Consider the following 71360-nt stretch of genomic DNA (forward strand, 5'->3'; position numbering starts at 1 on the left):
ACAGAGCGCGAGCAGGAGAGGGGCAGAGGGAGAGGGAGACATGGAATCTGAAGCAGGTTCCAGGCCCTGAGCTGCCAGCACAGAACCCGATTCAGGGCTCAAACCCACAAACTGTGAGATCATGACCTGAGCCGAAGTCGGATGTTCAACTGACTGAGCCACCCAGGCTCCCCATATGTCATTGTTGTTTTAATTTGCATTTCTCGGATGACATATGATGTGGAGCATCTCTTCATATGCTTATTTGACATGTGTAGATCTTCTGGTGAGGTGTCTGTTAAGGTCTTTGGCCCATTTTAAAAATGAAGTTGTTCATTTTCTTATTACTGAGTTTTAAGAGTTCTATGTATATTTTGGTTAACAGCCCTTTATCAAATATGTCTTTTGCAAATATTTCCTCCCAGTCTGTGGCTTGTTTTTTCATTCTCTTGACAGTGTCTTTCACAGAGCAGAAATTTTTACTTTTAAGGAAGTCCAGCTTATCAGTTCTTTCTTCCATGGATCGTGCCTTTGGTGTCATATCTGAAGAGGCATCACCAAACCCATGGTTGATCATCTAGATTTTCCCCTAGTGTTCACCATTTTTTATTGGGTTGTTTGCATTAGTTTTGAGTTGAGGACGTTCTTCATACATTCTAGATGCAATGACATTATCAGATATATGTATTGCCAATATTTTCTTGCAGTCTGTAACTTACCTTTTTAATGATATTTTTAATAAAATTTTTATGTTTATTTTTTTTTCAGAGAGAGAGAGAGAGAGAGTGCGCCGGGAGGAGCAGAGAGAGAGAGGGAGAGAGAAATCCCAAGCAGGCTCTGCACTGATAGCACAGATAGGCTGCACTGATAGCGAGAACTCATGAACCGCCAGATCAGGACTCACGCTGAAACCACGAGTTAGACGCCCAACCGGCTGAGCCACCCAGGCACCCCACATTTTTAATTTCTTAATAGTGCCTAGGAGCAGAAATTTTTATTTTGATAAAGTCCAATTTATCAGTTTTATCTCATATGATTAATGCAGTTTGTGTCCTAAGACGTCTTTGTCTATCATTGCAAAGATTTTCCTCTAAATGTTTGGTAGTTTTAACTTTTACTTTTATATTTATGTTGATCTTTTTTTTTAACAGTTAAAAAAATTTTTTTAATGTTTATCTATTTTTGAGGGAGTAGGGAGGGGCAGAGAGAGGGGGGAAACAGGGAATCCCAAAGCAGGATCCATGCTGTCAGTGCAAAGCCCCACGCTGGGCTGGAACCCACTAACTGAACCATGAGATCATGACCTGAGCCAAAGTTGGACACTCAAGCAACTGAGCCACCTAGGCGCCCCATTGATGATCAATTTTGAGTTAATTTTTGTTTATGGTATGAGATAAGGGTTGAATCTGTGGCCTCAGCCATCTTCCCAACCCTGGGGATCCTGATGGGATGGGTCAGACTCGGGCAACTTGGATGCCAACCTGCATGGAGGGTTTGGGGACACCAGTAAGTCTTTCTGCCCTCAAATGATTTTTCAAATCCCGTGGCCTGAAATCTGCCAGTTTGGGCCAAGGCTATTATTAGCCTTCCCATTTGAGTGTGAACTGCCTGGTGAGACTCCATAGGGCAGGGGGCAGAGCGAAGGCTGCACAGAGTAGGGGGTGATGGTGATGGAGGGATTGTGGGAGGGTGTCAGCCTCAGAGCCTTGTTTTTCTCAAGACAGGGAGGGGCAGGGCCTAGGCCCCTGGGGAAACAGTGAGGACATTATTAAGCAGGAGAAACTTCCTGCTCCTCTTCTGGGCTGACATCCTGATCACAGGACAATGCGGACCCTCTGTAGGCCTGCAGGCAAGAGAACAAGGGGTAAGGGAAGGGTTCTAGCAAGGATGCATCTGACCTGGACTCTCCTCTGCCTCCCCAGGGAGCTCCTGGGAAACCCATGCAGGCCTGGGCCTTGCTGCCTGCCAGCTGCCTGGTGCCTGGGCTGCTCCAGCTTGTCTCCCTGCCCCTGTTCCCTGAGAGCCTATGCTACCTCCTCCCTGACTGCAGAGACGGGGAGGCCTGCCTGGTGGGTGAGTCCCTGACCTTGGGCCCTCAGACCACACTTGATGGAGGGGTCCCACCAGCCAGCCCCTTCCCATCCCTGTCTACTGATATCTATCAGTCCCCCAACCCCTCTGAAATGCTCTCCTCCATAGACAAAGGCCTCCCGGCTCTGACTCACCTGCCCAGACCCCAGACAGTGTGGCTTCTCCCATCTTCCAGAGCACCAGCTTAGCTCCCTTTCCTGACTCACACACCTTCTCCCTGGCTTGCTAGTTACCCGGGCTTTGAGTCTCAGCTTCCGGGGCCCAGCCTCTCCCTGCTGGGCCAGCAAACCTGGCTACCAGTTCTCATGCCCTGCTCTCAAGGGTCAGGGCCGCATGGCTTCCAAAGGGCTGCAGTTGATTCTCCTGCCTTCGTCCTCATCCACTCCTCTCCGGACCCTGACACTCTGGTTCCCTCTTATTGGGACACAGGTTGTCCTCTCCATGCCTCAGCTGAATCATCCATTGATTGCATTGATTCCTTCAGTTTATCCAGTTTATTCTCTTAGGGCCTGTTGTATCCCGAGGTGTCCACCACTGTCCCTGTCCTCAGGCTGCACCAGGGTTGGGAGGAAGCAGTGACCTTCACCTTGAAGAAAGTCAAACAGTCTCACAACCACAGCATCAACAACACCATTCTGAGCCAACATCTATGGAGGCTTTTCCACTTATTGAGACTATTTTGAGTGCTTCACAAGCATTGGCACCTCTAACCTGAGCAAATGCCCCCAGAAATAAGTGCTTTTATTATCCCTGTTTTACACAGGAGCAGGAGAGGCACATGAAGGCAGTGGCTTATCCAAGGAGCAAGGTCACACCACCAGGTGGTAGGCCAGGACTGAACCTGGGTGGTCATGACCACTGCAGTACACTGCCTCCAGGCCCTGGCTCTTTTGCTATCTGATCCCATTCTGTGGGGGAGGTCCAAAGGCCATCTGAAGGGTCCACGGTGACACTATGGGTTAGTGGTGGACCTGGGGCTTGAGCCAGTGCTGAGGGTAGATCCAGGGCTGGTGGCAGGGCATGGAGGCCAAGGCCAAAGGGCCACAGCTAAGGCTCTGCAGAGGCAGGAGGGAAGAGAGTCCACAGTTTGGCCCTTCCTACAGACCCTGCAGGAGGTCAGAGTCCCTGTGCTGCTGGTTCCCTGGCTCCATTCTACAGGCAGCAGGAAATCAAAGGTTAGGGAGAACCAGACACTCAAAGAAGGACAAGGATGCTGAGGGGGAGCCCAGGTCTCATCCCTGTGGCTCCAGCAGTGGAGCCACATTCCAGGGGTGGATGCCAACTTTTTGTGCATGTGTGCGCACACACACACATACTCGGCTTTCTTTGGAGGCAGACCATGAAAATGTGTCCATGGTGTCCCAGGGTGATGAGGCCTAGGGATGGGTAGGTTTCCAGCTAGAGGTGTCAGGAAGACTTCATGAGGGCCATAGATGCTACTGAATGGAGATGGGAAAGCCCTGGGACAGAGCGGATGTGTGGGCGGGGAAGCCCAGCATCCATGGGGCAGAAGAGCTCTAAGGTGAATTGGGGGGGGGGGGCTGAAGGCCAGGTGGGGAATTTATCCTGTAATTATAGGGAGCCAGACCCTCCCATGGTCTCTTCCCATGACACTCCAATGACCAGTGACCTCATACTCTCTAAGGTGCCCTGCCACCAGGGTGCATGCTTATGTGTCCTCTGGGAAATAAGGATTTCCAAGAAGTCCAGGACATTACCTTTGGGACAGGCTGCTGTGAGCTCTCATGGATGTGAGTCTGAGCGGGACTATGCAGCAGCAGGAGCAGAACAGTGCCTGGGGGCCTTCTGAGCAGCCTGACCTTGGCTTTGAAGGATCCTGTGAGGACAGGGGTGGGTTGGGACAGGACTTGGACACCAGGGAAGGAGAGCACAGTCACCCTCTTGGCTTGCATGTCCACCATTGGGGTTGAGGTCTATTAGCTCATTTCCTGCTCCAGGACACTTGGGTACAATATGGTAAGTTCAGGCATTCACTGAGCATCTACTATAAGCCAGGGACTTTGCACTTTGTCCTTTTAGCCCCTTTAATCTTCACACAAGCCTATGGGAAAGGAGTCACCACCTCACCCCCCATTCTGACACTGAGGCTCAGAGAGTTGAAGTGACTTCACCCAGATCACCTTCTCTGGACCGTGTCTCAGGGTACTGTGGGGAGAACTGGCTGTGACTGCTGGCTCCCCACCACACCTAGGCCCTTTCTTTGCCATGTGGTGGTCTCCTGGCAGACACCCCCCTCTGCAATCCTGTACCTTCAGGTACAGCTGACCCCCATGTCTCTTTCCACTGACCAGAAGCAGGAATGAGGTGGGGGGGAATCATCTTCGCTTGTCTTTGTTCACTGAATGTGTTCACCACATGTGAACCACAATGTGTTCAGTGAACAAGGGCATGGGACTGATGAGTTCAGGGACTGTCGAGGGCTCAGGGCTGGCTGGGTTTTTGCTGTAGAGGTGATGAGCCTTGCGTGACCAGGAGAGAGATGCTGAGGGAAATGAGACTCGTGGGAGGCTGTGGAAGGGTGGACTGCCCCGGGACATGGGCTGCTGGCAGGGGAGAGGCAGCAAGGGGAAGAGCAGGTAGCCCCACAGTGGGGTGCCAGCAGGCCTCTGTCCTCCCTATGCCCTCTTTCCAGCTCAGGTAACTCAGATCCTGCCCACAGAAATGCTCCCTGCTTTTAGAGTCTGCTGAGTGCTTGCCTGGGCCATATTCCCCCTTACCCAGCTGGCGTGTCCCTACATTGGGAGGTTTTCTTCCCTGCTGCTTCATGCCTGGCAGTCCTTACCCACCAGATGGTTCTAGGTCGTTTTCCTGTAAGCTTCTTCGCTGTAAGCAATTCACCACATAACTAATTGGCTGTGAAACAATTTTGCTGTAAAAGATACAAAAAAAAAAAACAAAACAAAACCAAAAACTGGTTGGGCTCTTTGGTTTCATCAACTGGTTGATGGTTTGGTTTCGTTTCTCCATTGACACAGTGTTCCCATTTGTATATTATATGAATCTTAGCCTTCATAATGGTCTATACAGGGGTGCAGAGTATTGACTGCATTTCCCATAGAACTATGGAAGGTCTATGAATGGATATGTGACAAAATACCAAGAACAAATAACAATGTAGAAGTTTTCACAAAGAAAAAAACCCACTAAAACTGAACTAAAATAAAAATAGAACTATCCAGTAGTCACACTATTGGATACTTACCCCCCAAATACAAAAACATTCATTCAAAGGGACACATACACCCCTATGTTTATAGCAGCATTATCTACAATACCAAATTATGGAAGCAGCCCCAGTGTCCATCGATTGATTAATGGATAATGGATAAAGATGTGATATACACCCTATGTATATGTATATACGATCTCATGGTTCTTCAAGCCCTGCATAGGGCTCTCTGCTGTCAGCACAGAACCTGCCACTGATCCTGTCTCCCTCTCTCTCCACCCCTCCCCACTCATGCTCTCTCCTTGTCTCTCAAAAATACACCTGTAAAAGCAAACAAACAGGGGCACCTGGGTGGCTCAGTCAGTTTGATATCTGACTTTGGCTCAGATCATGATCTCCCAGTTCATGGGTTCGAGCCCCTCATCCAGGTCTGTGCTGATAGCTTGGAGCCTGGAGCCTGTTTCAGATTCTGTATCTCTCTTTCTTCTGCCTCTCCCCAGCTCATTCTCTGTCTCTCTCTCAGAAATAAATAAACATTAAAAAATTTAAAAAAAAGTAAAAACAAAATAAAAACGAACAAACAAAATGCATCCTAGTGTTTAGAAACAGATATCTGTCTTAATGAAGGAAGAAAGTTTAGTGAAAAAAGAAAAACTGTGATGCCTAATGAGATGAATAAAAAAAAAATGTGCAATACTATGAATGAAAGATCTTGAAAGCATACATAGATACAATCCACAAAATAAAATCAGTTATTTGCATAGAATCTACACACGTTTTAAATGTATTCAAATATATTAGGGGCACCTGGGTGGCTCAGTTCGTTGCACGTCCAACTCCAGCGCAGGTCATGATCTCACAGTTTATGAGTTCAAGCCCCTTATAGGGCTCTTTGCTGTCTGCTCAGAGCCCACTTCAGATCCTCTGTCCCCATCTTTGCCCCTCCTGCACGTGCATACTCTCTCTCTCTCTGTCTCTCAAAAATGAGTAAACATTAAAAAAAATAAATGTATCCAAAAATTTTGTATTTCTCAGCCAAGTAGTTTTATTATTCAGTTTTCATGTTTCATTAATTATGTCCTTTTTAATGAATGTCCCTCTTTTATTTTTCTTGATTTTATCTTTTATGGCAACACTGCCTTGTGACCAGTCAGTGATGTGGCAAAAACGTTTGCCATGAAAATGCCTGCAGCAAAAACACTTGCAGTAAGAATGCCTGGACATGGCACTCAGGAAGTCCTCTGCAGGAGCCAGGACTTGCACTGGGGCTGCAAATGACACAAACCCTGATAAGCAGTGCTTTGAGCAGAGAGGGGTTTATTTTTCAGAGCCCCAGGCTCCTCTGGGCTGCCACTCCTGGTTCTTTGGCCTGTGTTTTTCCAGCTCATGGTTGCCTAACAGTTGCTGCATATCTGGGGGTCATGTACAAGTTTGGGGAGTGGGCAGGAGGAAGAGGGAAGGGTGGCACCTCTGTTAGCAAATCACCTGCTTCCCCATAAACCTCACACATGGCATGAGCTTCACGTGGCCATGCCTGGTTGTCAGGGGCTCTGGGGCAGCGAGTGTTCTAATCAAACAGAACTGAGATTCAGTCAGTGAGGAGGAAAGGGGAGATGATCCCAGGCAGCTCAGCAGCCTGCCGACACCTCCCAGTGCATGTGTCCCTGCTGTTCAGCAAATAATTATCAAGCCCCTATCAATGCCAAGTGTATTACCTTTCTATTGCTCCTAGAACAAATCAACACACATTTGTCAGCTTAAAACAACATAGATTTATTATCTCACACTTTCTGTGGGTCAGAAGTCCAGCATCAAGTGACTGGGTCTTTTGCTTAGGGTCTTGTACGGCCAAAGTCAAGGTGCCCCTAGGTCAACTAGAGAAGAACCCACTTCTCCAAGTCCATTCAGGTTGTTAGCAGAATCCAGTTCCTTGTGGTTGTATGACTGAGGCTCCTAGCCTCCTTCATCTTCAGAGCCAGTAATGGCGCATCAAGTCCTTCTCCTGCTTTTGAGTCTGACTTCCCCTTCTGCCGCATCTCACTGAGTCTAGCTGGAAAAAATTATCTGCTTTTAAGGGCTCGTGTGATTACATTGGGCTGACCCAGATAATCCATAATGACCCCCCAATTTGAAGGTCCGCAATTCTAATCACATCTGTGTGGTGCCTTCTGCTGTGTAACATAACATTCAAAGATTCCAGCGGTTAGATCATGGACATCTTTGGAGGCCCTCTGCCTACCACTGAGGTAATAATGGGTCAAGGAGGTGGGCAAACAGCGATGGCCAAAAAGAGATAGTCCAGTCCCCTCTCTCATGGAGCTTACCACCTAGCAAGGAAACATTAACGCACAAATAGGAATAAGGTTATGGCCTCAAAGGAAGGAGAGGTGCTGGGCATGTTACAGGACCACATTAAAGCCAGGGGTTCTGGGGCTTTCCCAAGGAACTGAGGTAGATGAGGTAAAGTGCATGCAAACCACATTTCAGGACCAATGCCAGAGCCAAGAGTCAGGAGCATGGTCCCTAAGGACAGTGCACAGACTCAGGGACCAAGGGGGAGGGGTGCAAAATGTGGGGCAGGGCATTGTGACATGCCAGGGCATTGTGACAGTACTACCTCTAATATCAGCGGGGACTATCACCAGTATTTAGGCCGCTTGGTCCTCAGAACACTCCTCTGTAAGGTGGACACTACTATCTTCAAATTACAGGCGGGGGAACAAACTGAATCTCAGAGAGGGGGTGAGTCAAGTGTCCAAGCTAGTAAGGGGTGGGCCTGTGAATGATATCACCTCCCCAGATGCCCTTCTAGAAAGATGGCACTGACTGCTACTGGGAAAGGGAAGGGTAATTAGTAAATAGGCTGTCCTGATTAGGGAAGACTGCCCTACGCTACAGTAAACCTCAAAATCGCAGTGGCTCACCTACAGGGGCATTGCTGGTGTTTGCTGGTGTGGATCCATCTTGTCACACTTCCACCATCTCAGAGAACCGGGTGCAGGTGCAGGCTCTTGAATATTCTTCCTGGAGTCACTTACGTAACTTCTGTTTGCATTTCATTGGGCAAGGTAAGTCATATGGCCAGGTCCGCTGGCAGGGGGCAGGGAAATAGACTCCTCTCCCAGGAAGAACAGTCCACCATAGCGTTATCACAGGGTCCATGCTAGGTCAAAGGTGAAGCCAGCTAGTTTAAACTAAGGTGGTGGTGGTGGTGATGGGCTGGGTGGAGAGAGGGAAGGATAAGGGCGACAGTGGACGGAAGTACATTTCACTGGCAGGCCAACAGGTGTGGGAGGAATAGTCATGCACTTGGATTTGGACACAGGAAGCAGAAGGTGCTGAATTGGCTACTGAGCTCGGAAGGGGGGGAAGCTGTCGACATGGTGTGGAGTGCATCAGTCCATCAGTGGTAAGGAGGCCTGGGCATAGGGTGTGAGAATGAGGAAGCAGCCTGGGGCCTAGGTGGAGGAAGACACACTTGCAGGGTATTGCACAACTGGGCCATGGGACCTACTTGAGTGGATACTGGCTGGTCCCACAGGCACAAGTGTCCTTGCTGTAGCATATCAAGGCCAGTGTGTGCTGTGCCACCTTAACTGGATAGCACCTGCCAGATGCCAAAGACAGGACCTTCCTGGAGAGCTCTGAGGACTTGGCCAAACACAGTGTGCCCCTTAGAGCACCTGAGAGAGATCTGTTCCCCAGCACAGCACCCTGACCAGAGGGGGCTCTTCAGAGTGGAAGTGGGGTGGCCACGTAGCCACAAGCCCTTCTTCCCAGGGATGGCAAGGCCTGCAGGCCTGGCCAGGGTCCCAATCCAGCCACTGCCCTATCCTCTTCCTGCCGTGTCATGACTGTCTTCATTCACCCATTCGTTCATTCAACCAGTATTGTCTGTGTCTCTTGTATGCTTGCTACCCACTAGATGCCCCCTGAGCTTACCATTGGTGGAAGGGATGGAAAGAATTCACCAAGACTCTCAGGGAGGGCATTCCTAGAGGACCTAACTATGGTGGGGCTTCCCCCGAGGATCTAAAGTTCCCAGACCTGCAGAGAAGTTGCCCAGGGGAGCAGGGGCTCCGAGACAGAGCTGTTGACTGCTTGGCTTATGGAGCCCTGCCTGAGCCTCATCTCTTATTCCCTGCCCCTCCCCCTGGCACCTCCCAGCATGCTCGCTTAGGTTAAAGAGCAAGGGTGCAGGGAAGGCACCTGGATGCTGCCCCTGACTCTACTCTGGCTGCCCCCTTCTACCTGCAGCAATGCCTACCTTTCCCCATCACTCTCACACAGACACACACACACACACACACACACACACACACAGGCCCAGGACTACAGCCTTGGGGAACATGTAGCCCTGGAGACTCAGGGCACACAAAGGTTCGGTGCGTGTGGTGGAATGGGCTGGGACTTCATCTACTTTGCTGGCTGTGAGCTCCTGGCGGGTGGCAAGGGGCCACGTGCTCAGTTAACTGCTGCATCTCGAACTCCTGGCACACACACGTCGCTGAATAAACGTCAGTGACTAAAGTAAAGGACTAGCGAAGAAACGAAGGATAGGAAGATTTCTGGCCGCCGCGTGAAGAACGGCTTTGAGACGGTGAGTGGGACCAGGAAGCCAGCAACCCAAGTTCCGCCAAGACAGGGTCTCCGCCAGCCTGGACTTCACCAGTCAGGAGAGAGCTGTGGCCGCACAGGGGCGGGGCCTCCGCTTCCGAAGACGGAAGGGCCCCACCAGCCGGGAGGGCCCCACAGCCGCACGTAGGCTGGGCGTCCGGAGGCGGGGCGTCCGCCGGCTGTGGCGTCACAGGAGGCGGGGCCTCAGCTTCCTGTTGGGCGGCACCAGGCGGCGGTCACGTAGCTCAGGTTACTGTGCTGCAGCCTTTCGCGCGTTGGTGGGTTTCTGTGCGCCCGTCCCCGCCGTTCTTTCGCCAGCATGCCGATGTTCGTGGTGAACACCAATGTCCCCCGCGCTTCCGTGCCGGACGGGCTCCTTTCCGAGCTCACTCAGCAGCTGGCGCAGGCCACCGGCAAGCCGGCCCAGGTTTGCCAGGAGAGAACAGGGAGAAGGGGTGCGGGCCGGACGAGGTGGTCCCGGGCTTGGGGGCGAGGAGGGGGCGACTCCAGGCCGAGGCTCTGGGCAGGGAAGGGATGGAATGGGTGGCCGCCCGGGCCCAGGCGAGGGCTCGCGGGCCGGCTGACCGCACCCCGTCTCCCCATAGTACATCGCGGTGCACGTGGTCCCTGACCAGCTCATGGTCTTCGGCGGCTCCAGCGAGCCGTGCGCGCTCTGCAGCCTGCACAGCATCGGCAAGATCGGCGGCGCGCAGAACCGTTCCTACAGCAAGCTGCTGTGTGGCCTGCTGGCCGAGCGCCTGCGCGTCAGCCCTGATAGGTGCGTGGGGCTGTGGAGGCGCCGAGGGGCGGTGGGGGCGCCGAGGGGCGGTGGGGGCGCCGAGGGGCGCAGCCCAAGGCCCGTGACAACGCAGCCCGCTGAATCCGGCTTCCACGCCCCGCAGGATCTACATCAACTACTACGACATGAACGCGGCCAACGTGGGCTGGAACAACTCCACCTTCGCTTGAGGGCCGCGCCGGCCCTACCCGCCTGCACCAAGGCCCTGCTGCCGGCAGTATTGTGCCCGCTTCGCCCCCAGCGACACCCACCTCCAGGTCCGGAGAAATAAACGGTTTGGAGGCTGCTGCTGCTTCGGGCTTCCTTGGCTTGCGGAGGAGTGGGTGCAGGGCCGGGACAGTGACTGGGGAACCGAGGGCGGGAGGGGTGCCCTCCCGGAACCTACTCTTAGAGACCTTTTGCCTAGCCTTGTCTGTCCTGTGCCCCCAGCAGAAGCCTCAGCCTTGATTGGCATCCTGCCCGGGGCCACAGACCCAGGAATCAGACTCAAATCGGAGCCTCCCATTCAACGTTTGCCGTTTGCAGCTTTGCCCTCCCAGGGCAGGTTCACGATTGTGCCCTTGGCGGGAACCCAGAGTTGAATCCATTCCCACCTGCGGGGGCGGGGCCACCACGTAGGCTAAGGCTGGCTGGGCTCAGGCTGGCTGGGGTCGGGTCAGGGGGAGAAGGGGAGGGAGAGATCGGGATCAAAATCTGATTTGCTTTAGAGGTTGGAGAGTCAGCTGGGTCTGGGCTTTTCTCCCAGCCCCACCTTCCTCCATCTACCAGATGGGCAAAGGGTACCCTGGGAAAAGGAAGCCTTCACTTCCCTGTTCCCCAGGATCAAACCCTGCCCTAGTTCCCTAGTTTCTTGACCTGGAAAGTCCTGTTGTTCTGGAACTTTTGGACAGTTTTCAGGTGGGAGTGGGGAGGTACACAAGAGGCAGAGTTTTTGGTTATATTGCCCTGATGTCCCTCAAATCTGTGTCTGGCCTCTGCTCTCCTTAGGCACCCAGGTCTCCACAACAGTTTCTGGACACAACACAGGGCCTGTAGTTTTGAAGCCATTCATGTTTTATGGAATAGTGCCTCTGGAAAGCCTTCAGGTGTTTAGTGCACCCTGCAGGGACACTGAAGGTCCTGGCCCTCGGGGCACTGTCAACAATAAAATCAGTATCAAGGCCCAGTGTGCTGGAGTCTAACTGATCCAAGGCCCCTCCGGTCAAGTGCAGGGGCTCCCTTGTGGAGATGATAAGACAGTGGGCAATTTCTGCACCCATATTGGGCCATAGGGGCCTCAGCTGCCATGTTGCTTGCTCAGAGCAGGTGCCTTTGGGCTAGAATGCCTTTCTAGCCCACCGTGTGAGGGGTTCCATAGCCCCTACAGCATCTCCACCTAAGTGAGACCCAGCCACTAGCACTAGGAATTCCTATGCCTGGAACTGGCCCTAGTCAGCCAGGGCCAGCACTTGTGTGTTGACTAAAGCAAAGGGCCAGCCCGTACTGCCTGACCTGTGGGAGAAGTCAAGTGCATTTTACCTGCTTGCACAGGGAGGGGACTCCACTGGATGCCTAATGGCTCTGTGCCTTTGAGACCCCCTTGCTCTTGTTCAGTCTCTCTAGGCAAGATCATCTTAGATGGAAGATTTTTTGTTTCTTTAAACATATAATTTAAGTGAATTTGCTTTTGAAAGCTGAGGGGCTATAGGGAACAGCATTGTCACCTGGACCAAGCCTTTGGAGGGAGTGAGGAACAATCCTGCCTTTGAGCCACAGGCAGTGACAAGGGCTGTGTGTGTACAGAGGGGGGTCTGCTGTGTCCACGAGCTCCTTCCCTGAGATGGCTGTCAGTGGTCCAGCCAATGTGGTACCTCTGTGGTGTCACCGTGAACACCTGGCAGGCAGGGGCAGGAAACTCCTGGTTCCCAGCCCAGGCTTAGAGCCGAGGACAAGTCCCATGTGCCCTCTGATTGTGGCAAATGCAGAACAACCCAGGCCCCAAGGCTATGGAGTGCAGTCAGCTGGCACTTTCCACATGGATCTGCATCCTCCCTTCCTCTCCCATCACAGAATTGTTGGCCTCTTGTCCTCTGGGGCAGCCCACCCTTGCTTGCCATCTTGCTAATCAAGATACCTGAGGACTGCTTTGCATCTTAGTCTAGGTCCTGGGGTAGGGGCGGGTACTGTTCCCTTCAGCCCTAGGCAGCAAGGATTTACTTCCAGAAGTACAGGAGTGATGGTTGGGGTCACATTTTGAAAGAGGAAGTAATCAGCTCAAAGGGAAGCTGGAAGGGTGTTGCCCATCTTGGTGGGAGTGAGATGCTCCTCTTCCACAAAAATCTCTTGAGTGTCTTGCTCCAGCTCCCTCAATGAAAGGGCGTGGAACCCCACATCTGTGTCTGTCCTGGGGGTGGGGATGGTGGCATGGCTCCAGCTAAAGCCAGAAGGTCTCATCTGCCTCCCTTATGAGCTGGGGCCTCCCTCATGGATCTGAGCAACTACTGCTCCCACCCCGGCCCTGGCCTTTGTCACGACCCCTCAGCTCCTGTGTGACCCTCGTCCCTGAGTTCCCAGCACAGAATATCTCTGCTTCTGGGTGTGCTCAGATCTGCTCTTAGAGTCTAGCTCTCAGATCCCACACCATACATGGTCAGGAGAGGGCAAGGGCACAGGTCTCCACGAGAATCTAGTCCACCTCCCTCATTTCACAGATGAGGACAGACCCTAGCTTCCTTGGGTGTGCCAGTGCTGGGCCGGCCATCTCCCAGGAGTCAGCCACACATTCACTCCCAGTTAGGGCTTACCTTGTGGCTTCACATGACAATGGGGGTCTCCCAAGACCAGAGAGGGAGACAAGATAGGCTGGGCTCCTGCTGTGTCTAGGGAGGCTGGAGGCCCCACAGGAGAACAGAGTACGGCCTGCACCGCCTGGCCCCCTTCCCCCCCCACCCCCCCAACAAGAAACCTGGAAGTGTCAAGCTCTGAGGCCAGCTGGGGGATCAAGGTGGTGGCTCCTCGGGAAAGGGGAGTGTCTGTGAGTCAGGGACCCACTTCCAAGTCCCCTGGAACGTGTAATGCCCTGTACACCAAGGAGGCCTGCTGCTGTATCTCACTCAAGCCGCATCCTGTCCCCCCGCCGCCCAAATGCTGCCAGGGTCAGCCCCATTTAGCCCAAAACAAGGGCTCCACTGCCCATTGAGCAGCCTGTCCCTTCCTCAAACCCTACAAACCCTAGTGGCTGCCCCAGGGAGCCTTGAAAAGAGCTGCGGAAACTCATTTCCAAATAATGCCTCCAAGTGAGGTGTGAAACAGATGGGGGAGGGGACATAGACTTCCACCTACTCTCCATCATCGCTCCAGTGCTACCATGTCATCTGCCAATAAAGACCTGACTGTCCTCACAGCTCACCTCACGGGTGCTGTTCCTTCTGCAGGGAATGCTTATCTCCCATCTGCCCACTTTGAGCCCCACACTATGCCCTTGTGGGAAACCTTCCATGAGGCTACCCAGTGCAGGACTATGCCAAGGCCTCTCTGCTTTGGTCCAGGCCTTGTGAGCTGGGGTTTCTCTTCCTGTATCCCCCAGCAACCTGTGAGCATTGAGAGGTGGCTGCACCCAGCTCCGTGGCCTTTGGGCCCAGGGCTGTATGCAGGAGCCTCACAGCTGGTCTATTCTGGAGAGGCCAGTGGCGCAGGCTTTTCCCAGGCCTCCCACCTTGTCACCCCTCACATGCAGGGACCCACTGCTCCTTCAGCCTCAGCTGAGACCCCTGCCTCAGGGCCTTCCTCTCCCTGCCTCCCCTCAATCCTCCGCTGCTTCTGGGAGCCGGATCACACAATCACACAGAGGTTGTTACAGTCAAGCGCCTTCCCTGCTCCCCTCCAGGCCTCGTCCCCATCTGTGAAATGAAAGGAGTCACCTGATGTCTCTACATATTCCTTCAACCTTTGAGCATCTCAGTGCATAGACTTGGGCATGATTAATGTGGATCACGTTGCCAAGGGAGGGGAAGGACTGAGCAGGTAGCCTATGCCTGTACTTTGGTCTTGATAAAAATTATGAAGCCCCTTCCCTGGGTGGGCAAGGAAAAGACTAGGGGGTGTGGGCAAGTTCTCCACCCAGAGCCTGGCGGTGCTGGCAGTGAACGAGGGAGGAGGGCCTGAAGCTGGGCACACATCCCCTGCAGGAATACAGCTGAAACATTCACTGTGGACCCTGGCCCACACCTCAGGGCCCACCGACCACTGGAGCTCGTGCCACAGGGCTACCCCACTGCTTTAAAGCAGTAGATAGAAATAGTGCAATTTTCCGGGGGAGGTCGTCTGACCCCCAGAGATGAGGAGGTTTCCAAAGTTTCTGGGCCACTATCTTCCTTGACTCCTTGCCCCACTAGGCAACTATGTTGGCCCCCCAAAACTGTTTCTGTGAAGCTTTATCTTGCCAGCCCAGCTCCCCTTCTCAGCTGAGCATTTGCCAAACTGGGTTCCAGCCCTCCTGCCTTCCAGTGAGAATTCCAGAACTAGGGTGTAGGGGGAGTTGAGGGGGGCACAATGCAAACCCACCAGCCACTGGCCCAGATTTTTCCTCCTTATTAAGTGAGCACATCTCTGCTGTGTTTGAAGCCCACATAAGAGAGACAAAAGTTGTCAGTTTTTTGAAATTGGCTCTGTTCCCTCTCTCCTGGAGCCTCAGTTCCCATCTGAGAACAGTGGGATCTGGACTCCACATTCCCATAAGTCTGCCCTGAAAACATCCAGACAGGGCTCCAAATCCCCAAGCTACAGGTGAGAAGTCTCATACCCCTTGTTCCCCCATGACTGCATCCCCCTGCAACATGGTTTCTTGTGTACCTGATTTGATTCTCATTTTAATCGGTGATATATTCACACGGCTCCAATTCAGAGCATTCCAAGGATCCCCAGAGAGAAGGCTCCTTCCCACCACCTCCCTCCACAGGATTATCCTCTCAAATCCCCCCAGAGATAATTTATGCATATACAAGCAAATATGCATAATATCCCTCCGAATGATAGCATATTCTATACAAGTTTGGCACTATGCCTTTTTTTTCCCCCATTTAAAAGTTGATCTTACTACTTGAACAATCTCTAGTATTCCCTTGTTAGGACCAGCCACAATTCCATTCAACCAGTTCCTGTCCTGAATGTTTAGGCTGTTTCCAGACTTCCATTCTTAGCTCTGCTATATTAAATTCCACACATGTGTAAGTATATCTATCTGTAGGATAGGTGTCGGGAAGTAGAATCATTTGGTCAAAGGTTTAATGTGTTTTAATATGGTCTGATGTCCGGCTTAGAGGTGGGGTTTATGGCACTGGACAAGGGAGGCCCTCCCAATCCAAGTTTTGATTTTTGGCTGTCTGATGGGGAAAATGCTTTTCACTCCAGCCAAACGGTTTTAATTTGCCTCTTACTATGAAGTTGAGCATCTTTTCACAGGGTCAATGGCCATTCCCTTTTCCTTTCCTGGGAACTAAGTCAAGTCCTCAAGCCCATTTTCCCACTGGATGTTTTTCTTGTTTTAAAGCTCTTTATATATATTAGAGAAATTAATCCATTGTTATGAGTTGCAAATATTTTTCCCAGTTTGTCATCTGGATTTTGACTTTGTAGATAGACTCAGGACACACACTTCTTATCAACCTCGTCGTGGGATTTGCGTCATTCTTAGGTTTTCCCCACTCCATGATTATCAAACTGTTTCCCCCAGTTTCTTTCAAGATGTCATGTAATTTTGTTTTGGCATTTACATTTTTGCTTCTTCTGGAATCTCTCCTGTGTCAGGTCTGAGGTATGTTTCCATCTATTTTTTAATCCATTTTTTTTAAAGTAGGCTCCATGCCCAGTGTGGGGCTTGAACTCATGACCCTGACATTGAGAGTTACATGCCCTGAGCCAGCCAGGCACCCCTAATCCATTTTTATTGTGGACACCACCCACCTGTCTGTCCCATCATCATCTGTTAAATTATCCAACTGACCCCACTGATAAATGCCAATTTATTCCCAGTGAAATCCCCTTTGTACTTGGGTACAAAAACTCTTGATTCTGTCCCCCTGATGGGTCTGCTGGATTTCATTTATAACAGACAAGAGCTTGGGGGCCCTTGGGGGCAGTCTGCAAACAAAGGGGAAACTTGTCCTGACCCTACCAGGGCCCTCCCTCCTCCAGCTGCTCCCTACTGCCCTCAGTTTCCTCCACAGCCTGCCTTCCCACCTGCCAAATGTCCACCTTTCTGGTCTTGCTGTCCTGGTGGGACTTTGTCCATCGTGTCCACTAGACAGCCTGCAAGAGTGCCAGGACCTCAGATGTCAAGAGACCATGTGGACGAAGTGTTCTCACACCACATTGATGCTGTCAGCAATACACAAAGAAGCTGCAACAAATTCCAAAGTTTTCAACTTGGCTTATGAATGAGGAACTCTTGCTGGTGCTAGGTTTCTCCTCCCTTCTGCCAGCAGGGGAGGCAATGTCCATCTGCAACTGTAACATGTGATCCTCAAAGATGGTATGAATTTCAAGGAATGCTGGACCAACTTGAAGAAAGGGCGAAAAAAAACCAATGTGACATCAGGGCCTCCACACAGAATAAAACTGGGTGGAACTCTGTCAGAACCTTCCAGTTTTTCTTTAGGACAACACTTGACTTTTCAGGTGGTGAGTGTCCTCTTTTGCTCTCTGATAATTTAGAGGATAATATTCTGGTTTATAAAATAAGGCCATTTCCTTTTTGTTCAGAGAGAAATGAAAAGACCCTTTGGGTTTAATTCCTTTAGACTCTTTTTAAAATTCTGGTGAATACCCAGACTTTAACAGTGGGTCTGGAGGGAAAAGGAACCAGGAGCCAGACCCCTCCCAGTGACCATACAGCTTTGGAGAAGGATGTGAATGAATCCCACAGCCAGAAGGTGGGGCTGATGATGCTCAGGTGACATTGCTCCTGAGCGAGCTGTTTGGGGAGCCAGACTGAAGAGAAAAAAACAAGAGGAAGCAGTGAGATAAGAGGTGGAAGAATCTTCCCCTCGACCTTCTCCATTCAGACTGTAACAGACAACCTCTATCCTTCTCCGACAACACACAAACAGGGTGATAATGCTTTATAGCAAAAGATGAGTGGCTCTGAGCCTTTGAACCCCATCCATCCACAGGGCTCCTCCTCTCACAGCAAAGTATGGATGAGGGCTGTGTGCTAGGAAAGGTTCTGGAAAGGAGCCCTGCTCCTTGGAAAGGAATGAATCCTTCAGTGATGGGGTGATTCTTTAGTTGCTGCCAGTCAAAACAAAACACGGCTACAAGGCAGAGAAGAGAGTTCAGTCCTTATTACAGTCTCCCTATTGCCATTTCAAAGTGTAGAGAAGGACCACCTGTGTGTGGACATTAAGGATGCTGGTATTCATGATTAGATGAAAAGCCAAAGAAGGACATGAAGGGTGTGAATTTATACAAGTTTAACATTTGAGTCCATGGGGAGTCGCTGTAATAGTGTATTTACCAAATCTCAAGACAAGGGATATTTAGAATGCACGCACTGAGTATGGGTGCAGAAACAGACATTTTTCAGAATAAGATATGACTTTACATCCATATAGAATATGACTTCATACATACAAAGAAGAGAAGATGGTTTGGGGGCAGGGTAAAGGAAACATGCAACCAATTAGCAGATAAGTTGCCCTGTACCTAGGAATAGATCCAAGATGTGCAGAATTCTAGAAAAGTAACACATGGGGCCAGGGGAGGCACTAAAGAACTAAATAAATGGACAGACCATTTATTGTAATGATGCAACTTCTCCCCAGTCCAGGTTATGATTCAACACCATCCCAATAGAAATTCCAACATTTTAATGGAATTTGAGAACCCAATTCTACCATTCACATGAGAATCCAAAGGACCAACAGAAGCCAAAACATTTTCTTAAAGAAAACAGGGTGGGAGGGCTTGCTTTCCCCATGTCGGGATTTGTTATTAAGTTCCATAATCAAGGCAAAATGAAAGCAGCATGGGGTAGACGACAGAAGGATGGAAAGAAGAGAAATCCCAGAAACAGCTCTCCACACACATACGGACATGGTATGTGATCCAGGAAGCATTGAAATCTATGTGAAAGGGAGCACTGTTCAGTTACAGGTGCTGGGCCATAATGACTACCATACCACATGGGCAGAAATATCAAACTGGGCCCCCATTTCACATCCACACAAAAATCAGTTCTCCATAAAGCTCTTAAAAGAGAATCTCATCTTAATGTTTTTTTTTTTTTAATGTTTATGTATTTGAGAGAGAGAGAGAGAGAGAGAGAGACAGAGAGATATCATGAACAGGGAAGGGGCAGAGAGAGAAACACAGAATCCAAAGCAGGCTCCAGGCTCTGAGCTGTCAGCACAGAGCCCAACACAGGGCTCGAACCCACGAACTGTGAGATCATGACCTGAGCAAAAGTTAGATACTTAACTGGCTGAGCCACTCAGGTGCCCTTCATCTTAATGATTTCTTAAATAAGATGCACAAACCACATATGACTAAGGAAAATATGGACACATTTGACCTTATATTAGTAAAACACCATAGAATGGAAACCCACACCAGCTTTTGCAACTCATATGCTTGACAAAGGGCTCGTATCCAGAACATATTTTTTAAACCCCTACAATAGACAACCCAATAAAAATTACCATAGGACTTTAGAAGTCACTTCACAAAGCAGACTCAAATGCAAAAGGTGCTCAACCTTAGTAGAAAACAGGGACATGCGATTAAAGCCACCCCAAGATACCATGAACCACCCATCACGTTGGCTATAATTAACACAACCACAATCCCGCTCCTAGGTATCTATACTCTAAAGAAACTTCTATCTGGAAAACAACCTGGATGTCCACCAAGAATAGAATGGATAAATAAATTGTGGTATATTTATGGTGCAGATTACTATGCAGCAGTGAAATGAAAAAGCTGTAGATATTCCATTGATGAATCTCACCAGCATAGAATGTTGAGCACAAGGTGCAATACACAGATGATAAATATTCATTTATTTAAAGTTCGAAAACAGAGAATGCCGAACTGAATTGTTAGAGGTCCGTGCCTAGCTGGTAAAACTGTGATGGAGGTCGGGAGACTGTTCCCCTCACACTCTGGACAGTGGGCTCCCTGGTGATGGGGGAGGGCAGAGACTGGGGTAGGTTCATGGGAAGTGATGGGGTCCTGCAGTGGTATTTTTTTGCTCCCTGTTCTCACAAGTGTCTGTGTTATATTTATTAAACTGTTATGCATTTTTCTGTGTGTATGTTGTACTTCAATGATTGCATGTACACAGCAGAACAAAGGGAAGACCATATAGTGGTGCTGCCCAACAACCGTATCGCTCTGGGACCTTGCCCCCACCAAGGGCCTTGCTGAGGGCTGTCCCCACTTTGCTGCCCTCTCCCTGCCCCACCCCCAGCCTCCCTGAATGTCCTACTACTGGTGTTCCTGCTAGGGTTGGGAGGGGGGAGGGCCTTCCCCCCTCATCTCCTCACATTTACCTGTGAGGTTTATACTCTTGTAGAAACCCTCCAGGACCCCCCTCTGCATCCTTGAACTGCTTGGCTTGACCGCCACTCTTGGGCCTGCTCTGCAGTGTGTTGCTGCCTGCCCTCCGGCACATACCACAACCCCCACAACCATGGCAGAGGCCTTGAAATCGGACTTGGAAGAAGGTGTTGTTCCGTTTAAGTCCCCTCAAACCTGACATCTTATTCACTGGCTTTGAGCTTTGAGTCCACACCAGTGAAGGCTTTGAGGTTGCCTGGTATGTTCGTGGGGGCTTCATGAGGACCACACTGGCTTCTGGCCTTGGTTGTTCCCCACAGTGTTTTGGTGCTGTAAGCAGTCCAGGGAGTGGCTTTTAACTCCTGGTGAGAGTCTCTGCTGCACAAGCAGTATCTGTCAGGGTTTGGCCTCAGCAGCCCAGGGCAGTGCTTTGTGGGGGGGTGGGGTGAGGGAGTCACAGGTTCACAGCTATGCTTTTTAATGAGGCCTTAGCAAGCCTCAGCTGTTGGGGTTTGGTGAGCAGAGGTAGGCCTCAAGAGAACCTTGGCCTATTACGAACAGTGGGGCAGAGGCGGCTCCAGTGGGCTTGCTGAGGGAGGGGGAGGTGGGGGTAGGTCATGTGTAGGCATTTTCAGCTGCAAAGGCACAATGGGCTGCAGTGCAACTGGGTGGGAATCTTGGGCCACCCAAAGGGAAGCGATAACCGATGAGTTCCTGCTAGAACAGGGGCTGTGGAGGGTCGCTCCTGCACCCTCCAAATACATCTGAGGCTCTCGAGGTTTAGTCCCTTGGAATTAGAGGAGAATGAAGCCCGATGCACCCGCAGAAAGGTGGTAGTTTGTTAACGGACAATAGCATGCAAAGGAATCAGGGCCTTTCAGAGACCATGCCACAATCTTACTTTCAGAACAGAAGCAGTGGAAAATGAGAGAGAGAGACCAGCTGTGAAGAGGAATGAATGTCTTTAGAGTATGAGGTGTCAGGAGATAGGCAAGCTCCCTGCTGGAAAGGGAGGGCGGAGGTTTGGGGAAGACACAAGACACCCCCCCACACACACACCCTGCCTGGGAACCAGGTGACCCAGAACACTCTTGAGGGGTTGGCCACACCACGGACAGGACTCTGGAAGATCCAGAAGCCATCCCATGAGCCTGGCAGCTCTGAAGAGGCCATAGAGGATCTGAGCAAATTCAAGAACCAAAGACCAGCATCAAATACTGAGATTTGGCATCCATTTTGGGTGGGCAACCCCCATTCCCTTAGGGAGAATGTTCTAGAATGTATGGAGTAGGCTCAAGGAAGGCTCTGCCGAACCCTCCCTACCAGAGGAAGGCTGACCCAGGCATCTGAGGCGACCTGCTGGCAGAGTGGCCACCAGCCAGCATTCCCCAGGTAGAGCCATAGGATTGTTTCAATAGTAGATTCTTGTGACAAACTTGAGATTGACTTGTTTTTCTTTCTATTGCCATGGGAGACCCCAAGAGACAAAATCTAGAGGAATGTGTCAGAAAAGTAAAATTTTGGGTCAGAGAGCAAAAAGCAAAAGGAGGGAAGGTACTGGAAGCCAACAAAAACAGGTAGCCCTCTGTGTGAAGAAAAGGGATTTTAAACCAGTATCAGGAGCCAACACAGCACAATTGCTAGGGGTTCAGCTGAGCCATCCTGGAGTCACCGGCCAGAAACAGTGTGAGGAAGCAACACAGTGGAAACAGATGCTGGCCCACTGGACACTGTGTGGCAGAAAAAATGCTGCTCAAGGCCAGGAGCATCCCAAATGGAAGACAGCTTGTGTCCTGAGAACCAATGGGACAGAGTGGCTGCTCCCTGGCCCTCAGTTCTGGAACCTGCTCCAGGGAGGACCTGCTGACATGGGCTGGGAGCTGAACACTGGGCAGAGCCCGGACTTGGACACCGTGTCACTAGGCAGAGCCCAGCACTGGGCCCACAGAGGAAAATGGAAATGACAAGGTTTCAAGCATTCTGGAAGAAAGAAGATATAAATAAGACCCAGTGGAGTGGCACAGATGGCTCAGAGAGAAGGAGAGTGGAAGTTGTTCCCTGCCCCACCCAACATGGTTGACTGGGCTAAAGCTAACTCTCCATGGGTCAAACTCCCAGGGCATGGCATCTGGGCTATCACTCTATTTCCTATCCACTTTCCATTAGCTGCCAGGGCATTTTTACCAGGATCTTGAGGTAGTGGGAAGAGGTGCCTACACAGGGCTGAGCACTGGATTCTGGGGGCAGCCAGTGGCCTGCAGACTGCCCTAGGGATTTCCCTGTGGCAGGCAGGGCTATGAGGATGTCACCTCCTGCTTCATCCTGGTTAACTCAGGAGTTTTAAAAAGCAAAGCACATGGGAGGCTAATTAAAATGCTGAGATGTGGAGAAGGACCCTACTTCTGGAGCCACCCAGCCCTCCTATGCCTGCTGGGTGGGTGAGTGGATGGACAAGGAGCCTTGGCCAATTAACACCACTGGGCTTTGACAGACAGCTAGGCTCACTGTGAACGCTTCAGGCTTTAATCCTTTTACCTTATTAAGACTTTCAGTTTTTCTTTCTTTCTTTCTTTCTTTAAATTATTTAAAAATATTTTTTAATATTTATTTTTGAGAGAGAGAGAGCAGTGTAAGCAGTGTAAGTTTTGAGAGAGTGTAAGCAGGAGAGGGGCAGAGAGAGAGAGAGAGAGAGAGAGGAAGACACAGAATCTGAAGCAGGCTCCAGGCTCTGAGTTGTCAGCACAAAGCCCGAGGTGGAGCTTGAACCCACGAACCATTAGATCATGACCTGAGTCAAAGTCTGCTGCTTAACCGACTGAACCACCCAGGTGCCCTTTAATTTTTTTAAATGTTTATTTTTGAGAAAGAGAGAGAGACAGAGCATGAGTGGGGGAGGGGCAGAGAGAGCCAGAGACACAATCCAAAGCAGGCTCCAGGCTCTGAGCTGTCAGCACGGAGACCGACTGGGGGCTCAAACTCATGAACAGCGAGATCATGACCTGAGTCAAAGTCGGAAGCTTAACTGACTGAGCCACCCAGGTGCCCCCAGTTTTTATTTCTTTGAACTTGACTGAAAAGGGCAAGGGAATTTAGTGTTTTTATTTGAATGAATTTCACCCTAGGAAATTCATAATGAGAGAGGGCAGCTTTTTTTTTTTTTTTAATGTTTATTTCTGAGAGAGAGAGGATGAGCAGGGGAGGGGCAGAGAGAGGGAGACACAGAATCTGAAGCAGGCTCCAGGCTGTCAGCACAGATCCTGTCATGGGGTTCGAACTTGTGAACCGTGAGATCATGACCTGAGCTGAAGTTGGACGCTTAACTGACTGAGCCACCCAGGCGCCCCTGAGAGAAGGCATTTCTATGTTGACCTATCTTTGTCATTTTATCTTCTTGCAGAATCTCTGAGCCAAATTTGGACTTTGACATTGGACCTAATTTAGGATGGGAAAGAGTAGGGAGAGAATTCTTAGTTTGGGGTCCAATGTGCCCTTGGGAGTTCAATAACACTGGTTTCTCACCCATCCCAGGCCTAGGATGGTGAATCTAAACCCCCAAACTGAGAGTTGGCTGAATGGGTCATGGCCTCCCCCTCCCTGGGGGACCTTTTCACTCCCTGCCCAGCCTCACCCTCCACTCTGCTCAGCAAGTAGCAGCAATACCACAGACCCATGAGTTTAGGAAAAGAAAGTGGACAAGTTCTTTGGGTCCTCTCTTGGGTTCTGGCCTGCCTTGCCATGTGGGTGCCTGGCAGTGCCCACTCTATGATTGGGGATGAAGCAGAGCAAACTGCCAGCTTGTGAAGGTTCCTCTCCATCACCCCAGAACCCCAATAGGCTGCTGAGCAGCAGCTCCCCCACTTGACTGGATGCATCCCCACACTCCCTGTCTGGCTTCCTCCTCATCCTCAATGCTGCAGTCAGCATCTGCTTTGCTCCCCCAACCTCTATCAGCCCAATCCCCAGAACCCAATACCCATTTTCTTGGCTGGAAATGAATCCCAAACTATCATTTCAGGTAAGCTTTTTTGTTTTTTTAAAGGGCTCACTCTGAACACACTGGAAGAGGCAGAATATGTTCAGATAATGGAGGCAGTGGGGACGTGGAAGGGGGACAAGAAGAGCTAGCCCCAGGTATCATCCGGAGGAAAATCAACCACGGAAATGCTGCACGGGCCTAGGATGCTTTAGAACCACCCTGCAGCTGGGTCCTTGGGCAGTGGCAACACCTGAATCTGTGGGCCTGGGCCTGGAGCCTGAAGTGAAGCTCCAGCTTTGCAGTTCTCTGCTGAATTGGTCCCCTTGGCTCCTTGATGCCTGACCCAGCCCTGCCTAGGCCCTCCCTGTCACTGTCTCTGCTGACGACGGTTCTCCTGCATGCACTTTTTGGGCGGAGGGTTTGTTATCCTGGTCCCCTGCCTCCCCTGGTCCCTTTCCCTGCAGCCCCTTGGAGAAGCAATTTGGGCTACCCCCAGCAGCTGGGGTCTGGCTAGAGAAAAACAGCAACTCCTCAGTTTTCCAGGCTTCTTCAACAATGGGTCTTGGCCAGTCGGGGCTCAGGCCCTGGAGCACCCACATACTAAGCTCAGAGTTTCTGACTCCTCAGCCAGTGCTCTCTCTGGTGGCACCCACCTGCACCAGAGTGTGGAAAATTGTCAAGCAGGGCCACTCTGCCTAAGGCAGGGTCAGCTTTGAGTAAAGGCTAGGGCAATTTTCCCAAAGAGGCAAGGCCCAGGCCTGGGTCCAGAGCCTCTGAGTCTACTTTCCACCTTTGGCCCAAAGGATTACGAGAGGATCCTATGTGAGTACCCTTTCCCAATTTCCCAAGCAATTTCCACAGACATTTCCTCCTGTTATCCTCACAACAACCCTGTGAGGTAGGTATTAGCAGCTCTACTTTAAAGGGGAAACGGGGGTCCAGAGAGGTCAAGTAGGAGGCTTCCCTCAGTGTCACACAGCAAGTTAGTGGGCAATATGGGCCTCCAGCACAGCAACAGCAGGGAGAGCCCTCCCTCCCCTCGGCAGCTCTGCACCCTCCTCCCACGGCCCTCCCTTGCAAGCCACCGAAAGCCTTTTCCCATCCCCCCCTTTTTTTTTCCAATTCCTCTTCTATGCTTTTTCTCTCTCGTTTCTCCTCCCCTGCTGGTAAGTATTTTTCATACTTGTGGATGTCTTATGCATGAGTTTTATATGGTTCTATTCAACAGTCCTGTTTTAGGACAGGCAGGGAAGACAGGAGCTGGCATGGGGTTCTGAAAGGACTGTCTGGGACCCTAATTGGCTTTTCTGGCCCCCACCCTTTTCCCTTTCAGGAAGAGCACCTGTGGTTCAAAGGTCAGCTTGACCATTTCCTCATGTGCAAGACAGGGCAGAATGGGCTCAGCAGGGAGAACCCTGCTCAGAGCAAAGAACCCTCTTCCTGTCCAGAGGAGGATACTTTGGAGGGGGGGGGGGTTGGGGTGGGGGGGGAAGGAGGTCAAATCCCAGGAGCCTCCCTGGTGTGTGTGGGAGGCCCTTGTGGGGGAGGGGTAGCTTGTATGTCAACAAAATTAGTCAAAGTTGAGAGTAAACCAGGATTGTTCAGAGTCTTTTGCTAGCTTCCCGTGGGCTAACCTTGAGCCATGCTGCAGTTATTTAGGGCAGAGGTAGTCAACAGTCCGGACCTCTGTTTGCGCTGGGAGGGGCCCTAGCAGTACTTCCACAGTTGTGTGTTGGGAAATTTGCAGAAGTTATTTTTACAAGTTGGTTGAGGAGCACTCAGTGTTTCCACTGCAAATTCTGTCACACATATCCTGTGGATATTTTGGATGTGGCTAAGGGGGAAGGTAAAATTGGGGGGAGTCCCTAATGTATGGGGTGAGTGGGATTATTTATGTGCTTTGAAGTCACTTGTGGGTCTACTTAATTATAGCTATTTTAATGCATAAATGGATTCCAGAGGCACTTAACTGCCAAAAAGAAAGATGGAATTATCTTTCTATTCACTCTGTAGGAAATATTAGAAAATCATTGTCGCATAAAAAGGTAATCTGCGGTCAAAAAGTATGGGAGTAAGGAACTTTTTAAAGGTGAAGGAGTGTCTAGCAGTTAATAAAAATGTCAGGGTATTTTTCTTGACTTTGTGGTGTTTGTGGCATTTGTTTTTAAAATTTGTAATTTCTTTTCTCGATCTAAATAATTGTTTTATTTTTTTTTTTAATTTTTTTTTCAACGTTTATTCATTTTTGGGACAGAGAGACAGAGCATGAACGGGGGAGGGGCAGAGAGAGAGGGAGACACAGAATCGGAAACAGGCTCCAGGCTCTGAGCCATCAGCCCAGAGCCCGACGCGGGGCTCGAACTCACGGACCGCGAGATCGTGACCTGGCTGAAGTCGGACGCTTAACCGACTGCGCCACCGAGGCGCCCCTAAATAATTGTTTTATATAAAAAAGAATTGCTTATCATTTTGAGTGTGTTGCCAATCGGTTTTCTGTTCAGCCTCCTTTTCCAACCACCTCTTCACTTAGGACTCACTGTCCCCCAGTACTTATTCGTTACTCTTTTATCAGCAAGTAATGGGGCCCCAAACTTTCTCCATGGCTCTGTTCTCATGTTATGCCATCTGCTGCTCTCTAGAACTGAACATCCCACTTAATGCATTTAAACCATAATGTGACAGGATAGCTTCCTTCTCCTAAGCTTACAGATTCCTACAGATCATCATCCCCAAGTCACACATGAGGAAACTGAGGCCCAGGCCAATGCTAAGGCTGAAGGAGGTGACAGTGTTAAAAAGTGACAGCAATAACATGAAGGATGAGGTCCTGGCAGGTGGTGAAGTCAAGAGAGTTGCAGCGCTTTGTCCCAAGGCCATTCCAGTTGGTGACAAAATAACTGTCTGTAACAGATTCCTAGCCAGGGCTCCTCCCCCACAGCAGGGGCCTCCTTCAGGAGCCAGAAACGCTTTGGTTTCATTCACAGGCCATCTTAGCTCTACTTAAGCAGGAAAGCTGAAATGACTTGCCCAAGATCACTCAGCCAGTAAGTGACAGATCCAGGTTTCAAATCCAGGTCTCTGGACTCAGCAGGGCCAGGAAGAATGAGGGCAAACAGACTGGCAGTCAATCAAGCTGGCCTGGCGCTCCCAGCAAGTGGGGGCAGTGAGGAGAACAGCAGGAGCAGGTCACAGCCTGAGCAGGTTGGCTCCAGCCCCTTCTTTTCCCAGTGGCTCCCCAAGCCAAGTAGATGGAGGTTTCTGGTACCACACCCTTGCATTTGATGACCGCCCGACCCATTAAAAGCACTTTCAGTGTCTCACTAGGTCTCTATAACAACCTCAGGAGGGGACAGAGCTGAGATTATTTTACAGATGACAAGGCAGCCTCAGAAAACTTTGGGAGCTCAATAACCTCCCCATCAGGATATTCCCTGGTGTACTCAGAAGTAATGTGACCTACAGGCACAGGGGCCATTCACCTAATATCATAGCTGATTCCATAGGGAAACACCTGCCATCATGCTCCCTGAGGGAGGTGGGCTGAGGCCCCAAGGCACCCTGGCAAAGGATGAACAAAGCATGAACAAATGACGGGCACAGGGGGAGGTCAAGCCCAAGAAGTGGGTCCCCTGTGAAGTCTTATTGACAAGAGTTACCAAGAGAGGTCTTCTCCTGACCCCCTAGTCTTGGTCCACTTGATCCACCACACTCAGAATCCATGAAATGGGAAGGCGTGTTCATGACACAGATTTCTCTTAAAATCAGCGTCTAGTTCTCACCAGGCTGGGTCCACATGGTGTTTTCTCCCTCATCTCCCACTGACATCCCTTCCTTACATTGCCACTGTTCATCTGACCCTTCCTCTTTCCTCTCCTAAGGGAAGTCTCCCAAAGGTTAAGGTAAGTCTTGGGTGGTTAAGAGGGAGCTTTAGGAACCAGAAAGAGCTGTGGCCCAACTTTCAACTACATGTAAAAGCAACCTATGAGGTCTCTTCCTGTTCCAGAACTCGGCTCTTGATTCAGGTCAAAAGAGGTTTTAAAAATTTTCTCCCATATGCCCCTCCCTCCTTTCCCTGACCGTTCTTTCCCTACCCAACTTGTACATAAAAATATGGACCCTCGAAAAATTAGTCGGAGTCTATTATGATTTGTTCAATGATCGGGTTTATAAGGCTAGGGAATGATGCCATACACTCATCTTTGCCAGGGGACTGCCCCAGCTCTGTCTCTTCCGTCGCTCCCTTTCCCCCTCCACCTTTTCATTGAGTACCCCTCTCCTCAAGCCTTCCTGTCCTCCCTTCTCCTTCCTTCCCTCCTGGACCCTGCACAGTTCCTTCCACTAGACCCTCGATCTGAAACTCTGGACTCCCAGCTGAAGGGCTGGAGGGACTCTCTTCCCTCGCCCAGTGGGCACATCGGGGGTCATCTACCCCTGTCTTCTGCCCAGGATCTGAAACAATCTGGGGCCGCCTTCCCTTCCTGCCTCGGAAACCCCCCGGCACTTTGCAAGCTCCTCACTCCCGGGTGGTTTGCCCGCCCTTTCCCTTCAGTCTCAGTGGCCGCCTGGCAATAACGGAGCCACTCGGTGCCCTCAGAAGGCCCTGAACACAATGGTGGCTCCGATCACCGGGGCATAACTGACTGTGCACGCGCCCCGCAGCCTGTTGCCTCTGGTGCCGGTTGCCAAGGCAACCCGCCCACTACCGCCCCAAGCTCCCAGAATGCTCCGCTCACCAAGCAGCGTACCAGAACCGCGACAGCCGGCTTACTGAGCAAGCCCAGGTAGCTCCCAGAGTGCGCCGCGCGGGGGCGGGTCTCGAGCGGGACCGGCGTCGTCCGCTTGCCCATCAGACCCGCAGGCGGGGTGTGCCCGCTGAACCCCCGTCCAGTGGGCAAACGTGGTGGGGGGAATAGAATGCTCCGCCGAGGGCCAGGCATGAGGCATGCATCCAAGAGGAAGTTTATCTGGCTTTATTTTTACCTTTGCAATGACCTTTTTGTTAGCATCATGATTTAAATTTGTTATAAAGAATAATGTGTAAGTGCTGGTGGCTGGGTGCCCCCGCTTGGGTCAGGCTGAAATGAACTCCCCCCGCCCCCTCCGCCACCAGCCCTTACACTTCAGCCTCTAAGGAGGAAACCATGCTGGGGAATCTGGTGATTTATAGTTGTGTATGTGTTTACTAGAAGGAGTTCAGATCATGCCACCCCAGAATATGCCACTCTGACATGTTGACTAGTTTGAATTAGACACTCAAAAAACTTAAATGCAAAAAAGTTGATGTGATGTGGGCGGGGAGGGAATGGTCAAGAAAGAATTCTTGAGAGGTTTCAGTGCAAAAAAGTGTTTTAATTAAAGCGCAGCTGACAGGGCCCATGGGCGGAAAGAGATGCACTGGGAAAGTAAGGAGCGATTGATTAGATATTTTTAAGTTGGACGGGATGAGTAGAGATAGTGGAAGTTTCCAAAAAGATATTCATACATTAAAACTTGGCAGGATCCTAGAGGTCTGGCTATTGTCAAGCTAGGGGTTGTTTTTTGCCTCTAGCAAAGCATTAACATTAAGTCAGTTTTGAGTTCCTAGAGGAATATCACACTTTGCAGGTCTCATGGTCTCACATATTTATTGATGGGCTGCAAACTGTAAGGAAATTTAATTTTATCTACATATCTTTTGCCTTTGTTCTCATCAGAAACCACTCTTTCCTTTTTCTTAGAAGTTACTGGAGGGGGGCATCTGTGTCGTTAAGTTGGCGAGCTTCCTACTCTTGATGTCAGGTCATGATCTCACGTGAGAGATCTGCATCTGGCTCTGTACTGACAGTGTGGGGCCTGCTAGGGATTCTCTCTCTCCCTCTCTCTCCCTTTCTCCTCTCCCCAACCCCCTGCTCTTGTGCACTCTCTCTCTCTCTCTCTCTAAAAAAAAAAAAAAAAAAAAAAAAGTTACCAGTGGGGAGTGTCTGCATTGCGTGAATGGAGTCTGGGTTCTTGGATTCCCCACAAAAGATTTACAGAAAGATTTACACGAGGATCTGCATTCAGATAAAGACAGCCAGAAGGAAAGTAGCAAGCACAAAGCAGTTTATTAAGGACAGTGCATTCTCAAGAGGGAAGAGTGGTCAGTCCCAGAGATGGCAGTGCACCGGGGTTAGGGCTGCCTTTTCTTTTTATGTTTGTGTAAGTTATGAGTCATAGGGTGATCTCCCGCTGAAGTTGTTTCTAATCATTGAAGGGACTCTTCCTACCAGTCAGAAGGGGGAGTTTTGGGCCCTACAAGTTTCTTGCTGGAACTGTCATGGAACTATTACTCCCATATTGGGGGGTGGATGTCAAAACCACAATGTAAATATATTATAGTGAAGCCATAGGTTACCCTGGGGCAGAAGTTGAAGAAGAGGGCTCATATTCTGCACCAGTGGCTCTTGGTCTGTCAGTCTCCAGGTGTCTAATGTGTCACCTATTTATCAGAAGCCTTATTTCCTCCAGTTCTTGTCTAACTCTATCAAAAGCAGGAGATGAAATTCCATGCAGAAGATACCTTCCCTAAGTTAGAAGGAAGTAACATTCTTATCATGGATAAATTGAGACCAAGAGAATTCTGTACAAATAAACCTGATTAAAATTGTTACCTTCCTGGGGCACCTGGGTGGCTCAGTCAGTCAAGTGTCCGACTTCGGCTCAGGTCATGATCTCACAGTTTGTGAGTTCAAACCCCTTATTGGGCTCTGTGCTGATAGCTCAGGGCCTGGAGCCTGGTTCGGATTCTGTGTTTCCCTCTCTCTCTCTGCTCCTCCCCTCCTTCTCAAAAATGAATAAACATTAAAAATTTTTTTTAATTTAAAATAAAAAATAGCTTCCTTTCCTGTTTCTTATTCTCCCCTTGATCTCGGTTGTAATACACCCAACTGGCAGCTTGTAAGAGCTCCTCCAGTGTCCCTTCCTGGTCAACAGCCAATTTCTGCAGCTTCCTCTGAATATCTGGGGCCAATTTGTCCTTTAAAATCGTCTCAGCCTCAGGGGTTTCAGGGGAGATAGCCATATATTTAATGAGATCCTCCCTCAACCTCTCTGGGAAAGGCCACCAGGCTTTCATTCTGAGTTTGTAAAATGGTGGTTAATTTAGTATAATTTAAATTTTTTTTTTTTCAACGTTTATTTATTTTTGGGACAGAGTGAGACAGAGCATGAACGGGGGAGGGGCAGAGAGAGAGGGAGACACAGAATCGGAAACAGGCTCCAGGCTCTGAGCCATCAGCCCAGAGCCCGACGCGGGGCTCGAACTCACGGACCGCGAGATCGTGACCTGGCTGAAGTCGGACGCTTAACCGACTGCGCCACCCAGGCGCCCCAAAGTATAATTTAAAGGCTTAACTTTGGACTTCCTTTTTAATCCTTCTAAAATACAGGCTTGCAAATGGAGCGATACTACTCCCCAATGGGGTGGTCATACCCCAATTAGGATCTTGGGGTGGAACTCCCTGGGTCCCAGTAGGGGACCGCCAGTCTCATGATAATACATTGCTTGTCCCCATGTCTCTCGGCTGCTGCCAGAACTCTACATTTTTCTGTTTCATTAAGAGTCTGATTCAACAAAAGCATTAAGTCTTTGCAGGTCAATTCAAAAACGCAGGTAATATTTTGAAAAGTCTCTATGTATTTATCTGGATCATGAGAAAATTTACCTAGACATCCTTTTATTTGTCTTAACTCTTGCAATGAAAAGGGCATTTGCATTCTCGCCATAGCGATGCCTCTTTGTGCTCCCCTTCCTGGTGCTCAAGCTTCCTGTAGGGGACACATGCTTGTCATGTCTCCAGGAGGGCCTGGATAAGGTAGGCAGTAGGGAGCAGAAGTGCACGTGTTTAAGTCTGGATATATAGATCGAGAACCTGAGGAGGAGGGGGTTGAGGTGGAAGGCTTTCCTTCCTCGTTCTCTAGGTCTGCTTTGGGTACAGGCAAGGGGCCTTGAATTATTTCCCCTCCTGACTGATTCCAAGCAGCTGGACCTTGGAAAGGGCTGCTAATAAGCCAGGGTCAACCTTGCATTGCATACACATATACCGATTTCCTCTTAAGGCCCAGAAACATTGCACATAGGGGACCTCACCTCACTTTCCTTCACACTTACAGAGTAAGTCCAATTGTAAGGTAGTATTGCAATTGGCACCTTCCTCTGGCTTCCAGGTTTACTTCTCCAATTTGTATTGGGGCCCAGCCTTGGTGGAAAAGAAAATGAATTGGTTTTTTCTTCAGGGTTTGCAGATCAAACTCCTCCCAACTTCTGAGGCATCTGGTTGGCTCAGTAGGTTAAGCGTCAGACTCTCGGTTTTGGCTCAGGTCATGATCTCGGGGTTCATGGGACTGAGCCCCACATCGGGCTCTGTGCTGACAGTGCAGATCCTGCTTGGGATTCTCTCTCACCCTCTCCCTCTCTCTCTGCCCTTGTCCCGCTCATGCTTACATACTCTTTCTCAAAATAAATGGACTAAAAAAAAATAAAATTAAAAATCCTCCCAATTTTTCAGAATGCATCCCAAAGGAGCACTGACTTTGACTGGGGAATTATCCATCTATAGGAAAAAGAGGAAAAGGTGTCCCTTATCTTGACTTCCTATAGCTGGCCAGGAGAAGCCTCATTTCCTGGCCCCAAGAGTTGGCCAGAAGCTTCATCTCCTGCCAGGTGTTTTGGCTGACTATGTGACTGGCAGCCAAAAGCCCTGTTGATCTCTTAAGATGCTGGGAGTAGTCATTTTTACCCAGGCTTGGCTCTACCACTGAGAGCTGACCTTGTTTTCCCTGATTTCTTCTACCCCTCAATTTCCTTTCTGCAGGACTTTGGGGGGATCGACTGTGGCCAAACAAAACTCCCCTGGTTGTAGAAGGATGCACTAATTTTATTTTGGCTTAACAGTCATCAGCATAAAGATAATAATAAAATCGCTCCTCTTTACAAATATATTTTAAAAGGCTGGTGAAAACCATTCTTTTAAGGATAAAATTGGCCACTGGTGCAGGGGTTAAAAGGGCCAAAATCGAGGTCTATTCCCCTGCCTTTTTCAGTAATGTGCATATAGATATGTTGCAGCCATATGTTGCCACCCCTTCTCAAAAATAAATAAACATTAAAAAAAAGCCCATCATATACCAAGGTCACCATCCCTCATAAGGCATAGGCACCCATTCTTTTGCTAAACAGGAACAACATTCGTGTGGGTTGTTTGGAGGCAGGCAGCAAGGGTATCGACACTGTTTTCCCAGCCTTTGGATCAAAGGAGGGGCAATTTCAATCAGAGCTTGAGCAAAACTACTCAAAAGGGTGTGTGCTATCATGCCCTTTTGGTTAAAATCACAGTCCTTTCCATTTTCTGGGCAGACAAAAGAGAAAAAAACAACAACTTTGTTTACATTTTGTTTATCAAGAGTAAACCAACAATCCAAGAAAACTTTTCATTTTTACAGAGAGTAAAGCAGAATTTTAATCTTATACCAGTGTACTTTTAAAATTAATTTATTTTGGAGGCACTTGGGTGGTTAAGTGTCTGACTCTTGGTTTTGGCTCGGATTTTGATCTCTTGGTTCATCAGTTTGAGCTCCTCATCTGACTGCTGTGCTGGTAGCACAGAGCTTGCTTGTAATTCTCTCTCTCCCCTTCTCTCTGCACCTCCCCCACTCATACTGTCTCTGTCTCAAATTAAATGAATTTTTAAAATAAATAAATAAAATTAATTTATTTTAAACTTAGTTTTGACTACACATTAAATTATTATTTTTTTATTATATGAAATTTATTGTCAAATTGGTTTCCATACAACACCCAGTGCTCATCCCAAAAGGTGCCCTCCTCACCCTCCCTCTCCTCCCTCCCACCCCCCATCAACCCTCAGTTTGTTCTCAGTTTTTAACAGTCTCTTATGCTTTGGCTCTCTCCCACTCTAACCTCTTTTTTTCTTTTTTCCTCCCCCTCCCCCATGGGTTCCTGTTAAGTTTCTCAGGATCCAAATAAGAGTGAAACCATATGGTATCTGTCTTTCTCTGTATGGCTTATTTCACTTAGCATCACACTCTCCAGTTCCATCCACGTTGCTACAAAAGGCCATATTTCATTTTTTCTCATTGCCACGTAGTATTCCATTGTGTATATAAACCACAATTTCTTTATCCATTCATCAATTGATGGACATTTAGGCTCTTTCCATAATTTGGCTATTGTTGAGAGTGCTGCTATGAACATTGGGGTACAAGTGCCCCTATGCATCAGTACTCCTGTATCCCTTGGGTAAATTCCTAGCAGTGCTATTGCAGGGTCATAGGGTAGGTCTATTTTTAATTTTCTGAGGAACCTCCACACTGCTTTCCAGAGCGGCTGCACCAATTTGCATTCCCACCAACAGTGCAAGAGGGTTCCCGTTTCTCCACATCCTCTCCAGCATCTATAGTCTCCTGATTTGTTCATTTTGGCCACTCTGACTGGCGTGAGGTGATACCTGAGTGTGGTTTTGATTTGTATTTCCCTGATAAGGAGCGACGCTGAACATCTTTTCATGTGCCTGTTGGCCATCCGGATGTCTTCTTTAGAGAAGTGTCTATTCATGTTTTCTGCCCATTTCTTCACTGGGTTATTTGTTTTTCGGGTGTGGAGTTTGGTGAGCTCTTTATAGATTTTGGATACTAGCCCTTTGTCCGATATGTCTTTTGCAAATATCTTTTCCCATTCCGTTGGTTGCCTTTTAGTTTTGTTGGTTGTTTCCTTTGCTGTGCAGAAGCTTTTTATCTTCATAAGGTCCCAGTAATTCACTTTTGCTTTTAATTCCCTTGCCTTTGGGGATGTGTCGAGTAAGAGATTGCTACGGCTGAGGTCAGAGAGGTTTTTTCCTGCTTTCTCCTCTAAGGTTTTGATGGTTTCCTGTCTCACATTCAGGTCCTTTATCCATTTTGAGTTTATTTTTGTGAATGGTGTGAGAAAGTGGTCTAGTTTCAACCTTCTGCATGTTGCTGTCCAGTTCTCCCAGCACGATTTGTTAAAGAGGCTGTCTTTTTTCCATTGGATGTTCTTTCCTGCTTTGTCAAAGATGAGTTGGCCATACGTTTGTGGGTCTAGTTCTGGGGTTTCTATTCTATTCCATTGGTCTATGTGTCTGTTTTTGTGCCAATACCATGCTGTCTTGATGATGACAGCTTTGTAGTAGAGGCCAAAGTCTGGGATTGTGATGCCTCCTGCTTTGGTCTTCTTCTTCAAAATTCCTTTGGCTATTCGGGGCCTTTTGTGGTTCCATATGAATTTTAGGATTGCTTGTTCTAGTTTTGAGAAGAATGCAGGTGCAATTTTGATTGGGATTGCATTGAATGTGTAGATAGCTTTGGGTAGTATTGACATTTTGACTATTTATTTTTCCAATCCATGAGCAGGGAATGTCTTTCCATTTCTTTAAATCTTCTTCAATTACCTTCATAAGCTTTCTATAGTTTTCAGCATACAGATCCTTTACATCTTTGGTTAGATTTATTCCTAGGTATTTTATGCTTCTTGGTGCAATTGTGAATGGGATCAGTTTCTTTATTTGTCTTTCTGTTGCTTCATTGTTAGTGTATAAGAATGCAACTGATTTCTGTACATTGATTTTGTATCCTGCAACTTTGCTGAATTCATGTATCAATTCTAGCAGACTTTTGGTGGAGTCTATCGGATTTTCCATGTATAATATCATGTCATCTGCAAAAAGCGAAAGCTTGATTTCATCTTTGCCAATTTTGATGCCTTTGATATCCTTTTGTTGTCTGATTGCTGATGCTAGAACTTCCAGCACTATGTTAAACAACAGCGATGAGAGTGGGCATCCCTGTCGTGTTCCTGATCTCAGGGAAAAAGCTCTCAGTTTTTCCCCGTTGAGGATGATGTTAGCTGTGGGCTTTTCATAAATGGCTTTTATGATCTTTAAGTATGTTCCTTCTATCCCGACTTTCTCAAGGGTTTTTATTAAGAAAGGGTGCTGGATTTTGTCAAAGGCCTTTTCTGCATCGATTGACAGGATCATATGGTTCTTCTCTTTTTTTTTGTTAATGTGATATATCACGTTGATTGATTTGCGAATGTTGAACCAGCCCTGCATCCCAGGAATGAATCCCACTTGATCATGGTGAATGATTCTTTTTATATGCCGTTGAATTCGATTTGCTAGTATCTTATTGAGAATTTTTGCATCCATATTCATCAGGGATATTGGCCGGTAGTTCTCTTTTTTTACTGGGTCTCTGTCTGGTTTAGGAATCAAAGTAATACTGGCTTCATAGAATGAGTCTGGAAGTTTTCCTTCCCTTTCTATTTCTTCGAATAGCTTGAGAAGGATAGGTATTATCTCTGCTTTAAACGTCTGGTAGAACTCCCCTGGGAAGCCTTCTGGGCCTGGACTCTTATTTGTTGGGAGATTTTTGATAACTGATTCAATTTCTTCGCTGGTTATGGGTCTGTTCAAGCTTTCTATTTCCTCCTGATTGAGTTTTGGAAGAGTGTGGGTGTTCAGGAATTTGTCCATTTCTTCCAGGTTGTCCAATTTGTTGGCATATAATTTTTCATAGTATTCCCTGATAATTGTTTGTATCTCTGAGGGATTGGTTGTAATAATTCCATTTTCATTCATGATTTTATCTATTTGGGTCATCTCCCTTTTCTTTTTGAGAAGCCTGGCTAGAGGTTTGTCAATTTTGTTTATTTTTTCAAAAAACCAACTCTTGGTTTCGTTGATCTGCTCTACAGTTTTTTTAGACTCTATATTGTTTATTTCTGCTCTGATCTTTATTATTTCTCTTCTTCTGCTGGGTTTGGGGTGTCTTTGCTGTTCTGCTTCTATTTCCTTTAGGTGTGCTGTTAGATTTTGTATTTGGGATTTTTCTTGTTTCTTGAGATAGGCCTGGATTGCAATGTATTTTCCTCTCAGGACTGCCTTCGCTGCGTCCCAAAGCGTTTGGATTGTTGTATTTTCATTTTCGTTTGTTTCCATATATTTTTTAATGTCTTCTCTAATTGCCTGGTTGACCCACTCATTCGTTAGTAGGGTGTTCTTTAACCTCCATGCTTTTGGAGGTTTTCCAGACTTTTTCCTGTGGTTGATTTCAAGCTTCATAGCATTGTGGTCTGAAAGTATGCATGGTATAATTTCAATTCTGGTAAACTTATGAAGGGCTGTTTTGTGACCCAGTATATGATCTATCTTGGAGAATGTTCCATGTGCACTCGAGAAGAAAGTATATTCTGTTGCTTTGGGATGCAGAGTTCTAAATATATCTGTCAAGTCCATCTGATCCAATGTCTCATTCAGGGCCCTTGTTTCTTTACTGACCGTGTGTCTAGATGATCTATCCATTTCTGTAAGTGGGGTGTTAAAGTCCCCTGCAATTACCACATTCTTATCAATAAGGTTGCTTATGTTTATGAGTAGTTGTTTTATATATTTGGGGGCTCCGGTATTCGGCGCATAGGCATTTAAAATTGTTAGCTCTTCCTGATGAATAGACCCTGTAACTATTATATAATGTCCTTCTTCATCTCTTGTTACAGCCTTTAATTTAAAGTCTAGTTTGTCTGATATAAGTATGGCTACTCCAGCTTTCTTTTGGCTTCCAGTAGCATGATAAATAGTTCTCCATCCCCTCACTCTCAATCTAAAGGTGTCCTCAGGTCTAAAATGAGTCTCTTGTAGACAGCAAATAGATGGGTCTTGTTTTTTTTATCCATTCTGATACCCTATGTGTTTTGGTTGGCGCATTTAATCCATTTACATTCAGTGTTATTATAGAAAGATACGGGTTTAGAGTCATTGTGATGTCTGTATGTTTTATGCTTGTAGTGTTGTCTCTGGTACTTTGTCTCACAGGGTCCCCCTTAGGATCTCTTGTAGGGCTGGTTTAGTGGTGACAAATTCCTTCAGTTTTTGTTTGTTTGGGAAGACCTTTATCTCTCCTTCTATTCTAAATGACAGACTTGCTGGATAAAGGATTCTCCGCTGCATATTTTTTCTGTCTAGCACACTGAAAATCTCGTGCCAATTCTTTCTGGCCTGCCAAGTTTCAAAAGAGAGATCAGTCACGAGTCTTATAGGTCTCCCTTTATATGTGAGGGCACGTTTACCCCTTGCTGCTTTCAGAATTTTCTCTTTATCCTTGTATTTTGCCAGTTTCACTATGATATGTCATGCAGAAGATCGATTCAAGTTACGTCTGAAGGGAGTTCTCTGTGCCTCTTGGATTTCAATGCCTTTTTCCTTCCCCAGTTCAGGGAAGTTCTCAGCTATTATTTTTTCAAGTACCCCTTCAGCACCTTTCCCTCTCTCTTCCTCCTCTGGGATACCAATTATGCGTATATTATTTCTTTTTAGTGTATCACTTAGTTCTCTAAATTTCCCCTCATACTCCTGGATTTTTTTTATCTCTCTTTCTCTCAGCTTCCTCTTTTTCCATAACTTTATCTTCTAGTTCACCTATTCTCTCCTCTGCCTCTTCAATCCGAGCTGTGGTGGTTTCCATTTTGTTTTGCATTTCATTTAAAGTGTTTTTCAGCTCCTCGTGACTGTTCCTTAGTCCCTTGATCTCTGTAGCAAGAGATTCTCTGCTGTCCTGTATACTGTTTTCAAGCCCGGTGATTAATTTTATGACTATTATTCTAAATTCACTTTCTGTTATATTATTTAAATCCTTTTTGATTAGCTCATTAGCTGTTGTTATTTCCTGGAGATTCTTCTGAGGGGAATTCTTCCGCTTGGTCATTTTGGATAGTCCCTGGCGTGGTGAGGACCTGCAGGGCACTTCCCCTGTGCTGTGGTGTATAACTAGAGTTGGTGGGCGGAGTCGCAGTCAGACCTGATGTCTGCCCCCGGCCCACCGCTGGGGCCACAGTCAGACTGGTGTGTGCCTTCTCTTCCCCTCTCCTAGGGGCGGGATTCACTGTGGGGTGGCGTGGCCCGTCTGGGCTACTTGCACACTGCCAGGCTTGTGATGCTGGGGATCTGGCGTATTAGCTGGGGTGGGTAGGCAAGGTGCACAGGGGCAGGAGGGGCAGGCTTAGCTCGCTTCTCCTTAGGTGATCCACTTCAGGAGGGGCCCTGTGGCAGCGGGAGGGAGTCAGATCCGCTGCTGGAGGTTTGGCTCCTCCGCAGAAGCACAGAGTTGGGTGTTTGCGCTGAGCGAGGAAGTTCCCTGGCAGGAACTGGTTCTCTTTGGGATTTTGGCTGGGGGATGGGCGGGGGAGCTGGCGCTGGCGAGCGCCTTTGTTCCCCACCAAACTGAGCTCTGTCGTCCAGGGGCTCAGCAGCTCTCCCTCCCTTTGTCCTCCAGCCTTCCCGCTTTCCGAGCAGAGCTGTTAACTTATGACCTCCCAGACGCTAAGTCCCGCTTGCTGTCGGAACACAGTCCGTCAGGCCCCTCCGCTTTTGCCCGCCAGACTCCGGGGCTCTGCTTGGCCGGCGAGCCGCCCCTCCGCCCCGGCTCCCTCCCGCCAGTCCGTGGAGCATGCACCGCCTCGCCGCCCTTCCTACCCTCTTCCTTGGGCCTCTCGTCTGCGCTTGGCTCCGGCGACTCCGTTCTGCTAATCCTCTGGCGGTTTTCTGGGTTATTTAGGCAGGTGTAGGTGGAATCTAAGTGATCAGCAGGACGCGCGGTGAGCCCAGCGTCCTCCTACGCCGCCATCTTCCCTCCTCCAAGATCTATTTATTTTTTTTTTAATTAAAAAAAATTTTAATGGTTATTTATTTTTGGAGAGACAGAGCTTGAGTTGGGGAGGGGCAGAGAGAGAGAGGGAGACACAGAATCCGAAGCAGGCTCCAGGATCTGAGCTGTTAGCACAGAGCCCGCGCGGGGCTCGAACTCACATACTGTGAGATCATGACCTGAACTGAAGTCAGAAGCTTAACTGAGTGAGCCACCCAGGTGCCCCCACATTAAATTTTTCATAGAGCTTTTCCTTTAAAAACCTTTGACAACTTTCTTTTGCTTTTAGATTTTGACCTAAGCCCTTTTTCTCCAAACAATCAGTCTCATTTAAGACAAAATTACTTTCTTTTACCTTCAACAAAAATATATTCCCATTTTTTTTAGATCTTTCTTATCTATCTTCTGCTTTTCTATATACAGAGTTGCTTTCCTTATTTCCATCGTCTTAAGCACATTTAGAATTTTAACTGTTAGAAACTTTAGTGTCCAGTGAAAACTAAATAGTAACTGATTGTGAACTGTTACATCAGAATTTTTTTAGATGGCAAATTTATCAATCAGTTAAGCACAAAGCATGTTTTTTAAAAGATTTAAATATGTTTAGTTTTTCTGAAATAAGAAGCCAAAAGCATAAACTTATGTTTAGTAAGCAATGCCCTAGCATTCCATTGGATTTGGAAAAGGAATAAATGTCCAATGAATTTAATTCAGTTTATCATCCAAGCAAAACTCTAAAGTTTCAGGTTACCAAAGACCCTCAAAGCTATTTTACCAATTACCCATGAAAATTTTGAGACAGAGGCGCCTGGGTAACTCAGTTGGTTAAGCGTCAGACTTTTGATTTCAGCTCAGGTCATGATCTCATAGTTTGTGGGTTTGAGCCCCATGTGGGGCTCTGCAATAACAGTGCAGTCAGTGCAGTGCCTACATGGGGTTCTCTATTTCCCTCTCTTTCTGCCCTTCCCATGCACTTGTTCTCTCTCTCAAAATAAATAAATAAACTTATAAAAAAACATTGAGACAGCAAAATTAACCAACATTTAAGTCACCTTTTTGCTGACAAATTGCAAGAGAGATAACATGAGCTTGTTTGACCTTCAGTAAACCTAGATAGAAAGTTTTATATTTAATGCTGATAACTCTAAAGCCATGTTTATCTTAATTAAAGCAATAAACTTAAATTAGTTTAAACACCGAATATGTTCCACCTGTGTCCATTTAAAAGTCAATCAATTTGTTCACCATTGTCAATTTTTACCTGGGCACCAGTGAGGAAATCTGAAGTGGGCAGTATAAGTCTAAGGGGGCGTTCTTCACTCCTTGACCACGAGGGGAACAGGAGGGGCCCATGGTGTCAGAGGCATGGAAGATGGTGTAGGAGACAGCTGTGCAGGCTGCGCCCAAGGTGGTGGAGAAGCAGGAGGAGGGGGAGGGAAAGGCAGAAGAGGTGAGGTGTTGCCAAGAAGCCTGGTGGCAGATAAAAGCCCAGAGGTCAGAGAAAGAGGGCTCCCAGTCCTAAAACTTGTCAGCTTGGACAGATGAGTGGATGTAGATTTTTTTCCACCAACAAGTGGAAATGGGGAGTCTCCAGAAAAGAGAGGGAACTTCTTTGAAACAAAAGTTTTGACAGCTGCTTGGAAATATTCCTTAAAGTCCACATCCTGTCCCGAGGTAAACTAACCAGAGACATTTGGCTCTGATTATCATTTTCATCTTGTGGGAGCCTGCCAAATGTCTTCTCTCCCCATGCCCCTGTGGGCATCAGCAGCAGGAAGAGGGTAGTAATCCCAGAAGGTGTTGAAGTAAGTCCTGCTCCCTGCCCCACAAGAGACATTTGAAAATAAAAGGTAAAAAAATGGGGAGCTGGGAGGTGAACTGTGCCAGAGTGTCAGAAATGGAGGCAAGCTGGGGCGCCTGGGTGGCTCAGTGCTTGCCATGGTGATGAGGGAAAAAGGCAAATGAAAAATTAAATTCCCTTACTGCCTACAGCCCATTGACAAATCCTTGAAACAGGCAGAGTGACCTTCCTCTAAAAGCTCAGCTGCTTCGATGATGACACTTTGCTAGGGGCAAAAGGGGATCTTGGCTTAACATCCTGACCCCCCCCTCCCCCCCCCCCCCCCACCCTCTGCCCAGGATCCTGTGAGTCTCCTTATACACTTAAAAATTCCTTTGCAAACCTCCTTTATCTTTAACCCCCAAGTATATGTTGGTAATTATACTCCAAGCATATGGCCCCTGATATACATCTGAAGGATCTCATGATTGAGGTTTTACTAAATAGTAATAAATGACATTTTCCTGGCAACAGCTAGCCCCTCAAGGTCCTGGGAACCTTGCTTCAAAAATTCCTTAGAGACTTATGCTGTCCCTAACTTGCTCCCAACATGAAGGTATATAATCAGTCACTCTTCACAACCTCAATGCAGCTTTTTCTGCCCACAGGCCCTGTCCCCATGCTTTAATAAAATCACCTTTTTGCACCAAAGACATGTCAAGAATTCTTTGTTGGCTGTCAGCTCTGAACCCCACCATCACCCCAAAACCCCATCAATATAGGATAGAAATGAGGGCATTAGCTGCTATTTACCTACAGTTGGAGGATGTTGAGATCCCGACAAGCTCCCAAAGAAACTTTGTAGGATTATTTACCTCAATACCTAGGGTTTATTGTCTCACCACTTCGAAGAATGAAGAGGTAGACACAAAATAAAATGAACAACAGGCAAAAGTTTATAAAAAAGCTAGAATACGTGGTGCCTGGGTGACTCATCAGGTTAAGTGTCCAACTTCAGCTCAGGTCATGATATCACGGTTCATGAGTTTGAGCCCCACGTCAGGCTCTGTGAAAACAGCTCAGAACCTGGAGCCTGCTTTGGATTCTGTGTCCCCTCTCTCTCTGTCTCTCTGCCCACTCTCTCTCTCTCTCAAAAATAAATATTTAAACATTTTTTTTTTTAAACTAAATAGCAAAGGTAAGAATAGCACAAAAGCTCTCTTTGCAGAGAGGGGGCATCTGAAAGTGAATACCCCTATGAGAAAGCAACTTTATTTTATGGGGTTTTGGTCCATTTCCCCTTTTATTTTCCTTTTATTGGCCTGATAACTCTTGGTGCTGAGTTGTTCAATCCTGTGGGAAACATGAGGGGGGAGTAGGTAGTGCTTGTTACATTCTTAAGACAAACTTTACATCTGAGGGAGTTTCTCTCATGGTCAGACGTTCCCAGCACTGTTTTTATTTATGTATGTATGTATGTATGTATTTATTTATTTATTTAATATAATTTATTGTCCAATTGGTTTTCATACAACACCCAGTGCTCATCCCAGTGGGTGTCCTCCTCAATGCCTATTTCATTCACAAAAATAAACTCAAAATGGATGAAGGACCTGAATGTGAGACAGGAAACTATAAAAACCCTAGAGGAGAAAGTAGGAAAAAACCTCTCTGACCTCAGCCGCAGCAATTTCTTACTCGACACATCTCCAAAGGCAAGGGAATTTAAAAGCAAAAATGAACTATTGGGACCTCATGAAGATAAAAAGCTTCTGCACCGCAAAGGAAACAACCAGCAAAACTAAAAGGCAACCGACAGAATGGGAAAAGATATTTGCAAATGACATATCGGATAAAAGGCTAGTATCCAAAATCTATAAAGAATTCACCAAACTCCACACCCAGCACTGTTTTAAAATATGTGTTTTTTTTTTTACAATCAGAGACCTCAAGTCCCAACTTTTCCCTCTCTACCTATTTAACTCTATCTTTCCCTATCATAATATGGGGGGCCCTCTCCTCCTGACGCTGGCAGACTGGGTCTGGGGACCCAGAGGGTGTCCTGCGAGACCAGCCAAGAGGATCTTTGGCTTCATGCAGGATGGAAATCAAACAGGGGCCAGCAGGATGTGAAAGCAGAGTTTACTGAAGATAGAGAGCAGATAACAGAGTGAGTGTCCAGGAAATTCAGAAAGGAAGGAGTCTCTCCTATGTTCAGAGTCTGGGGTTTTTACTAGAGATGGCGGTCTGGTGCCTCAGGCCTCTAGGAACCAGTTAGAGAAAAGACGAGAGCCCAGGTGCCATTCCTTGGAGCCAAGAGGGTCTTAGCATTGATGTCTAGCTCAGGTGGTCTGGAATGGGCATATGAGACTTTCTTCCAGTCATTGTCACCTGGTCCCTCCTAAGATGCTATTTATCCTAGAGAGTCATTAATGCCTTGTCCCATAGAGGGAGGATGTAGGTTATTTACAAGGCATGTGTAAAGTGGGGTGGGGGGTGCAGGTTCTAGCAACAGATAGAAGCAGGAAAAAGGAGGAAAAGCAGATTTTTATGGAGTCCTTAATTTTCCCTGTCTCTCTCCCACCTGGAGGAGAGAACAAAAACCAAAGACATCACCCAGGCTGGACTTTGTTTCCCCTTTACTCTATTCCATTTGGCTAATAGCAGCCTGGGAGTGGGGGGAGGGGTTACCCAGTGAGCCTGCTATCCTGGGATTAGATCTATCATCTTCAGATTCCATAGCTAACATTGACCTCTCACCACTGAGAGCAGCTCAGCGGCTGCTTCACACCACGGATGACAGCATAGCCACCCAGGCACTAAATAGTCCTGCCTCCCTCTTCTGCGGAACTTTGCATGAAAACTTTTTCCTTCATGATGAGACCAGATGCTTGGTTGCTGACCTTGTTTTGAAAGTATAGGCAGAACTGGGGTGCCTGGGTGGCTCAGTCGGTTGAGCGACCGACTTCGGCTCAGGTCATGATCTCACGGTTTGTGAGGTCGAGCCCCGCGTCGGGCTCTGTGCTGCCAGCTCAGAGCCTGGAGCCTGCTTCTGATTCTGTGTCTCCCTCTATCTCTGACACTCCCCCACTCATGCTCTGTCTCTCTCTGCCTCAGAAATAAACATTAAAAAAATTAAAAAAAAGTATAGGCAGAACTATAATTGTATTCGTTACATTAGTAACCTCCATCCATGTTCCGTTTTGTTCTCTACTTAATTATGTTTTATGCATCTCTTAACATCATACACAGATGAGGGAGCCAAAGGCAAGCTGAAGGCAAAGCACAAATTAACACCCCCAAAACTACCCCCCTCTGTGTGACATTCCTCAGGCACTCCTGGCTGCCCATGGACAAAGGAAAGGGAAAAACAAATAGTTAACTGATAGAGATCACAGCCATGCAGAACATAAGTCCCCATCAGTTTGCAACTGTTTTAATCATTTACAAGGAAAAAAGTAATCTCTAGAAACCTATTGACTCAGTTTCCTGGAGCCCTAACATCACCCTCTTCTCCATAGTGATGTGGGGAACAAAGACAAGAAGAAATTGTAGTTAAATTAAATAAATTTTTTTAAGTTTATTTATTTATGTTGAGAAAGACAGAGACAGTGTGAGCAGAGTAGGGGCAGAGAGAGAAGAAGAGAGAGAAAGAATCCCAAGCAGGCTCCACACTGTCATCACAGACCCAGGGCTTGAACCTGAGCCAAAACTGAGAGTCTGATGCTTAACCAACTGAACCACCCAGGCGCCTCCAAATTAAATTTCTTTATAACCTGCTGCCCATTGACAAATACTTGAGGCAGGTGGAGTATAATATTTCTCCAAGAACTCCTATTTTTATTTTTTTCAAGTTTATTTTTTATTTATTTTGAGAGAGAGACAGAGAGAGAGAGAGAGAGAGAGAGAGAGAGAGAGAGAGAGAGAATCCCAAGCAAGCTCCACATCAGCAGCCGGGAGCCCAATGAGGGGCTCAAACTCACACTGTGAGATCATGACCTGAACCAAAGTGGGTTGCCCAACCTGACTGAGCCACCCAGGTGCCCCAGAACTCCTTACTGTCTTGATGTTAATGCTTTGCTAGAGGCAAAAAACCTTAGCTTCACAGTAACTCCAATGACATAATATATAATCAGTCACTCCTCAGCCCCAGTGCAACTCTTCCTGCCCATGGGTCCTGTCCCTGTGCTTTAATAAAATCACCTTTTTGCACCAAAGATGTCTCAAGAATTCTTTCCTGGACATCAGCTCGGGAACCCTACCACCATTCCAAAACTGCATAATGCACAATGGATCATTAACTTTGCCTTTTTACCCCTATTTCCTGTTTACCCATTGATTGTTGAAACCTAAGGGGACCAGAAGGTGACATTTGCCTTGAAGTTATCTGATGGACCTGATTGTACCAGGTCCCTAATGGTCCCTCATTGTCCTAAAGAAAGCATACCTCCATATTGTTTCAAGCCTCTCCTCCTTCAAGGTTTCCAGAAACCCCTCACAACTTCTCTCATATATAGGCTGTCCCTGGGCTCAACAGGGCAAGGCAGCTTTGGGAATGATGCCCCACCTTCTCACTGGGCTGCCTTTCTGATAGTAAATCTTTTCTTTGCTTCAGAAAAAAAAATGTTTATTTTGGAGAGAGAGAGAGAGAGACAAGGTATGAGTGGGGGAGGGGCAGAAAGAGAGGGAGACACAGAATCCAAAGCAGGCTTCTGGCTCTGAGCTGTCAGCACAATCATGACTTGAGCCGAAGTTGGGCGCTTAACTTGACATCTTACCTCCTCCTCTCCACTCATTCTCAATATCCTGTTGCTAATGTCTCTTGAATATATTTTGATCTATTCCCTTCTTGTCACCACCTTAGTTTAGACTTGAGAGACCACATCAGCCTCTTAAACTAATTTCTTAACTAATCTCATAACCCCCAACTCATGCTCTGCAGAGCAGCAAGTGTGATCTTTCTGAAACACCATTCTGATCACCTTCCCCTCCTAACCTTCAATGGTTCCCCATTCCCTATTCCATTTCCTAGCTATTTCCTTCTTTTTAGGACTTACCTTAGATGTCAGTTTCCTTTCCAGATCCCCAGGATGGACAGGATGGAAGCATTTCCTCTGTGGCCCCTCAGCTTTCTGTCCACTTCTGTGATCTCACTGAGGTGCCAATGCCTGTTTTCCTCTCCCTTCACCCTGCCACTAGACCATGAGCTCTGTGAGCCCAGGGCTATTTCTTTCTTTCTTTTTAAACCTTTTTTTTAAAGTTTATTTATTTATTTTGAGAGAAAGAGGGTGTGAGTGGGGAAAGGGCAGAGAGGGGGGAGAGAGAGAGAATCCCAAGCAGGCTCCACAATGTCAGTGCAGAGCCCAATGTGCAGTGGATCCCACAATCATGAGATCATGACCTGAGCAGAAACCAACTCTTAACTCTTAACTGACTGAGCCACTTAACTCTTAACTGACTGAGCCACCCAGGAAGGAACCCCAGGGACTATTTCTTTCAGCTCTGTGCCTGCTTCAGGCCTGACTTACAGTAAGCAGTTGATTGAATGACAGAATGAATGAATGAAGCAAGCTAAAATAAGAGACTTTGAGCAACCCCACTGAAAATGAATCAGACTTGAGTGGAAGCTTATAGAGAGAATTGCCAGAACCACTTTCCACTTGCAAATGACACGATCTTCTGGGAAACACATTACAAGACAGGCAGTAATGAATGTCTGTGTCAGGCACAAACATGGAGCAAACTCATGAACTGGTGGTTCTGATTAGATTTCCATCATCAAGTGTGAGATTTGCTAGGTGTTGGTGTTTATCAAGGGCTTTTACCAGGCACTGTGCTAAGGGATTTACAAGTCTTATCTCAGCTCCCCTCAGCCATGGGCTAAAGCATGTTCTATCACCATCTCCCCTTTTCAAATGAAAATGAAGAAGCACAGAGAGGTTAATGAACTTGCCAAAGGTCACTTAGCCAGCGGATTAGGTTAAGTAAAACCATTTACTTGCGTGTGGGCTGTATAGTCTTTACCTGATCCCCTGTTATGAAATGTAGGATATGGGAGATTCAAAACAATGGAATCTTTGTAACGTATTTTGGTTCCTTACTGATACAGATTGAGATAAAGCATCACATTTAAATGATTAACCTAGTCGATACAAGAGTAAACAGGATCCCAGTCAATAAACATATTTTTTTTCTTTCTGAGATTATAATCTTCAGTGCATATTTCTTACCAAGACATAAACATTCTATTTCCTGCCACCGGAAGGAAATTCCACTCCTTACTAAGAGTGGAGAAGTTAAATTATATATGCATTTAATGTGGCAAATGAGCACATTCTCTGTTTCTAGTGTAAGATTAGTGTTGGTTTCCCTCGTATTAACTAGCCTTTACTACGAAACTAGTCACTTCCCCCTCCATCCTACAAACTGTCCAATCCTGGGCCTTCATCTATGTGCCTTGCCTTTCCTGAAAGCCACCTCCTTGTAAATCTGTCATTTAAGTCCGTGCCCCACCTCCTATCTTGCCACATCTTCCCATGACGTGGAGCTCCATGCTCTCTCTGCTCCGTCTTGTACTGATCAAGAAAGCATTCACCCTTACACATGTTTTTGTTTGGCTTGCATGATTTGGCTTCATAGAATTTGTTTTTTAATCTGAGTTTGTTGCCAACTTTAAAAAATCATGAAACTCTACATGAGGATCCACCTTCTGATTTTTCTTGGGAGGCCGCAAGAGTTGGTATCTCCACAGCCATATTCTTTCAAGCCTACAATTATCCAGTACCGAGTAGCCGCTTCTCAAGATAGGAGATATCCACCAGACACCGTCACCACCTAGCACTTCTGGGCACCCAGCTGGACAACTGATTTCCAACCACCGGCTGATCAGGTTCTTTGTGTAAAGTCTCCTTCTGCCCGTGGAGACTGCTCTGTCTCCTTGTAGGACAGGAAGCACCAGGGAATAAACACCTCCTCAGCCCCCTCCAAGGGCAGCTCTCAACCAATGACTGCAAGAAACTCCCTCATCATCTAAAGATTTCAGAGGACTGACATCCTGGTGGTCTGCTTGTGATCCAGAGACATGTAATAATCACCCCCGAAGGCAGTGGCTTAAAACATTGTATTATATCTCACTATCCTATAGGTTACTTGGGCAGTTCCTCTGCTTCACCTGGTGTCAGCCGGTCACTGGGGGGCTGCAGTCATGTGCAGGCTCATGTATGCTGGACTGTCCAAGGTAGCTGAAGATAGTGCTGGAAGCCAGCTGGGAGCACAGCTGCATTGGTCTAAGAGTAAGCATTCCAAGGGGTGCCTGGATGGCTCAGTCGGTTGAGCATCCAACTTTGGCTTAGGTCATGATCTCACAGTTTATGGGTTCAAGCTGCATGCCAGGCTCTGTGGTGACAGTTCAGAGCCTGGAGCCTGCTTCAGATTCTGTGTCTCCCTCTCTCTCTGCCCCTTCCTGGCTCTCTTTCTCTCTCTCTCTCTTTCTGTCTCTCTCCCTCAAAAATAAAGAGTAAGCATTCCAAGAGACCCAGAAAGAAACTACAGGCTTTTTATATCCTGGCCTGAGATGCCACATAGCATACCTTCCTCCATATTCTGTGAGTCAAACAAGTAAAGGGACTGGTCCAGACTCAAGGGAAGGAGGATTACAGCCCACCTGTCCAGGGAGGCATGATGGAGAGTTTTTAGACATCTTTAATGCAGCACCTGCTCTACTTGAACAAATAGATATTGGCTGCCACTTTGTTATTTAAATCACTCATTCATCCTTTCATTCAACATTTAGTGAACATTGGAGAAATAACATGAATGAGACAGGGCATCTGCCCTGGAGAAGCTCATTTGGTAGATGGTTTGTGACCATAACAGGTTGAAGTCCACCTCTGCATTCATTACGGATCACATACAGTTGCACACTAGAATCACCTGGACTTTAAAAAAATATGGACACTTTTCTAGAGCAGCATCTCTCAGGATCGTTTGCAAATTCATTCCAGCAAGCTTATGACTGATAAGATGGGACCAGGAAAACTGCTGGGGTGACATTGGTTTTTGACTGAAGTGGGAAAACAGTGGCAGCACGTTCCACTGGAATCATGGTCAAGAAATAATATAGTCTAAGGACACCTAGGTGACTCAGTCAGTTGAGTGTCTGAATCTTGATTTTGGTTCAGGTCATGATCTCACAGTTTGTGAATCCGAGCACTGCATCAGGCTCCGCACTGTCAGCTGAGTTCAATGAATTCTACTCGGGATACTCTCTCTCCCTCTCTCTCTGTCCCTTCCCTGCTCATTCTCCCTGTCTGTCTGTCTCTCTCTCAAAACAAATAAATTTTAAAAAATTAAAAAAAGAGAACATAGTCAATGGCCAAATAGAAGACTCAGAAAAGTCCCAGAAGAGGTTTTCACTGAAGAGAAAGGGACATCTGAAGTTAGGAGAGCACAGCTTCTAGCTAGGAGTAAAGTGCCCCAAGTCAACTACTTCATGCATTACACTGTGTGGAGCCCCCGCCACAGCACATCTTAGAATGTCCTCTTGGGGGACATTACCATGTAGCTACAAATGAGCCAAGCCATCCCCTTTAAACCTGATAAGGCTCTTCTTTTACAAGCCGTGACCACTTTTGCTGTTGGGACATAAGGGATTAGACTGATTTGGTTGAACATTTTACAGGACAAAGGAGGTGTTTGGTTGGCCAGTAAAATGGACAGATATGTGCTACAGGCTGGGAGCTTATCAATTCCATTTTCGTTGTGCTCCTTGAATTGACCTGTATCGTCCCAATATACTCCAGTAATTTTGCATTTCAATCTGACTGGCACGCGGATTCTAAAACTCAAAGGGTCATTGTGGAGATTTAGCAATTTTTGGGTACAAAGGAAGCACTCAAATTCCCTAGTTACTCTCTCCCTGCTCAAAAGCCTTCCCTGGCTCCTTGCTGAACACAGGAGAGAATTTACACTCACCCTGGCCATCACCACACAACATCATCATGCTGCCCAGGCTTAATATCTTCAACTCTTTAACACATGCCCTACAATAGGGAAGGGAATTAGACATGAATTAGTCTCTAGCCTTATTACATGCTCTATCTTCAGATTGAGACACCCTAGTGAGAGTCTAGAGAGAGCTAAATACAGGGCAACTTTACAGCTAACTGGGGGTTTAGTTCTTGACCTCAGAGTATGCTCTGGTGGGGATATGCCCTGATGGACAGAAGAGAAGTTTGTGGAAAATCCCCTTGCCTAAACCCAGTATAAGGTATTATACTGGGCATTTAACATAATCATCATTCAGTTTGGGGCCAGGCACTGTTGTAGGCATTTGGCATATAATATCTCATTTAATTTAATATATATCTGTATATATAAATAATAAATATATACAATATATAAATATATATACGTATAATGTATTTATAATATATCTCATTTTAATTTAATATATATCACAGAGTCGCAACTCTGTGAAGTGTGTGATTTTGTCCCCATTCTGCAGAAGAGGAACCCAAGGCTCAATGAGATTCAGTAACTTGCCTGAAGCTACCCAGTGAATGGATGTCATGATGCCAAACCAAGTTCAGATATTTTTAACCACTGGAGTGGCTTTCAGATTCAGGTTGTCACTGAAATTCACAAGACACATGGTAGGCTCACCAGGCACAAGGTTTAGTTTGCCTTAAGAAGGGATACAGAATAAGAAGCAGAGCAACATGTTAAGCTAACAGCACCATAAAGGCCTTGGACACCCAGAGCCAAGGTCCAACTTCCCAATCACCATTTTGGTCCCAAGGATGAGCACTGTGGGTCACATCAGGATAGGGAAGCTTCAGGGACTTGTATCCTTCAGTTTGAACCTTGTTAGTGACACGGTGCCTGGAAGGGAGCATGCCACACTGTCACCCTCCAGCTGTTGCACTCCATAAACCACAGGTCATGTGATAAACCCAACAACCAAGTACAGTGTGCTTGGGTACATTGTTGGGTCAGTGATCAGAAGGTAGCCACCCCATCAAGACCATCATTTATCTCTAGAGGATAAATTTCTTCATTTGATATCACATCTAAGAGTCCAGTTTCCTTCAAGCATCCCTGAGGCTGGAAGATTTACAGTTCACCTGTTAACTCCTCTTCCTTCTGATGATGGTGATGGTGATGGTGATGGTGATGGTGATGGTGATGATGACAATGCTGGTAAACAACACTTATTAAGAACTCACTATTCTCGGGGCACCTGGGTGGCGCAGTCGGTTAAGCGTCCGACTTCAGCCAGGTCACGATCTCGCGGTCCGTGAGTTCGAGCCCCGCGTCAGGCTCTGGGCTGATGGCTCAGAGCCTGGAGCCTGTTTCCGATTCTGTGTCTCCCTCTCTCTCTGCCCCTCCCCCCGTTCATGCTCTGTCTCTCTCTGTCCCAAAAATAAATAAAAGTTGAAAAAAAAAATTAAAAAAAAAAAAAAGAACTCACTATTCTCAGTTTTTAAGAATTTCTTATGCTTTTTCTCTCCCACTCTAACTTTTTTTTTCTTCCCCTCCCCCATGGGTTGTATGGAAACCAATTTGACAATAAAGTTCATATATTGAAAAAAAAAAATAAAATGTACTAACCCAACCAAAAAAAAAAAATTAAAAAAATAAAATGTGTCTCTTATAGGAAGCATAAAAAAAAAAAAAACTCACTATGTACCAGCCCTGTGCTAACCTTTTTTCTGCAGTGCATCAACTAATCAGCACAAGCCAATACAATAGGTCCAAGTAATATTGTTCCCCTTCTATACTATACACATGGAAATGGAAACTTTTTTTTTTTTTTTTTTGGAAATGGAAACTTAAATAGAGAGGTTCAGTAACTTTCCTAAAGTCATGTCTCTAGAAAGTGGAGGTGCCAGGATTGAACTCTGGTGTGTTTGACTCCCAAGCTAGTGTTCTTCAGCAGTCTACAAAAGTGGGTCATGGATTCAAACTGAATTTGTCCCTTAGAATTAAACTGGTTGTGTCCGCGAGTCTTAAATCAAATAATAATTCAAGTGGGAAGTTTTTATCAGACCAGTAGCTTGTCTAAATTGATTAGTTATTAACTAAATGGACAAGTGATTTCTTTTAAAATAATTGAGCTAACATGGGGCGCCTGGGTGGCTCAGTCAGTTGAGTGTTTGGCTTTGACTCAGGTCACGATCTCACAGTTCATGAGTTTGAGCTCCGCATCCAGCTCTGTCCTGACAGCTCAGAGCCTGGAGCCTGCTTCAAATTCTGTGTCTCCCTCTCTCACTGCCCCTCCCCCACTCATGCTCTGTCTCTCTGCCTTTCAAAAATAAAGAAACATAATAAAAAATTAAAAATAATTGAGCTAACAATCATGCGTATAGGTGATATGTGGCTTAGTTACAGTGATTAATAGCTTTACTCATTTTTATCACTTACAAGTTGTATTTCTGAAAGTATTCTCTGAGACACTGGAGATTTGCAGGTGCCCCACTATGGTCAGAAACTAGGAAGTTACTGGAAGTAAACCATGTTGAGGGTGTTGCTTTACCTCAAGAATCAACGCAGCCATAGGGCACCTGGGTGCCTCAGTAGGTTGATGTCCAACTTTGGCTCAGGTCATGACCTCACAGTTCATGGGTTAAAAGGTCATGATCTCATGGTTTGTGTGTTTGAGCCCTGTGTTGGGTTTTGTGCTGACAGCTCAGAACCTGGAGCCTGCATTGGATTCTGTGTCTCCCACTCTCTCTCTCTCTGCCCCCTCCCCAGCTCATGCTCTCTCTCTTTCTATAAAAAATAAACCTAAAAAATTTTTAAATAAAAAAATAAAAAGAATCAACAGCCTTGAACAGGATCCCATACACCGTGAACCTCCCATGGCAGTCAGAAGTGCAAGGATTGTCCAAATCCTGTTCCCTTGGCCCCCTCTTTGGGTAGGAATAGACAGTTCCCAACATGCACTGGGAAACCCTGCTACATACTTCTCCTTTCTCCCTGTGCCCCTCTTGATTGCTCTCCTCCCAGAACTGAAGTGCTTCCTTAGCCCCCATTGTTCTGCCTCACATCAGCTCCCAGCTTCCCAGAACCCCATCTGCAGCACAGCAGACATCAAGAACATTACAGTTCCCCAGGGAACAAGGGCATGGGCTTCACAATGCATTATGTAGGCTGGACCTAGCCACTGTTGAGTACATCAGCTCAAAGAAATGATTTACAAAGGATTCGAGAACAAAAGACATGTGAGTGTGTGCATGTGTGCACACACATGTAAAATGCTATTCGGTTTCATCTATCAAGATGCCTTTGAACAGATCTTGTAAATGTAAGGAAAAAGTTTATGATAGTGAACAATGCACTTTAATATCTCCTGAATAATTTGTGTTGTCAGGAGCACCCACCGCAATAATTTCTCATTTTTGTCCTCCCTGGTCACTGCTGGCTGCTCTGAAAGAAATGAGCTTCCAACTGTATTAATAGCATTTTCATCTTCCTGCCACTGTTCCCTTTAAATGGCTTGCTGTTATCTATTTATGAAATAAATAACCGCTACCTTTCATGTCTCCAAAATTCTCCTTGTGTCTGGCAAGATTAGAGAAATGGAATCTCTCCAAGGGCTTTCCAAATTCCCATGTTGCCCAGACTTTAGAAGGCTGACTCTGCATGAAGCTGGTGGGAACCAGAGATGTCAGGCCACCTTTTTGTTACAGGGGAGTTTCCATATGGCCTCAGCTTAATGTGCTTCTGTGTGTACATGTTCACCAGTTGGGTGAAGACTTCCCTGGGTTCATCATCCTTCCTACTAATTCCCTGTAAGTTTTATAGCTATCTCTCTCTGCAGAACGCAGCAGATAGACATTAAATCCAACAGACATGGGTTCAAGTCCCAGTTCTACCGCTTACTAGCTCTGTGACCTTAGGCAAGTTGCTTTGCCTGCCTGATGCTGAATCTCCCCTATTTGATAAAAATAACAAAAAGCTATAAATTTTTTGTTATTTATTTTTTTTAAGTTTATGCATTTATTTTGAGGGAGAGAGAGTGAGAGAGAGAGACAGAATGCAGAGGTGGGGCAGAGAGAGACGGAGAGAGAGAATCCCAAGCAGGCTCCATGCTGTCAGTATAGAGCCTGACACAGAGCTCAAGCTCATGAACCATGAGATCATGACCTGAGTTGAAATCAAGAGTTGGACACTCAACCAGTTGAACCACCCAGGTGCTCCACTTTTTCTTATTTAATAATAATTTATTATCCCCACTTCAGATTTGAGCAAATGGATGCAGACAAGTTCAGTAGTTTGTTCATGCCCACAACTGTGTGTGGCAAAGGCAGACATTGAATCCAGTTTTGTTTGATGCTGAAATTTGTGTTCATTCCAACTAGATGGTCAGCAATAGGTTATCAGTTTATTCCCAGGTTATCAGTTTATTCCTGAAAACCAGAAAAGAGGGGATGCCCAGGTACAAGTCTTAATCAGCTTTTGTCATGTGGCAGGTGCTGTTTTAAGAACTTACTACTTACATACTCATTTAATCCTTACTACAATTGTATAAAGTGGGTGCTGGTATTATCCCCATTTTATTGATGAGGAAATGGATGGAGGATGGATGGATGGATGGATGAATGGTTTGATGGATTCCATTACTCTGTTCTCCAGTATTCCCCAGATTAGCCTAATCATACAAATAATCTAGATTCTTATTAAAAATCAGATTCCTGAGCTCCAACAACTCCTCTAACCCTGGGACTTCTATTGCAGTATGTTTCAGTGGGCTCCAACCCTGGAATGTATATACAATAGAGCAATAGAGTCCTCTCAAAAGGTCTGATGAGGTTTTTGTTGTTGTTGTTTTGTTTGCTGTTTCTCAAATAAAAATTTTGGTCCAAGGATGATAATCATAAGCAGCTGCTGAGAATGAAGCCAGTTCCCATAATTTGATGAGGAGACTCTAGCAGATCAGGGTCCACTTATAAGTAACTACTCTACTCGTGAACTATAAGATTGGCAGCCAATGTGAATGGCAACGTGAGAACAACTTATTGGCAAAATTCTGAGCCCACCTGAGAGATGACATGGGTGGAGTGGGCTGGGAAGTGGCAGTGTTTGGTGTCAGAGATACTTGGGTTTAAATATGTGCTTTGTCTTTTGTTACATGTGTGCCTCTCTGGGCCTCAACATTTCTGTCTACAAAACAGAAGTGATAATTCTTAACCTTAGAGGGATGTTTTGAAGATAAAATAAGGTAGTAGAAAGAAGACTCTTAGCTCGCACTCCTCTTCCTCTTCATTATTATCACTAGTGACAGATAAATAATATAGCACAGTTAGCAGAGGGCCCAGCTCACCCTCCTACTGACAAGAGTCACAATGATCTTAGTTGCTGTCTGGTAGGAAGAAGCCAAAGAAAATATCCTGCAGCAAATAACCAGATGATTGGCCTCATAAATGTGCCCAAGTCTCTGAACCAGAGATCACCAGAATGGGGAGCCTCTAACCCAGGATGCAAAAGACAATGCATAAACTGCAAATGTTGTAGAAAGAAATTAAAGAGGACCTCAATAAATAAAAAGATGTTTCATGTTGATTTAAGATTTTTAAGATGGCAATCCTCCTCAAATTGATTTATAAATTCAAGGCAATACCTCAAAATCCCAGCTGGATTTCTTTTCCTTACAGAAACTGACAATCTGATACTAAATTTAATATGGAAATGTGAGGAACACAGAATAGCCAAAACATTCTTTAAAAAGAACAAAGTTGGAGGACCTTCACTTTTTTATTTCAAAACTTACTACAAAGCTGAAGTAATCAAGACAGAGTGATAGTAGCAGAGACTAGACATAGAAACCAATGGAACAAAACTGAGTCCAGAAATAAGCCCTTACATTTTTGGCCAACTGATTTTTGACAAGCGTGCCAAGATCATTTAATGGGAAAAAAACTTTCTCAACAAATACCAGTTAGTATTTAGTATACTGCTGACATACCTGGATTTTCACAAACAAAAGAATGAAGTTGGGTCCCTTCCTCATTCCACACACAAAAATGTACTCCAAAAGTATAATAGACTAGATCTAAGGGCTAAAATTATGATATTTTTAGAAGAAACCATAGGAATAAACCTTCAGGACACTGGATTAAGCAAAGCCTTCTTAGATCTTATACCAAAAGGAGAAGTGACAAAAAAAAAGGTAGATAAATTAGACTTTATCAAAATTAAAAACTATTTTCTTCAAAGGACACCATCAAGAAGATGAGAAGACAGCTCACAGAATGGGAGAAAAAGATTTGTAATGATACATCTGATAAGAGACTAGTATCCAGAATATGTGAAGAACTCTTATGATTCGACAGTGAATAGACAAGCCAATTGAAATTGGGCAAAGGATCTAAATAGACATTCTTCCAAAGAAGATAGGCAAATGGCCGACAAGCACACAGAACGGTGCTCAACATCATTAGTCATTAAGGAAATGCAAGTCAAAACCATAGTGAGATACCACTTCACACCCTAGAATGGCTAAAATTTAAAAACACAAAATAATAAGAGCTGGAGAGGATGGGAATATGTCAGAACACTTGTACCTTATTGATGGCAATGTAAAATGGGGCAGCCACTTTGGAAAATAGTTGGCCAGTTCCTCAAAAGGTTATAAGTAGACTTATGACTCAGCACTTCCATTTTTAGTTACCTGGCCAAGAGGAATTTAAAAAATATGCTCACACAAAAACTTGGGAACTGCTGTTCATAGCAACACTATTTGTAATAACCTTAAGTGGAAACAACTCAAATGCCCACCAATAGATAAGCATAACTAAACATGGTCTATTCATGCAATGATATTTTATTTAGCAATAAGAAGGAACAAAGTATTGGTAGATGCTATGGCGTGGATGGACCTTGAAAGCATGATGTAAGTTGGAAGAAGCCAGTCACAAAAGACCACATACTATATGATTCCATTTATATAAAATACACAGAATAGGTAAATATAATCACTAAAAGTAGAATAATGATTGCCCGGGGTGGGGGGGGGATTGAGGGAAAATAAGCCACTACTAATGGTATGGGGTTTCCTTTGGGAGTAATGGAGACACTCTAAAATTGATGGTGATGCTAATTGTACCACCCTGTGAATGTACTAAAAACTATTGAACTGTGCATTTTACACTTTTTTGTTAATTTATATTTTTTTAATTAAAAGATTTTAATGTTTATTTAGTTTTGAGAGGGACACACACACACACACACACACACACACACACACAGAGTGTAAGTCAGGGAGAGTCAGAGAGAGAGGGAGACACAGAATCCAAAGCAGGCTCCAGGTTCTGAGCTGTCATTACAGAGCCAGACACGGGGCTTGAATCACAAACTGTGAGATAATGACTTGAGCCAAAGTCAGCCGCTTAACCAACTGAGACCCCTAGGTGCCCCTAGTTTTTATTTATTTTTTAAGTAGGCTCTATGCCCAGTGCAAAGCCCAATATGGGGCTCGAACTCATGACTCTGAGATCAAGACCTGAGCTGAGATCGAGAGTCGGATGCTCAACTGACTTAGCCACCCAGGCACCCCTGAATTGTACGTTTTAAATGGGGGAATTGTATGGTGTATGAATTATATCTCAATAAGGCTGTTTTTTGTTTAAAAATTTTTTAACATTTATTTTTGAGAGATAGAGACAGAGCATGTGTGGGGGAGGGGCAGAGAGAGAAGGAGACACAGAATCTGAAGCAGGCTGCAGGCTTTGAGCAAGCTGTCAGCACAGAGCCTGATGCGGGGCTCGAACTGATAAACCGTGAGATCATGACTTGAGCCCTTCTACTGACTGATCCACCCAGGTGTCCCAATAAGGCTGTTTTTTTAAAAAAACAATACATTATGGGTTTAGGAAGAAAACATTAGAATACATATTTCTATTTATCTTATACCTTTAAATTTTCAAATTTATATATGTTCATATATGTTTCATAATTTTCATATTATGGGTTAAACTGTGCTCTCCCCCCAAATTCATATGTTAAAGTCCTAGTCCCCAAGATCTCAGAACATGATCTTATTTGGCAATAGAGTCATTGCAGATATAATTAGTTAAGATGATGGCATACTGGAGTAGGGTGGGCCCCACATCCATTTTAACTGGTGTCTACAGAAAGGAAATTTAAAGACAAATGCACATAAAGAGGAGACAGTGTGGAGAGACATCAGGGGAAGACTGCCATCTGAGCCACGGAGAGAGGCTCGGAACGGATTTTCTTCAGAGGGAACCATCTTTCTGATACCTTGATCCCAGACTTCTAGCCTCCTGAAAAGTACAATAAATTTCTATTTAAGCCACCCCTTTTGTGATACTCTGTGATGGCAGGCCTAGAAAATGGATACAGTCCATATGACAGTAGTAGTGGTACATCCATACTTAGTACATACTAAGTATGTACATACTATACATAGATACATTTACACATATTGGGCTACAATCCTTTTTTCTGTGAAGCACGCCTCCTGCAGTGCATTGGCTGGGGAAGGAGAACAGGTCCTGGTGTCCATCTCACCTACATCCGACTCCCCATCTGCCCCTGATGGGGCAAGTCCAAGTAAACTTGTCAGTCTCTTCAGTTGCAAAGCCTGGATAATCATCCCTTCCATGAAATATTACATAAAAATTAGCAATAATATTTATGAGCCTGGGTGGCTCAGACTATTGAGCATCTGACTTTGGCTCAGGTCATGATTTCATGGTTTGTGAGTTAGAGCCCTGCATTGGACTTGCTTCTGTCAGTGCAGACCATTTTGGATCCTCTCTACCCCCCTCTCACTGCCCATCCCCTGTTTGTGCTCTGAAATAAAAAAAAAAAAAAGATGCCTAGAACATGGGAGGCATTCATTAAATGATAGCTCTGATTATAAATTGTTTGGGATTAGCAGTGTGATATGTAAAGGAAGCTTTTGAGCCAGGCGGACCTCATGTATTTATTCAGAAAATGTTTACTGAGCACTTACTGTGTGTCAGGCACTGTGCTCAGACCAGTGAATACAGCAGCTAACAAAATAAATACAATTCCCTCTCTTAGAGTCAAGTAGGAGTGAGCAGACAATAAAATATATGTATAATAAATAAGTAAATTATATAGCAAGATAGTGTGTTGAAGGTAAAAAGTGCTCTGGAGAGACGAATGATCCCAGACATTAGGGAGAGGTTGGTATTCTACAATGATGGTGATGATACCTGGCATTGACATAGGGATGTCCAATGTGACTTTATGGAAGTAGGCCTTTTTCTCTGCCATATCTGGTTTTTCTATTTCCTTTCTGTATGATGTTGGGAAAGCCTTCTTATTTCTCAAGTCTCTGTTTCATGATCTGTAAATAGGAATAGTGACACCCACTTCACAGAGTTGTCTAATTTCATAACAAGTTGTTTAGGGCATAGACTTTTTTTGAGTTTATTTTGAGAGAGAAAGAAAGAGAGGGGATAAGTGGAGGAGGGGCAGAGAGAGAGGAAGAGGGAGGATTCTAAGCAGGCTCCAAACTGTCAGTGCAGAGCCCAACTTGGGGTTCGATCTCACGAACTGCGGGATCATGACCTGAGCCAAAATCGAGTTAGATGCTTGACCGGCTGAGCCACCCAGGCACCCCAGGGCATAAAATATTTTTAAGAAAACCAGACAAATAATGGCTAACATTTACTCGACACTTCTTCGACCTCCCAAGCCCAGTCATAGGTAGGTATTTTTATGCAGTAGCTTATTGTAATCCTCACTGTAGCTCAATGATGTAGGTAGCATTCTGTTCCCGTTTTACAGATGAGGACAGTTGCAGGCTCAGGGGTTTGTCATTACTAATGAGGAAGTCATATGGCCAGGACATGAACCTGGGTCTTAGCTGACTCTTGAATCTACTAACCCCCTCCCACTCACTGGCCATGTGATCTTTGACAAATCTCCCCTCCACACCTGTATTTCTCATTATTTAAGAACTGGAGGAGCCTTTCTTTTCTATCAGATAGCTTGGTTAGCATCTGAACTCAATCCAGTTGGGCCTGGATCTGAGGCAGTCTTATAGGAAAAGATGGATGCCTAAAGTCACAAAGTCGCATTGATTTCACCTTTAATCCAATTGGGACCAGGTGGCAGAGGCTTCCTGGCACACACTCCTGGGAAGGATTGTAAGATAGAAGTTGGCGTGAACAGGCCATAGTGCCATGATTAGTGATGTGTGGAATGGATGAAGTCATGGACAGAAGAGGTCTGTGTGATGCAAAAGTAACTTTTGTTGGTCCTAAATGGGAAATCCAGATGTTTTTGAAAAATAAAGACCTGTCCACTTATTTTCTTTGTTCAAGGCAGAAAGCAAGATGAAGCCAGTTACCAACTTTTTAAATTAAGTTTGAGAGAGAGAGAGAAAAAAGTGTGAGTGGGGGAGGGCAGTGATAGGGAGAGAATCCCAAGCAAGCTCAACACTATCAGCTTAGAGCCCGATGCAGGGTTCGAAGCCACAAACCACGAGATCATGACCTGAGCTGAAGTTGGACGCTTAACTAAGCCACCCAGGTGCCCCCAACTACCAAATTTCATGGGGTGAACATGAATTTACAACATTGTGAACTTGAATGATCCTTTTCATTCTCTATCTTGTTCTTGACCTTTCTCCTTTGATTCCAACGTCTTTGACAACACGGTAAAGAAACAGACTTTTCCAGTACTTTTGAATTGAACATAGAAGGAAACCAAAGGCATTTCTTGTTTGAAAAGGAATCTGGTTCTCTCGAGGATCACTTGATGAATGGCAGCCCAAGAAAGGCAGAGAAGAGAGAGCGTTCCTCAAACTGCTGACTCAGGGACCTGTCCATCTCAGCAAGGGTTTCCTGATTTACAACATCGTGCACTGAAGAGACCATAAAAAGATACACTAACCAGGGAATGCACCAAGGAAAGCACACTCACTCCCTTCTGCCTTCAGAGAAGAAGGATTTATACAGGAACTTGATAAAAATAACTCCCAGGTGTGACAGGCTGCATTGTATCAACCACTCTCAATTACCACAGACAGAAGCGTCTGGAACACGGGCAAAGTGAAGAAGGGGGAAAGCCAGCAATCATTCCTATTTAGCCTTGGGGTTCAGTGCAAAGGCTTGGGAATTTCTGACAGACTTGGTCTGAAACTTGTTTGGATCTCTTCCTACTGCGTGACCTTGGGCAAATCCTTTGCCCTCTCCCAGCCTCAGATTCCTTGCCTTGACAGTGAAGATAGTTGCATACCTTCCCCCTGGCATGTATGGATTAAATGAAATATGCAGCACTCAGCAGAGTGCCTGCAACCTGGTGAGCCCCCCGTACCTATGAGTGCGCTTGTTTTCAAGATGAGGAAAGAGAGTATATTTTTATTTCTTTTTTATTTATTTATTTATTTTTATTTAAAAAAAAATTTTTTTTTAATGTTTATTTATTTTTGAGACAGAGAGAGACAGAGCATGAATGGGGGAGAGTCAGAGAGAGGGAGATACAGAATCTGAAACAGGCTCCAGGCTCTGAGCTGTCAGCACAGAGCCCGACGTGGGGCTTGAACTCACAGACCGCGAGATCATGACCTGAGCCAAAGTCGGACGCTTAACCGACTGAGCCACCCAGGCACCCCTATTTCTATTTCTTAATGAGTGTGCTGTGCAGATTAATATTAAAGTGTGTCCCTCTCTCTCTGCCCCTCCCCCGTTCATGCTCTGTCTCTGTCTCAAAAATAAATAAACGTAAAAAAAAAAAAAAAGGGTGTCAGAATCCCTGTATTAAATGGGAGAGATATAGTGGAGAAAGCTGCTGGCTGAGAAACCTAGTTCTCACTCTGTATTTACTTGCTGTTCAGCCATTGCGGTTTTACCACACTTCTCTGAGCCTCAGTGATCCAAGGGTCACATAGAAAATGGTAGCATGGGGTTTAAGACATGAATCCGGGGTTCAAGTCCCAGCACAGAATTTTCTGTCTGACTGGCACATCTGACTGAGGCTTGTCTTCCTGATCTGTAAAATAGGGATGACGATAACAGCACCAGCTTCCCAGTGAAGATGAACCAGAAAAAAAAAAGCATTCAAAATGCGAGCCATACTAATTCTTAGCTTCTTTAATTATATGAATGTGATTATATTGTTGTTGTTGTTTATTATTATATAATTAAATGATTATATCGCAAGATCTACCTTGCTTCAAGAAGCCAGTGGCAGCAGCAAGGGTGGAAGGAAACCAAACTGCAGTGAACAATTTGTCCCCAATATACCACACGTAGGGAGCTGAGCATCACACACTGGCCACCAACACTCTGAGATTCTGTCTCCCTCAAATGCTCCATCCTTCTCTCCCCACTAAAAGTAACCAAGACTATTGAGCAAGTCGCGACAATGTAAATGTCTCCTTTCCAACGTTCTGCAGTTCAAATTCTAAAAGCAAAGCTCCTATATCAGCATTAATTAAACTGCCAGCTAGTAAGAGTCCCATTTGTCAACGTATCTGTTTGGCAGGAATACTTAAGCCACAAAAACTCAGGCCAGGATTTTATGTGAGCTTAAAGAACTGATAGCTTCTAGGGTCTTGCCTCTCCCCACTGATGTCGCAGTATCTAGAAGGTCTACTTTGCGTGTTAATGGGAGAAATAGCTTCCCTTGGGACTTTGTTGATTTTTTAAATTATACTTTTATTAAACCCTTAAGGAAAATGGACTTGCAGAGTCCTCATTAAATAGGGAACTATGCAGTGCATAAAACAGAGAGATGAATTCTTTTTTGAAAGCTACCCTCCCAATTGGCCTTAATGAATTCTCCCTCTGCTGCTATATGACAGAGAGTGCAAATAAATAGAACACTTTGTGAGTGGTGGATGGGCAAATGGATACTTAAGCAGTTCTTGCAGCCTCCAATTGGGATCTTTCTTCCTAGGAACTCAAGGAATTTGGTGCATTATAGCACAGCCCTCTCTCCCTGGAGATGAACTGTATGCCAGGATGGGAAGTTAACTCATCCTTGGAACCCATCATGGAGGAAGAATGGCTCCCATGCAATAGCCTCAGAGGAAGCTGTGGGAATGTGTTTCTAGAAGAATACACAATGTTTACTTAGCACCTACTCTAACCAGGCGTGATATTTTTCCTAGTATCTGTGGCTCTCAGCTGTGATAAATTGATTTTCTGTTTCCACCTCCGCATCCCTCCTTGACAGAATTGTACATCCATGCTCTTTGCCCATGTTACTTGTAGGTGGAGTCTACTTCTTTGCCCCACTGTTTTTTGGTCTTGTGACTTGTGTTGGCCAATGAGATGCAAGAGAGAGTGATAGTGTTACCACTAGAGGTAGTGATAGTTCTAAAGCAAGCTTCAGGAAGTGTCACAACCTCTTGCCTTCCTGACATCACCATTATAATAGGGGCATGTCCCCAGAAAGCTGCTGGTCCCAGAATGAGACACACAGAGCAGACACACAGCTGAGAATTACATCCAACTGAAATTGACTGAACTTTGGCATATCTGCAGACACAGAAGTGAGAAAAATACATATTAATTATTCTAAGTCATTGAGATGTGAGAGTTATTTGTTTCACAGCATTATTGCATCCATGGCTTACCAATAAATCAAACATGCCTCACGAGAACCTGGGAAACTTTTAAACATCTAATCTCCAGGCCCCATCTTAGAGATTCTGACTCAGATGATCTGAGATGACCCAGAAACAACTGGGGCAAAAAATTGTTAAATCTCTGACCAGGACAAAAGTAGATTGGCCGTGATGTTCATGAGATGTAAGTTTCAGGACCCCTCACCTGAATGGACCTGCCAGATAAATATGTACTTTTATACCTCAGATATATTAGTAATTTTGTGGGTTTTTAAATAACTCATCTAAAGTGTATAAGCTTCAGTCTCCAAGTTCTGATATGACCCTGTTAGGCTAAAGTTCACCAAGACATTAGGTTCACCAGATGAACCTACATGTGTTCCACAAAGTCTGCAGGCAGTGATGTTTCAACCTGCATTCTACCTGCCTTCCCAAGGAGGAAGTTATAGCTGTGTGGCCAGAGAACCATGGAGTGGAGCATGTTATCTACGTGCTGACCTTGGATGAGGCTGCACTTCTGAAAACCTTGATTTCTTCACCTGTACAATGGACACAAGAACATTGTGCATACAAAGGTAGTGAGAATACAAGCCAATTGCTCTGTGTAGGGTTGGATGTTTAACAGAGGCAGTATGCAGTGATTGAACACTTGGCCTCTAGAGGCAGAACTCCCAGGTTCAAATCCTGCCTCTGCCACTGACCTGCTGCATGACTTTGCAGGTTTCCCAACATTTCCGAGCCTCAGTCTCTTTGACTGTGAAATGGGCCCAATGTAATTCCATCCTGGGATCACTCTGAAGATTAATCAAATGGTGTATGAAAAGGATTAGTTGACTCCTTAGTGCAGAGTGAGAATTCATGGTCATTTTTATTATTTTGCAAACACAGATTATGGCTTGTTCTGAAGCATGTAGAGAAGATAACAGAATGCCAAGGTCAGGATTAGGCTAAAGGACCCCATGACCCTGGAGCTGAGTTATGCCAACAGGCTACCCAGGGCTCAAATCACAACCTCGGATTGCAGTGCAGACACAGCTTACCCCCCCACAGAGCCAGCCTGCCATGGACCACCAAGCCTGTTTTCTTCTGCAGAGACCTGGCAGCCACATGAACCAGTTCTCAATTCATTCCCATACCATTTCCCCTAATATCTCCCTGGAGGCTGATTGATGGCAACAGACGACAATCTATAGCTGTATGACAGAATGTTTACTACCAGTCCTCTAGGAAATGATTACTTTGAGGTAATTTTGAACCACCAGACTATGATGCAGTGTCTCATATATTAAACTGCAGCAAACAGTGTATAAAAGTATTACAAGGAGACCTTGTATTTCACAGCTTACTGGGGAAGGAGCACACAGGGGCAAATTGGTTTCAGGGGAAGGCAAGCACAAGAGGATTCAAAATTTTTGCATCCAACTTCATGGAAGGAACAGAGGTTTAAGATTCAAGTCTACATGGCCAAGGTCAATGCCCATTTCATACCCCTGGACTTCTCCAGGGGAGACTCTACAGCCACTGAGGCCCCAGACACTGTAATTCATACTACCAAGGAGGCTTCAGGACCCTGTTATAGCTGCCTCCAGAAACTGGTTGGATTTCTTCTGCCTCACACAACCATTACCAATAACAGATTCCTTGGGATATCTCTTTCTTTGCAAATCTCTCTTCCATATGAAAATTTCTGAAACCCTAGCTTTATAGACCAATGAAACAAAAGAGAGTCCAGAAATAGATTCATAGGTATATAACCACCTGATCTATAACAAGGGTTCACTGGAAGAAGAAGGGGAACAGATTCTGTTTTTAAATACTGGATATAGAAAAGAAAATTTCTTCTTGAATCCTACCTCACACCATACACAAAAATTAATTCGAGTTGGATTATACAGCTAAATGTGAAAAGTAAAACAGTGAAACATTTAGCGAAAAACAAGAGAATGTCTTTATGACCTTAGGGTAGGCAAAGATTTCTTAAACAATTCATGTCAGAATTAACTGAGGGAAATACCAGCAAATTGGACTACAACTACATCTTGCGATAGTAATCAAAACATGCCATGAAGGGAATAAATGAAGGCCAGTAGAATGAGAATGGATATTTGCAAATTCAAAATAAACTTTTATCCAAAATATAAAAAAACAGTTGACCCCTGAACAAGATGTTGGACAGCATGGGGGTCCACTTCTATGTGGATTTTTTTTCAGTAACTACAGTAGAGGATTATAAATGTATTTTCTCTTTCTTATGATATTCTTAATAACTCTTTTCTCTAGCTTGATTTATTGTAATATTCTTACAGTATGTGTTAGTTGACTCTATGTCATTGGTAAGGCTTCCATTAACAGTAGTTATTAGTAGTTAAATTTTGGGAAAGTCAAAAGTTATATATAGATTTTCAATTTGGCAGGGAGTCAGTGCCTCTAATCTCTGCATTGTTCAATGGTTAACTTCTATGACTTAGTAAGAGAAAAGACAGATGAAAAGAAAAATAGGCAAAAGTCATGAACAGGAGGTTCACAAATGATATCCAACTGGCCAAAAGATACATGAAAAAGTTCTTAGACATCAAGGAAATACAAACAAAAAATATAATATCTCTCACTCTTACCATAATAGGCTAGAATTAAAAAGACAGACAACACTAAGCATTTCAGCAATTGCAAACTCTCATATATTATTGGTGGTGGTGTAACTTGGTATAAACACTTCATATATTGATTGCACTATAGTAAGGCAAATCACGCACATACCCTATGACTCAGCAATTCTACTCAAAGGAAATGCACAGATCTGTTCACTAATAAACATGTGCAAGCATATTCATAGAAGCCTTACTTTTATTAGCTGAAAACTATAAACAACCCAAATGTCAACAAATAGTTCAATGAATGGTCACAGGGCGAAGTACTACACTGAAATAAGAATGAATTACTTACAATTACATGCAACAACATGGATGAATTTCACAGTGTTGAATGAAAGAAGACAGACACATTTTGTATATTCCTTATGTAATTTCATTCTATTATATTTACATCCATTCCATTTATATTTCCACTAATTTCCTTACTAGAAACTCCATTAATTTCACTCTATATATAACTTTGCCAATTCCGTTTATCTTAAATTCAAAAATCAGGAAAACTAGCCTGTGCTTTGAGAGGTCTAGACAGCAAATACCCCTGAGGAATAGTAATGGGAAGGGAGCTCAGCAGGGTCTTCAGGGGAGCTAGCAACATTCTGTTTTCTGTTTTATGCGTGGATACAGGAATTTATTCAGTTTGTAAATAATTAACAAGGGTCGGGGCGCCTGGGTGGCGCAGTCGGTTAAGCGTCCGACTTCAGCCAGGTCACGATCTCACGGTCCGTGAGTTCGAGCCCCGCGTCAGGCTCTGGGCTGATGGCTCAGAGCCTGGAGCCTGTTTCCGATTCTGTGTCTCCCTCTCTCTCTGCCCCTCCCCCGTTCATGCTCTGTCTCTCTCTGTCCCAAAAATAAAATAAACGTTGAAAAAAAAAATTAAAAAAAAAAATTAACAAGGGTCATAATTATGCTTTGTGTGATTTTCTTTATGTACGTTATTCTTTTATTTTATGTTTCTCTATTTTGAGAGAGAGAGAGAGCATGAGCAAAGGAGGGGCAGAGAGAGAGAGGGAGAGAGAAAATCCTAAGCAGGCTCTGTACTCTTAGTATGGAGCCTGATGTGAAGCTCCATCTCACGAACCCAACTGTGAGATCACGACCTGAGCTGAAATCAAGAGTTGGACACTCAACCAACTGAGCCAAACAGGTGCTCCCGCAGGTTATTAATAGAAAATTTACAAGGACAAAACCAATCTACGTCTTCAAAGATGGAGTCCCAGGATTGAGCCACATGCTCACAAGTGAGTTTTTCACTTTATCCTTGAGTAAGCAGGACTCTAAAGGGAAAATGCCTCCACTAAGGAAGAACATTATAGTGATGCTCACTGGCTGTAAGATATAAAAATATATCGACTAGAGCAGATGGAGTGGGAGGGGAGAAGAGCTTCCACTCTTGAGTGCCAAACCCCATGCTGAGTACCTGTGTACACATCTCTTCATTCAAGTCTCACCTCTGCTCACGAGGTAAGTTCTGAAGCATACCATTAGGCAGGTACTGCTGAGGAAACTGACACAGGGAGTGGGCCAGACACACCCCCATGTCTCAATGGCTCCAACCCCCCCCCCCAACCTGCATGGGTAGCTGATGGATGAATTCTGGGTAGAAATAGCTGTCCTTCCAGAGCCCTGTGTCTCAGTGAACCCCCAGAAGAAATGTGGGGACCACAGGTGGCCAGAAAATGCTGCGCTTCTCAGCAGACATGCACACACTGCCCTCTTGCTCAGCATCATCTGTGTTTTTAATTGGCATGAACTGCTCCACAAGGAAAATGTTTACCGTGTTAACCAAGAAAACTAAGACAGCAGTACCTTCAGGGCATTTTAATTTAGGGTAGGCACCAACTGGGATAAAGAAGACATTCAAACCACTGGATTTGTGTAGTTTCTACACCCAACTGGCTACCACTCGATTTAATAAAGATGACATCTTTGTAATTATGACTTTCAAGTGCCTGTGAACGAAGCCTTCACCATTTCAGAAGTGTTCAGAGCCTGCAGTTGGGTGATAATAACTTAATAAAGGGAGGATCTGTGAAGCAATGAAGGGGGAGAGGTAAGCTGCCCTGGTTGGAAGCCCGGCTCCGCCATGTACTAGATATAATAAGTTACTCAACTTCTCTGAGCATCGGGTCTTTCACCTATAGAATTAAGACAACCTGCCCAGCCAACAGGGTTTTTAGGATTATTAAAAAGGTGTGCGTGTATACCCACATTTTATATGTGCACATATACATGTGGATACACACATCTTTAGCACAGTCCTGCGGTTTGTCTATTCTGGGTTTGACTCTGGGAAACTGAAATAGATGTTGTAAAGGCCTTGATTTCAGCGGCACCTGGGTGGCTCAGTTGGGTAAGCATCTGACTCTTGGTTTCAGCTCAGGTCATGATCTTGTGGTTTCTTGAGTTCAAGCCTCGCATTGGGTTCCGTGCTGGAAGTGCAAAGTCTGCTTGGGATTCTCTCTCTCTTTCTCTCTCTCTCTGCCCCTTCTCCACTCATGCTGTCTCTGTCTCTCTCAAAATAAACTTAAAAAAAAAAACCTTTGACTTCAGACAGATTATGTAAGCTGCCCAGGGCCACAGAGCTCATAAGGCTTGGTAGTTGGCCAAGGTGAGGTTGGGTCCCAACTGTATCTGACTTCCGAGTTCTTCCTTCTTCCCTGGACTCTATTACAGCTGGGAGCTGAATTTAGACGTCCCAGAACCAACCCAGAAGCTCATATCAGAGTAATTTGCATTTAGAGCCCAGGTGGGCACTGGACAGGAACCCCGGTGGTTTCAAAGCAGATTGCCTTCACACTGTTGATTCCCATGGGAGTTTCCACTCTGGCTGCCATTCTTGGCCAAGGATGAGATACGTTGTGGATTTCACAGCATCTGGAGAGTTCATTAAGGGTTGAGGCAGAAAAAAAGGTGAAAATTTTGATGTCAGAATTATTAGAGCCTCTGAAAACCATTGCAAGGCCTCCCCTTGGTGAAATCATTCCTTTCCTGTGTTCCCAGTGAGTGATGAAGTGACCAGAGGAGACTAGACCAAATCATTCAAATGCTGGATTCCAAAATAAACAAATCTGGAGCCCTCTAATGTTCACATTCCAACTGCTTGAGGTGCATTTTTGCTTATCTGAGCCCTGGCTTCTCTCTATGACTTGATTTTGCCCATATGACTCAGGAATCATATAGAGATTCAAGTTTATCTATAAACCCTAGGGAGTCAAAAAATAGATGAGTATTTATCCTAATCACTGATCTAGTTATTGTTAAATTGCATCCATATTCTTGTACTACTATGTTACGTATAGGGTGGTGAGATGTCTATTATAAAACATGGAGAAAATGCATAAAATATAAAAGGAGGAGTTGGAAAATAAACACAAATAGACAGTCTAATACCTTCTTACCACACCCTGTACATCCAGTCAACACTCTCGGTGTCTGATCCTTTCCTTTTCCCACAAGGAATGTCCATTCACAGAGCTGCTCTCTTCTCTGAATTGTCCTTGGCCAAAGTAAGCTGCCTCATTTTGAAGTTGACAAGGTTCATCACTGTAGGGTCAGGTGGTTGACAGAGGTATACAGAAATCAAGGCCCTGTGGTGCATTTCACCTTCTAGAGCTCCAAGTTGGATCAAGCTGAAGCTAGACTCCAGAGCTGAGACCACACCTTTAGGTAGCGTTTTCCTTTGATTCCATCTCCTTTTACTCTCTCATGGGTTCCTCCTAGGTGCACTCCCTGAATAAATCACATGCATCCAAATCCTTGCTGCAAGTTCTGCTTCCAGGGAAATTGAACTAAGAAATTGCTAAATTATGAAGCATGACTTGAAATATAGCTTCCAAACAGATACAGTGAAAAATAAAGAGACATGGAAGTTCTTGTACCTTCTTCCCTTGGCCAGGAGGATCAGCATCCATTGTCCCCAGCTTGTGGATGTCCCGCTTCAGAGACGAGCTTTGGTAAACTGAGCCTTTGCAGGGTTTGAGGCAATGACTGGGTCATATCTGTGATTGAAAAAGCAGTTCTAATTGCCCTGTAGAGAGGGGAATGAAACGGAATGGGGGGCCAGGCTGGAAGGAGGTTGCAGTGAAGAGGTGGTGTCAGGCATTTGAGCAAAAGCTGGGGGCAGCTTGGCCTAAGGTGGTGGAGGAATGGAGAGGGGTGTCTGATGGGAATAGACTTAAGAGGTGGGATCCCCAGCACATGGCAGCTGAGTGACTATTAGAGGACAGGAAAGGAGGAGGGAGGAAGAGTGATGACCAGTGTCTCATGTGAACCATCGACTGTGCTACATTCATTGAGACAGGAGCCTCAAGAAGGAGCAGGCATGTGGCAGCAAAAGACAAATTTCATTTTGGACACCACCACCTCCACCATCCCAGCCGGGTTCTCTTTTCTTGCGAAGAGCCAGGAATTCAGAGAAGAAGCACATTCTCCATTATGAGGATAAGTCTTAGGGCACAAACCACAAAGCATA

General features: G+C 45.9%; 1 protein-coding gene and 2 long non-coding RNA genes across 5 annotated transcripts; 2 read left to right on the top strand and 1 right to left on the bottom strand.

The window, feature by feature from the left end:
* Nucleotides 1-7012: 7012 nt before the first annotated feature.
* Nucleotides 7013-8295, bottom strand: LOC123587621. The gene is made up of 2 exons (XR_006707420.1): nucleotides 8185-8295; nucleotides 7013-7310 (listed from the first exon to the last, which is right to left on the bottom strand). It is a non-coding gene; the product is annotated as an uncharacterized LOC123587621 (long non-coding RNA).
* On the top strand, nucleotides 7496-8695 carry LOC123587622. 2 transcript variants are annotated; one of them, XR_006707422.1, is made up of 3 exons: nucleotides 7496-7720; nucleotides 8191-8328; nucleotides 8586-8695. It is a non-coding gene; the product is annotated as an uncharacterized LOC123587622 (long non-coding RNA). The 2 variants fall into 2 exon arrangements; XR_006707421.1 differs by lacking the exon at nucleotides 7496-7720 and adding an exon at nucleotides 7753-8002.
* Nucleotides 8696-10074: 1379 nt separating this feature from the next.
* MIF (macrophage migration inhibitory factor) lies at nucleotides 10075-10962 on the top strand. 2 transcript variants are annotated; one of them, XM_045457528.1, is made up of 3 exons: nucleotides 10075-10304; nucleotides 10483-10655; nucleotides 10780-10962. In XM_045457528.1, the coding sequence occupies exons 1-3, from the start codon at nucleotides 10197-10199 to the stop codon at nucleotides 10844-10846; spliced, it is 348 nt and encodes a 115-aa protein (XP_045313484.1). In that variant the 5' UTR covers nucleotides 10075-10196; the 3' UTR covers nucleotides 10847-10962. The 2 variants fall into 2 exon arrangements, with proteins under 2 accessions (XP_045313484.1, XP_045313483.1); XM_045457527.1 differs by having other exon boundaries at nucleotides 10091-10332.
* Nucleotides 10963-71360: the final 60398 nt, after the last annotated feature.

The sequence above is a fragment of the Leopardus geoffroyi genome, chromosome D3 (assembly GCF_018350155.1).
Source record: "Leopardus geoffroyi isolate Oge1 chromosome D3, O.geoffroyi_Oge1_pat1.0, whole genome shotgun sequence".
NCBI classification, from domain to species: Eukaryota; Metazoa; Chordata; class Mammalia; order Carnivora; family Felidae; genus Leopardus; species Leopardus geoffroyi.

Coding starts and splice junctions, on each gene's coding strand:
- MIF (XM_045457527.1), top strand. CDS start 10,222: ATGTCCCCCGCGCTTCCGTGCCGGACGGGCTCCTTTCCGAGCTCACTC. Junction 10,333..10,482: donor GGAGAGAACAGGGAGAAGGG/GTGCGGGCCGGA, acceptor GTCTCCCCATAG/TACATCGCGGTGCACGTGGT. Junction 10,656..10,779: donor CTGCGCGTCAGCCCTGATAG/GTGCGTGGGGCT, acceptor CACGCCCCGCAG/GATCTACATCAACTACTACG.